This window comes from Nuphar pumila, chromosome 2 (assembly GCF_984573655.1).
Source record: "Nuphar pumila chromosome 2, dmNupPumi1.hap1.1, whole genome shotgun sequence".
Taxonomy (NCBI): domain Eukaryota; kingdom Viridiplantae; phylum Streptophyta; class Magnoliopsida; order Nymphaeales; family Nymphaeaceae; genus Nuphar; species Nuphar pumila.
In genome coordinates, this window is record NC_143250.1 from 21929023 (window position 1) to 22001111 (window position 72089).

Here is a 72089-nt window from a genome sequence, read left to right on the forward strand (position 1 = left end):
ATCCAACTTTGATTCTAACGTATATCTTTTGGAACCCACATTGTGCATTAGATACAGTTCAGACTTGGTGCAAGCGTGCCATTAACTGGTGGGCTCTGTAAGGGCTTGGGTATCGATGAGCCCAGCAGGGTTTTACCTCACAAGGAGGTGGGCCTATCTATTAAGTGAACTGGTTCCGGGCCATGGTTCCTCGTCATAAAAAAAGAATGCAGTTCGGGCTTGGGCCGGAGCTCCAAATCATTTTCATCCTTATCTACTTACTAGATAATCACCCTTATGCAAGCCCAACGAGCATTGGTCCTAAACTTGACATGTTTAAGGGTGCAAACAGATCGGATTTGGTTAGACTTTCAACCCGAACTTGACATGTTTAATTTCTCGGATACGGATCTTAAAATAAGATTTCATTCATGTGATCACATTGGATTTGGAGTTGTTTGGTCGAACCTTTTGTTGCCAATTGGATTTGGATCCATATTGATATTTTCCCGTTGGTTTTATGTTTGGATCTAAACCGAAAGGGCAATTTGGCTGGTTTGACCTCAGAGCTCAGAGGTCTTCCCTTTCCCCACTGGCCGGTATAAATACCTCCAACTTTTTGCCCTTTCGTCCGCGCTCTTCTTTTCCACCGTTTTTTTTTATCTTCAAAGCTCGGAAAACATTTCCTCCCTAGGGGGGTTTCCGGCGTTATATGAGCGGAAATACTAACTCCGGGTTCCCTCTGCGTTTTCCGGCGGCCTCCACTTCGTAGACGGGCGATCTCCCTTCGGAAACGAAGTGTTTCCGGGAGGAATTGGGGTTTTTCGAGGGCGAGATGAGGGGAGTTTTGCCGAACGGTGGGAATGATAGCGTCGAGACGGTAAATGCTGCCGCTCAGGCGATCGTCACCGCGGAACAGCGTGTTCAGCAAGCTCCGGTCCAGGTATGCTCCCGAATTCCTTGCGGTTTGTTTCTGAATTGCTAGATCTGGATTTTTCGTCTGGTGAATTTCCGGAAATTTTGGGGTTTGAGTCGCAGAATGCACTTTTTTTTATCTTAAATTCGTTCGCTTTCGATGAAACTTTTAGTGCCTCCGAATCTAGGTTTCAGTTTGTTGATGCAGTTGCTAATTCTCTGTGAATTGATGATCTTGTCCTTAATCATGAGAATTTACGTGCGTAATTTTGCACTGGTGGAAAGTTTTCACATATTAATTTGCTCGGCACAGGTTTATCGAGCTGTTGATACGATTGCTCTTGATGCTGAATACCTTTGTGTAGGTCGGTTTGTAACCTTTTAGTTGCACATGCTTTCGTTTTGTATTCAGATTGTCTTTTGGAGTCTCATAATCAACTAAACAGTTATGCTTCACGAGTTCTTATGTGGAACGCCTGCATAATCACTTTGTTCTTTTCGTTTTATTTTGTTCTTTTTAGGCCTTTTCTTCTTTTCCTTCCTTCTTTCTGAAATGGGGGAAGTGCGGGGCGGAAAGGATCAGGGGATACTAATGTTTGTCTGTGCTAGCTAGCTTAAAGTTTTAGCCAGGGAAACCAGTATTTTGTAGCCCTTCCTTCTTACCATAACAAGTTAGCGTCCATGAAGACCGACATGATTAAGGCAGTTGCCTGCCTGAGGCCAATATTATCTCTGACTATCTATCATTGGTCCTCATGTTAATGGCATCCACTTATCCTTCTGGGGTTATACCTGAACTTTGTATTAAGGGGTTCATGCATGGTCCGTGTAAATCAAGGAACATAGCTGGAGAATTTTTAGCACATCCTTCAGCGACTTGATAGCACCGTTACTTGCTGTTTTAGTGTTATTCTCCACATGTTTGTGAAAAGCGAACCATGTAGCATGCTTTGTTTTGTCGATGTCAGCATACTGTTCGGAATCTTTTTGTGGGAATCAGAATCTTGAAACTTGAGATGGCGCCCTTAGTTTGCACAAATAAGTTTCATTGAATCTCTCCCTGGAAAATTTTCAATTTATAGGTTGATGCTCTGCGTTTCAGACTAAAATATCATAATAATGATATCTCGGTAATTTGAAAAATGGTGGATGTGATTTGCTAAGAATGTTATTTTCTATTTTTAAGGCATAATCGGTGAATATAACTTGAGTCTTGTTATATTGTGTGTTTAATGTGATGCATCGATATGTAATTTTGCATTTGGTGAACTTGTTAACATCTTCCAAAGTTCTTTCTGAGTGTGCATGCACATGTATAGATGCATACAACTGCATGCATACACACAAACACTAAGACAATAATAGATTAACCCCTTAATAGATCAATTCCTTTGTTATATAAAGATATGAAAAACGTCAATTAGTATAATTATCATTTAGTCATTCAGTGTAGGTATCAAGCACGAAGTTGAAAGGAATTCTTTATCCTGTACATATTGTCTACATGGACATCTGAGTAATTGGTTACTGTGCTACTTTGTCCTCAAGGATGTGAAGGCCAAACGGTCTCTTTCACCGTCTCTCTTTGTGGTAAGATGACTAGTGTGCGATTAGATGCTTTCTCCTAGTCATTGCTGGAAGAAGACTGACAAAATGGATAAGATGTAAGACGTATTCTTGGATCAAGTAAATAAAACTGAAAGCAATGTGATGAAGGAAAGAGGCTCTATGCTTCTCTTGGAAGTTAGTTAGTTATGTATTGGTGTTAATGATCAAATATGAGATAACATGAGGAAATTTCAGATTGGTTGCATAAAAACATTGTTTTTGTATCTCTAGAAAGTAATCCGTATGAAATTTCATTATTAAGCTTTTTTTGTGATGAAAAATGATGAAGAACATTCATAACAGGCGGAAAGATGAGGCTACAAAATTCTTCTTGGACCTCTTCTAAAATATTCCTTGCCATTGCTCCTTGAAACGATGTGAGGTAGTCTGAAACTAGTTGGATCTGAGGAGAGAAGAAGTTGGATTTGGGTAGCATTCAACTTAGGCTGGATCAAGGTTGCTAGAATAGGAAGCTAAAGCTGGAAATGATATACGAAGCGGAAGCAAAAAACAAGGCATTTTAAAATTTATAGGAAGTCTGAAGTGATGAATCGATTTGAAAGCAAAACAAGAATAAAAAAATAAGTGATATGAGAGTCAAATTGGAAGCGAGATGAGAATCAAAAGGAAGTGAATAAAAACTAAAATGAAATTGACTTCTTAAATTTCATGATTTTTTAGTGTGTGAATTACATTTTTGTCCAAATCTGAAAATGATGGTTGCAATGTAAAGAAAGAACTTAGGAAGTGAATAAGAAGCATGAGAGAAACACATGGAAAATATGAAAAGAAGCACAAGAGAAACATATGGAAGCATGTAGAGAAGTATAGATTAAGTGTATGGGAAGCATAGGAAAAGCATGGGAGAATCAATATTTCTATCAAGTTTCGGATGCAAGGAGTATCGTGTTTCTGAAGCAAGTTTCTGTGAAATACACTTCCTTCCTATTTAAGAAGCTTCTGACAACTCAACTGGATCACACAACTGGTTTTGCACTTTTGACATATTAGACATGTAAAACTTTCTCTTGTTTGGTTAAGGACCCAGTCCCACACAGGTTACATCAAAGGTCCCCTTTCATTGATAGCATGCAGATAGCCGTAGTGTACAATGTGTACAACCAAAGAAGAGATGGAGTCTAGTTTCTGATTTTGAGTTGCTGAGAGGATGAACTTTGACCCACTTATTGATGACCACCCTTCAAAATTGTTATAGTGGTTGAAATCATTGGAAAGTTAGGGAAGCTGGCAGTGGTTTTTAGATAAATGACCCTTTGGAGAATTGAAAAGGTCTGTAAGACTGTTGAGCCTAACTCTTGTTTGCACTCTGTTGACAGTGGCACTCCTTTGGGGTATCATTCTCATAATTATGTTCCGTTTTGGCTTTCTGAGGCGAATACAATGGCTGTACTGACAACTATATTTTGACTGTGGTCTTTGGAGAAGTACTTCCTTGCTGGAAACATAAAGAATGACTCATTTTGCAGCAAAGCTGAATTGTGTATGCAGGTGCATATTTTTATGTACACATGCATGTGTTTTTGTGTGTGTGTGTGTGTGCATGCAATGCTTTCATGCCTGTGTATGTCCTTGCTTTCTCAGCCTCCAAATTCTGTGTCAGTTTGTTGTTTTCCCTTCTTTTTTCGTGATAATCGTAGATCATAATCTTGTTAACTTGCATCAAGTTTTTGCTTAATGCACAGTTCAAAAACTTGTACCAATAAAAATTAATTACATTCTTGCTTAGCAACTTAAAACATGAGCCTGCAGAGGGCTTTCTTGCATCAGCTTGTGCAACTTGCCTCATTCTTAATTTCTAACCCTTGCCTATACTTGGCTCGGACTTGACCCTGATTCAGTTCAGCTGCTAGATCCACAATGTTTCCTTGTCTTTTAAGTCATGGTGATGAGTTGGACGAATATAACATGCTAGGGAGTGTAGAGGATGTCAGATTACTATGCTACTATTTGCATGTCTGTCTCATCTAGTTGACACTGTGCAAGAGGCTAATGTTCAAACATCGGCTTTCATGTGTTGCAATTAAATGATCCTTGTAGAAACCATTCTCTTACTCTTCATGCGGCTCAAGTACCTTCTGTATAAAAATTTTAAGTTTCCATGTCAATTGGGTTTTGGGACTAAAGTAGTAAAATGTAGAAGATGCTCTGATGGGGAATCATAGATTCTAGACAGTCTTAACATGTGTATGTTGCATTGTGTTTGAGCAACAATGCAGGGATACAGCTTTTGCTCTCTATTGGGTAGGCCTTTGGTCAAATAGGAAAAAGTGAGAGGGATGAATTTGAGCCTGTTTTAGCACCAAGTTGCAGCCATCTGTTGAAGTCAATCTTCAATTCAACCTCCCAAGTTCAGACAAGGTTGCAAGTTCTAATTTCTCTAGTAGTGTGTGTCAAGTTTCTGGAGTCTGAAAAAATGTTATTATTAGAATTCCATGGTAATTTTAGGAGGTGCCCCACATTGAGTCTGCATGTCTAGAAGTTGAACAGAAGTTGTTCAGTCTATGTTGGAAATGGGAAAAAAGTTGGAAAATTCTGTCAGAAGTGTCAAAACAGAAAATTTCCATGTCATTCCAAACAAAAGAAATTTTTTTATATGAAAAGTTTTCTAAAGGCCAGCTTTTTCATATTTCCCCACCTCATGTCAGGAGAAAAAAATTCTACAAGCGTTGCCACTTCTCTCTTCTTATTAGTTCCTCCATTTTGCACCTTGCAGGTATACCTCTCTCTCTCTCTCTCTCTCTCTCTCCTCACAAACCTACTGGAAAAGGAGTTTCGCTGGCTGGATCTCAGATCTGGTTGACCAGCTCCACCAATCAAAGCTTGTCAACCAGGGCCAGCTCCAGCTCCAGCTCCAGTGGCCATCCAGTGAATCTGGTTGGAAGTGGTAGGCCATCTCCAAGAAGAATAAATTGTTCAATTTACATGTGCGAATAATTGTTATTGTTATTTATGTAAACAACTCAATGTTTTCATATGAATACTTTTGTCCATGTATTCCTGTTATAATTATTAGTTTTTAGGTTAACAAATTTACAAAAATTAAATTATATATAATGTTATAGTTGCTATTATTTATTTTTACCTTTAGTTTGTTTTATTCCCATGTAAAGGAAAGGCTTTTCATGGAAATGGGCACGGATTTCTAAAAAACCTGCCAGCTCAGCCTTTCCATGTGAAAGCTTTCATAAGGGGGAAGGTATTAAAGGATTTACACATAAAAAATGGTAGGTGGTGGGAAAAGCTGGGTGCCACTTGTGCCAGCTGTAATGAAGTGCCAAATGAAAAAGGGGCAAAGTCTTCAAGCGAAAGCACGGAAGCACGCACGTACACAAGAGGCCACAAAGTGGCAAAATAAACCACAAAAGTGGTCAAGCACAAAAAGAGGTAAAAAAATATTCTTCACTTCATAGAATGCTTCACAAGAAGCTTAGGAAATACATGGGGCTGTGCCCCTTATTTATACACAGCAAGGGACCCAAGGAGGGGCTCCCATAGAGTCGTTGGAGCCCCTCCAACGGTCATATTTATGACCGTTGGAGGGGTCCAACGACTCTATGTGGACCCCTCTCAAATGTAAAAAAGAAAAAAAGGAAAAAGAATAAAGGAAAAAGAAAGAAAAGAAAAAGCATATCAATGATATGCGTGTACAGGTGAAATGACAGAAATACCCCTGTGGGGTTTTACAAAATAAATATATATATTTATATATATAGATAGACACGTAGACATATATATATCATATATATGTATATGTGTCGTAATCTATATATATATATATATATATATATATATATAAATATACATCATATTTTAACACCCCCCCTCAAACACACGGTGAAATCACCGAGAGTTTGCTAAGTTGGAAGTAGAAGCGAGGCGAAGGCAAAGCTTTGGTGAAGAAGTCCGCCAACTGATATTCGGTAGGAACATATGGGAGTTGAATGGTGCCGCGTAGGAACTCATCTCGAACATAATGATAGTCCATCTCAATATGCTTCGTTCGTTCATGAAAAATGTGATTGCTAGCAATATAGATGGAGCTCTTGTTGTCACAACACAGCTTTGAAGGAGTTGAGAATGAGACACCCATATCTTTAAGTAAGCTTCTTAACCATATAATCTCAATTGTGGTAGTGGCCATCGCACGATATTCTGCTTCGGTAGACGAGAGAGAAACTTTACGCTGCTTCTTACACCTCCAGGAGATAAGCGACTCCCCAAGAAACACACAATAACCTGTGGTAGAAATACGATCATCGGGGTTACCCCCCCAATCAGAGTCAGTATACGCAAGTAAAGTAAGAGGTGAAGAAGAGGAGAAGAATACTCCCTTAGTTATGAAATTTTTTAAGTATCTGATAATCCTCATTACTGCTGCCATGTGAGTAGTGGTAGGAGCAGTCTGAAATTGGCTTGCACTATGAACTGCATGTGAAATGTCAGGCCTGGTGATAGATAAATATGTTAAGGATCCAATTAATTGACGATAAGGCGTGGGGTCTGCTAAAGGAGTGCCATCATTGGCTTTCATCTTGGCATTGATTACTTCTGGAGTCTCCACCCTTTTGTCATCTATCAACCCAGACTTAGCAATAATGTCAGAGGCAAGCTTCATTTGAGATAGGACATACCCCTTGGAGGAGTATGCAACTTCAATTCCTAAGAAATACCTTAGAAAACCCAGACCAGACATATCAAAATTTTTCTTAAGAATATTTTTAATAAGATCAATACCTTTCTTATCATTACCTGTGATAATCATGTCATCAACATATAATAACAAATTTGTTATGTATTCATTAGAAGATTTAACAAACAAAGCAGTATCTGTGTAACATGAGGAGAAACCATTATCAAGAACTACTTTGCTAAAAAGATCATACCAAGCTTTTGGTGCTTGTTTTAAACCATAAAGAGCTTTGTTTAATTTTAGAATATTACTTTTCCCAATTTCAAGACCCGGCGGAGGGTCCATAAGGACTTCTTCACACAGAGTTCCATTTAAAAACACATTTTTAACATCAAGTTGATAAATTGACCATTGTTTTATGGATGCTAAAGCAATTAGGGTTCGTACACTAGTCATTCTGGCTACAGGAGCAAAGGTTTCTTCATAATCAATCCCATATTCTTGAGCGTAGCCTTTTGCAACCAAACGTGCTTTGTATCTTTCAAGAGACCCATCACATTTGGTTTTGACCTTATATACCCATCTACACCCAATAGCTTTTTTTCCTAAAGGTTGAGGAATAATGCTCCAGGTTTGGGCCTTGTTAAGAGCCTCTAATTCGATTTTCATAGCTTCAATCCAATGTGGGTGATCTTTAGCTTCCTTGAATGAGGTAGGTTCATGATACGAATGTATTAACATGAGACAGGCCCTATAATTCGGCGAAAAAGATTCATAAGACAAATTTTTGTGGTGGCCTACTAGTACGAGAAGATCTCCTAGGTGGATTGTTATCAATAGATTCTTCTAAAGAGAAGTCTTGAGAGTATCTGTCAATGGCAGGTTGATGTTCATTTCCTATCCGCCGGGTATATACATTTATATCATTAAGGTTTTCATTTTGGGAAGTATTCTCATGTTGTGGCATATTATAATGTAAAATTCCATCACAACTAGTATCACAAGTGATTGCCTTAGGAGACTCAGTCCTAGGAGCTAAGTCGAATAGAAAAGAATAATCGATGTCTTCCTTAGATGTGTGGATATCGAAACCATTTTGATCTTCAATAAAGTTTACATTTCGCGACACATATAATTTATTGTTTTGAATATCATAGCATCTATAGCCTTTTTGATTCTCACCATAGCCAATGAACACACATTCAATAGCTTTAGGTGACAGCTTATCTTGTCCTAGACTAAGTACAAAACATTTGCATTCAAAGATTCTTAGTCTATTAAAATCAGGAGTAATTTTAAAAAGTTTTTCAAATGGCGAAACATTTTTTAAAGAAGAGGGCATACGATTCACAAGATATGTTGCGGTAAGAAGAGCTTCGGCCCAAAAGTTTTTAGGAACATTTTTAGACACAAGAAGAGTTCTTGTGGTTTCGATTAAATGTCTATGTTTCCTTTCCGCAAGACCATTTTGTTGTGAAGTTTTGGGACAAGATCGTTGGTGCAAAATTCCATTTGTTTTAAAATAATTTTGAAAATCTTTAGACATGTACTCACCTCCTGAGTCGGACCTAAAAATGACTATATTGTGTTGGAATTGATTTTGAACAAGAGCGTGAAACTCTTTAAAATTAATGAAGACATCGGATTTATTCTTGATAATGTAAACCCATGTGTATCTAGTAAAATCATCAATAAAAGAAACATAGTAAGAGAAGCCCCCTTTGGACATAACGGGTGCCGGTCCCCATACATCGGAATGCACAAGTTCAAAAGGCCTTTTTGACACAAAATTGCTATGAGAATATGGAAGAGAGTGAATTTTCCCAAGAATACAATCATTGCATGTAAATGTATTTGTATTACAATTTTTTTCCAAAAACGGAAAAAGGTACAACTTGGAAATACTAGGGTGTCCAAGTCTCTTATGCCAAGTCTCAATATCTTTGGATTGAACGTGATTACAAAATGATTTGGATGGCAAAGACAAAAAATCCATATAGTAAAGGTCCCCTCTTCTATGGCCTTGCCCAATCCGCTTCCCGGACCGGAGATCCTGCACATAGCAATGGGTTGGTGAAAACGAGACATTACATTCAAAATCGGTAATTTGAGAGACGGAAAAAAGATTCAAATTAAGTTTTGGAATAATTCGGATTTTGGGAACAAAAAATTCTTTGTTTTGGTCATAAGTTTTCTCAAGGTTTCCAATACCCTCAACATTTAAAGATGTTCCATCGGCGGTGGATACATATGATTTAAATTTATTGAGACTTGGTTTTGATAAAAGTGATGCATTTGGAGTCATATGGAAAGAGGCACCCGAGTCAAGAATCCAAGAGGTCATACCTGGAAAAGAGGAGATGGCGGCACCGAAAGTGGAAGGTGAGGAGGATGATGTAGAGTCGCTCATCTTTATAAATTGTTGAAGAGTTTCGGTAAGATGAGCAATGGACTCCTTTATGTCACCATCCTTCTTTGAATCTTCATTGATGATTGGAGGAGTTTCCCCCACGGAAGCCACCTTCTTCTTGAATCTAGGGCAATCGGGACGAATATGGCCCGGTTCATTACAATTATGACAAATAATTTTTCTTCCTCCTCCACCTTATTCTTCCAAAAATGTGGTGGTTTATATGTTCTTACATTGTTGCCGGGTCTAGACACGGCATGCACTTCATCAACATCTCTTTTCAAGGTCAAACGGGTTTCTTCTTGACATAAATCGGCCAAAATATCACTTAGAGGGGTGGAGGCCCTATGAAGTAGAGAACCTCTAAGTTGTTCAAATTCGGGACGAAGCCTATGAATAAATTGAAAAAACCTCTCTTTTTCCATTTGCTCTTGTCTCATAGCAATAGCACTTCCTTCCCATTGTGGTTCGAGAAGGACAAGTTCATCCTACAAAGAGGATAGGGCACTATAGTAGTCCCTAATGCTCATATCACCTTGCTTGGTAGCTCTTACCTTTTCTTGTAGAAAAAAATGCCTAGCAAGGTCTCTTTGGGTGTACATGCCTTTCATAAAAAACCATGCTTCATTAGCCTTTTTGAATTTTGCAAGGTTTGCACAAATCTTCAACTCGACATTATTCATGAACCATGCTAAAATTTTAGCATGTTCACTTTCCCAATCTTTCATTTTAGAAGAATAATCAAGAATAGCTTTTTCCTTTTCTTCTTCATTCAAAGCTTTTTCCTCATTTCCTTCAAATTTAGTTAACTTCAATTGTGGTTCCGGAATGGTTCCACATACATAACCCCAAAGCTTTTTACCTTTGAGATTATTCTCCATAGCGGCGGCCCACATGCGGTAATTGGTTTCATCCAATTTGAAAGATAGATCGATTTTTGCATCTTTGTTGGCCATTTAGAAAAACAAATTAATAAGACAAGAGAGAGGAGAGGTATTACTTGTCAAGGTAGAATCCGATGAAGCCTTCTTAACCAAGGCTCTGATACCATGTAATGAAGTGCCAAATGAAAAAGGGGCAAAGTCTTCAAGCGAAAGCACGGAAGCACGCACATACACAAGAGGCCACAAAGGGGCAAAATAAACCACAAAAGTGATCAAGCACAAAAAGAGGTAAAAAAATATTCTTCACTTCATAGAATGCTTCACAAGAAGCTTAGGAAATACATGGGGCTGTGCCCCTTATTTATACAAAGCAAGGGACCCAAGGAGGGGCTCCCATAGAGTCGTTGGAGCCCCTCCAACGGTCATATTTATGACCGTTGGAGGGGTCCAATGACTCTATGTGGACCCCTCTCAAATGTAAAAAAGGAAAAAGAATAAAGGAAAAAGAAAGAAAAGAAAAAGCATATCAATGATATGCGTGTACAGGTGAAATGACAGAAATACCCCTGTGGGGTTTTACAAAATAAATATATATATATATATATATATATATATTTATATATATAGATAGACACGTAGACATATATATATCATATATATGTATATGTGTCGTAATCTATATATATAGATATATATATATAAATATACATCATATTTTAACACCAGCATGGCACTTTCTCACCATGATGACTTGATGTTTGTTTCATTCACTATGGAAATTGATTACATCAGGATTGCCAGCTCAGCACTTTCCCATGAAAGTTGCATGAAAAAACAAGGCAATGTCAGGGCAACATTCTGTAAGGCATGTAAGTGTCTCCGGACATGTAATGCAGTTTGATTGATTTGCATTTTTTGAATTCACCGTATCAGGGACTGACCACTAAATTTGGCAAGCCATCCGGTTCTACCTTTGTATCTGTAATATTTCTTTCTGCTTCTGTTTCAAGTCTTTTATGTTCATGGATATCCAGAATGACTTCTTATCTCTCACTGGTCGTATTTATCTCAACTTTTTGCACAATATCATCTGAATATCATGTTTTTATCTTAACTTTCTGTTTCTGTTTCAAGTCTTTTAGGTTCATGGATATCCAGAATGACTTCTTATCTCTCACTGGTCATATTTATCTTAACTTTTGTACAATATCATCCTTGAATTTCATGTTTTTATCTTTCTGGGGTCTCTTCTATTGTAGACAAAGATGCAGGTCAGTAACACATTTTTTCTGATGGTTTGTTCTTCTTGTGATCTAATCCGACAGAAGAGAAGATGGAGCTCTTGTTTAAGTATGTACTGGTGTTTTGGATCACACAGGCAGGCCAACCGCATTGGTCATTCACTCCTCCTTCCAGAGCTACCGTCATCAGAAAATGGCATGTCTGCTGGCAATGGTCAACCTCATGCCCCGACTCCAGCATTGCCGTTTGTTGTCCCTCCATCTTCTCCTGCATCTTTCCTTCAGTCGGGACCTCCATCAGCTACGCAATCGCCTTCTGGTTTTCTGTCCCTCTGTTCTCTTTCTGCTAATGCTTACTCGCCTGGTGGCCCTTCAATTTTTGCTACTGGCCCTTATGCACATGAAACCCAGTTAGTCTCGCCTCCTGTTTTCTCTACCTTTACCACTGAGCCCTCCACGGCTCCCTTCACACCACCTCCGGAATCCGTTCATGTGACCACACCCTCCTCTCCAGAGGTGCCCTTTGCCAAACTAGTGTCATCTGCATTGGATGCCAAACGCAAAGCTGATGATAAGGGATTGACGTTCACTTTACCTTTCACACCTGTACATAATTCTGAGTTTCAGGCATACCAACTCTACCCAGGGAGCCCAATTGGGCCTCTCATATCTCCTAGTTCAGCAATTTCTGGTTCAGGGACATCGTCACCTTTTCCTCCTGATCCTGAGTTTTCATCCAGCACTTCCTTCCCTGTGTCTGCTTCCACTGTGTTGTCTCAGAACCGTGAACCTCTCAAGTTTTGCAGCATTGATTCATTTGCCAATGCCCCAAAGTCTGCAGAGCAGCAGTATCTGGGCATCACCTTGTCCGAGCCACTGGCTCGCACGTTATCAGATTCCAAGTTGAAGACTGATGGTCTATATCGCCCTGTGTTTGCAATGCGGATATCAGAAATGGTCTCTGTTGGAGATAGACCAGATGGGTCTATGGATGATGAACTGGTTGATCACAGAGTTTCATTTGTCTTGTCCACGGAGGAAGCTGCAAGGTGCAACTCTGTGGACCCTGGGGTTGTGGAAGGATGCATGCCCGAGTCACCAGTGCTGATGGCTGTAAGCAGGAGGCTTTCTGCTGAGGCCAACGCTTCAAAGTCTGACTTATGGCTAGAGGAGCCAGCAGGAGGAGCAAAGTATCGGTGTTCATCCTTAGCGGCAAGTTCAGATGTAGCTTCTGCTGGACCTGACAGAGCTGAAGCAAATTCTTCAGATGGCGTCCTAGAGCTGGTCGAATCAGTTGATTTGGCATCGACAAAGGAATTCAAGTTCGATAATGCTGATGGAGCCGGAGGGCCAGTCAGCATCACCAGCTCTGAGTGGTGGGCAAACGAGAAAGTAGGGGCAAAGGCAGGATCCAAGAACTGGGCATTCTTCCCCGCAATTCAGCCAGGTGTCGGCTAATAAGCGGAACACAATGTGGTCGGCTTTCTGCTATTGGACGGGATCGATATTGCAGACTAATGACCTGTTTTTTCACATTTAATTTTGTTATTCAAGAGACAAACAGAGGAAATGTGAGATGATGGGGACTTAAGATTCTGGAGCAAGTCATATCTCATGTTCAGTCTACCTTCTGAAAGGAAATTTTAAATTTTTTTGGTGGAGAATAACATTAAACTGGAAGAGGAAGCTTCCTTTTTGTACACGGGGAGTAGAGAAGGAAAGCAGAACAGTTTTTTTTTTTTGGATAGTCCAAGGGAATACCCCCCTCCAAACCCACATTACCGACCACACATTGGCTGGCCTCTGGTTGGTAAAACCCTTGAGGCCCCCCTTCCCACCGGTGTGTACACTCAGCTTCGACCTTGTGGCATTTCGAGAGGAAAAACAGAACACTTGATAAAAAGGAAGGTTTAAAATAAGTTTGTTGTAGGATTAGGTTTAGGGATAGAATGCCTCATCTTTAAAGGAGAGGAATGAAGGGAATGACAGTATCTCCCAGATATGTTTTGTTTGAAGGCGACTATTTATAATGATGTAATTCCATATTTTGTATCAGTATATGTATAAATAGGAAATACTGGGATATTAACTTTGTTTTTCTTGTCCATCTTTTGACTTTTGAGAGGAAATGGGTTGCTGGATTTTGTTGGTGTTTGTAGAAGCTTTTGGGTGTACAGAAGGAAGCCATCTCATGCTATCCATGCTGAGATGAATAGACATGGTGGTCCAGAAATGGGCGCGGTTAGGTGACATTGGTGCTGGTTAGTGTTGTAAATGGTTTGGATTCGGATTGGATGTGGTCTAATACCACATTTGACTAATCGGGTGTTGGTTAAGAGGATCCGATGGTGAAAGCTCATACCAGATCTGCTTTTTAACACGTAAATGGATACTAATATCTGCATCCAATTGTAATTTGATATGGTTTTGGCTTGCCAAACGCAACTAAACGGATTTGAGTTTGGTCGGATATAGGATAAAATCCGACTCATGGACATCCTTAGTGCTGGTATACGAGGGTCTAAAAATGTCAGCTTTGCTTTTACTTGAAACCTACGCGGAGAGCACGGCTTGAAGTTCTTGTGTTTCTATTTTCTAATAACTTTGCTACGGACCGTAATGGTTCCCCAAAAAAGTATTATGTAAGAAGTTATAAAAACAACATTTTAATATGTATTTTCTCAAAAGTGCATAATTGAAATGGCTAAAAGTTGCTTTCATTTTTATTGTCATAATTTTTTTTAGTAATTCAAAATATTTGAAAGCCTTAATAGAAACAATGTCCTTGTCAAACGCATTTGCCAACGTTGGTATGCTATTATAATGTTTTGGTTGTGCATATTTTAGACAAAAAAATGATTGTACTGTCTTTGAAAAATCACTACAAAAGAAAGAAGAGGAAAGGAAAAGGGTTAGGATTTTACAAGGAAAAGAGTTAAGATTCTAACTAAAAAAACATAACAATAACTTAATATATGAATCAACATGCATGGAATCATACGGACATTCGTAACAGGTATTTATGAATGTCAGCAGACATTTGCGGACCTCCTCGAGGATTATTTAGTTAAACAGATTCACAGGTTATATTCATGAAGGTCGTACTGTATTTGCAAATGTTTCATTAGAGTGTGAATGTCGAAACAAGTATTCACAAATGTCATTAGACATTTGTGAACCTCTGCAAGAAGTATTTAGTTAAAGGAGGTTTGCAAGTTATATTCGTAAATGTCGTACTGTATTTGTAAAGGTATTATTAGAACGAGATCATTCACAACAGATATTTGCGAATGTCACACACATTTGCAAAGCTCCTTAAAGAGTATTTACTTAAGTGAGGTTTGTAGGTTACATTCGTGAGTGTCGTATTGTATTTACAAATGTTTGCAAAATATATTTTTTATTAAAAGGTTGCAAACTTCACTTATATATCAGGCTAACTTCAACAGGTTTGCATGTGCAAAGAGCAAAAATATCATAAAAAAGTCAAATATCTACAATTTTGAATGTGCAGCAGATTTTAGCAAATTGGTAGGTATTTCAAGAAGCATACAATTTTTGTAAGGACAACACAATCATTTTCTATATTTTATGAGAGCTGGTAAGGGCTTAAACTTTACTCGCTATTAACTTAAACAACTAATAGGCATATTATTTACATTTAATCATATTCAAACATCCATTTAATTCAGATTTCAACTCCAAATCTGATTCTAATTAGATATATAATTAGACAAAATCTAACCAAAAAGATTCGGATCTGGTCAATTATCCAACCCAAATCCGAACAATTGATACCCCTATAGTGCCGTGGGGCACTCGTTAGGATTTAAAGTGGCTCGGATTTGGTTTGGATGTAATGTTTAGTGAATCCCACCTAACGGGATCCTGGCTAATTGGATTCAGATGGAAAAGCTTAGTAATGTATCCATGTTCAACTAGCACAAAGTAGCTGATCAGATACATATTTACATACAATCAGATTCTCTGCCTGTTTTAGATTCAGTTCGGATTCAGATTCTAATTCGAATGTAAAACTCTGTAGCGAATCCGGATCTGATTGACAATAGGGTTGTCTGCCCTCACTGAATCTGCTTAAACGGGTTCGGATTCGGTCAGATATTTAACTCGAATCCGTACCCCTCACATCCTACCGCTTGCAGAGCAATACGAAAAATTGAGGTGTCTTTCAGAGAAAACGCCTAAAAATTTAGGAGCGACGGCGTAAAATCACCCGGAGCATCTTTTGCCTGAGTGTCTGTTTTCAATAGCTGTACCGTGTTGAGTGGCATCCCTAACAATGTCATCTTCACCCCCCAACCTTTATAAATTTGAGTCAATGCCAACTCTCAGCACCCCAAGAGCAGCAAATTCTGGAATCTTCTGGAAGAAAACCTAGTGTGGTGTTTGTGATACCCAAGTTGTCTCTTTCTGCTGGCCTCAGTTTTAGAGATGTATTTTTTCTCGATTGGGTATTGTACCCCAGTTTCTACAAACCTCACATTTGCAGGTCTTTGGTTTGTGGGTGCAATCCCAAGCAAATTCTGGTAACACCCAACTTCCACATACCCTTGTTCATCTGGGTTTCTTGCTGCAGTTCTAGAGATTTTGGGGTTTCTCTAGGGCACTCAAATGTCCCTAGGGCCTCCTCTTGTAGGGACTCCCAATCCTCATCCTACAAGGGATTCACAAGGTGACCCTCAAACCGACATAATTACCCTCAATGTTGGGGGTGAAATCTTTCAAACATCCCCTCAAACCCTAAATCTTGCTGGCCCAGGATCCTTCCTCTCCTCCCTCACCTGCCCTAAAGGGGGCTCCATACCTACCCTTCATTGATAGAGATCCTGAACTCTTCTCCATTCTGCTGTCGTTCCTCAGGACAGGAGCCCTACCCTCCAAAGCTAAACGCTTTGATCCTGATGGCATTATCTCTGAAGCCCAATTCTACAACCTCCACCACCTTCTGAATTCGTCCATAACCAACACATCTGAATTTGACGCCTTCGAGCTCGAAAAAGCCCTAATTTTGCCCCTGAATGGTAGGGACTACCCTTCTGCGATTGCCCCCTACTCTGATGGGTCTGTCCTCGTCTCCCATGGCAGCAAAATCACATCTTTCGATTGATCGATGCGTAAGAAAACCACCATCCTCACTGAATTCTCTGCCATCGATTCCCTGCTCGCGCTTTCGCCCAACATTGCCGCGGCCGGTGCCACCGACTTCTCCGGCTTGCAGATCATCGACGTCAAGCTCGGGTCGGTTCGAGAGACACTGGGGTGGGAGAACCAGACTCGCTCAGGATCTACCGTGCAGGCAATCGGCTCTTCGCAGGAGCTTCTGTTTGTGAGCTTCGAATCGGAGCGCAGAAACTCGAATTCGATGGTGGTGTTCGACCGCTCGAGCTTCCAGCCACTGGCTGAGGTTGGTAAGCAGGAAACATATGGTGTGGATCTTCTTGGTGCTTCAATTCCTGCTACTAAACTGAACTGGGCAGCTGGTGCTAATCTTCTTCTTTCATCTGGCTTGCATGCTGGCCCATCTGGGTTTGTGGGTAGCATCAAATTGTGGGACATAAGAGGTAGTAAATTAGTCTGGGAGCTGCATGAGAAAGATGATTGCTTTGCTGATATAACTGTTTGTGACAATCTCTATGGGTTTTTTAAAGTTGGTGTGATGAGTGGAGATGTTTTCATGGCTGATATGAGGAAGCTGGGGGTTGAGAGACCATGGGTTCTACTGGGAGAGACTAGGAGGAGGGATGGCAAAAAGGAGGGGGCTTACTGTAAGATGGTTAGCCATGGAAATCATGTTTTTTGCATTAGGGGTAGTGATGTGGAAGTTGGAACTATGGTCTGAGGTTTTGATGGCTTCTAAGGGTGATGATAATGATCAAGGTATGTTAGAGGAGAGAGTTTTCAGGAGGAATACCTTAGGAGCAATGGAAAATAATGAGGGGAGTAGGATTACACATTTAAATTTTGGTGGAAACATGATGGTTTTGACTAGGAATGATGAATAGATGGTTGAAGTTTGGCAGAGCGCTGGTGCTAATCTTTTCTAGAAATATTTGTTAGGTTGAGAGATTGTTTTCCAATATTCTTGTGGTAGCTACTGTTGCAGATATACATTTTTCGGATAGTGCTGCAATGGATTCGGTTCATCCTTGTTCAGCAGTTTGTTAAATGTAAACTATGTGGTTGTTGTCTATCTTTACTATGTATAGCTTGCTTTGATGCTCAAAACAGCAAAAGTTTGGTTGTACATAGGGACATTCATATTGAAATTGATACATTTGATGTGTTGGTAATGAGCATCTTCTGAAATTTGCTTCTTGTGCTTCTTCTTTCATGGTTCTCTTTACTTAGTCTTGTGATTTTGCCTGAGAATCAGATTAGTTTCACTTTTGAACTCAAGGCCGCCCTGGCCTTGCAGTTTTAGTGATGATTTTCTTCTTCTAGCCTTGATGGATATATTGGCAAACTTTTTCAGGTAACAACTGTATCTGCACAAGTATTATGGTCGTGTATCAAAGTGTTTCCAATAGTATGATTGTGCGAAATTTTCAAGAGTTGAGCAATCATATTAAGTTGGTCTGGCCTCAAAATGGTTACATGTGAAATAGATGAATGGGAATGTAATATGCTCGGCCTAAGAAACTAGATTCCATGTCTCTGTGTAACTTTCTTTATGTGTGAGGCCAACTCTAGGGGCTCGTTTGGAAGCAAGAAAATGGTAGGAAAATGCTAGGAAAGAAAAATTGATAACTTTTCCAACAATTCCAAACGAAGGAATTTTTGAGAGAAAAGTTTTTCTAAAAAATGATTTTTTTATACGAAAATTTCCTCCACCTGAGGGGTGGTAGAGTAACCATTCACCCACAACACATCTCATCCCATAAACTGCCACAAAAAGAGTTTCCTTCATCTTCCTCTTACCCACCACCATTTCAGGTATCTCTCTCTTTCTTGGGTGTCGTCAACCACCTCTCTCTCTCTCTCTCTTAAAGGGGACTGATCGACCCTCTTCTCTCTCTCATTTTTCTCACATTTTTTATTCTATTTTTCTCATGCTACACAAACAAGTGAAAAATTTTCATTTAGAAAAGTTATAATATCAAAACTTCTCCTAGGCAAAATTTTCTTTTCTTGTAAAATTTTTTCTGGCTTCCAAATGTGCCCTAGGTGTCTGTTTAGTTGTTACTACCGCTTGAAGACAGGAAGCTTCTTTTCATGTTTACCATTCTTTGAAGACTTAAAATCAATGAAACATACTGAGTTTGACTCAGACTCAGTTGCTCCTGAGCCAACAGGTGAGATTAATGAAATAGTCGCCACTAAATGCAGTAGTGCTCTGAATCATTTGAACCCTCCGTAACTTGATCTACTTGTGCTTTATGCAAGACTTAGTGGGTGGATCATATGCCTTTGGCTTAGTGTCTTCACGTCGGGAGTGCCATCGGCCTCCTATGGCTCAGCTGAGTCTTTCATAGGGCATGTATGGTCTTACTTGACTGCAACAAACTTGACCAATACTTAGTCCAAGCCAACCAAGCAATCTCAAACATGCACTAATTCTGACATTAACAGGATTTCTCTCTTGGCTGCTGGTCCCAGATTCATTTGAACTCTTATAAAGTCATAACACTTTATACCTTGTTCTGAGTTGAAACAATGACAAGGTCCCATTCTTTCTTACTCATGCAAAGGCCTCTCAAGCACAAGACCATGATAGAAAATTCAATTGAGCAACGCCATGAATATCAAAGTTAGAGGTTTTCTACACGTTTCAAAAAACCTGTGCATTCCCAATGAAACGAAATGCAAAGCGCTATCAAGTCCACCTCCGTGGACCTGCCCATGTACATAGTTCTACAAGCTTATGGTTAATAACACGCTGAGGGGTAAGTTTCTTGTTCCATACATTCACAAGCTATCATTGGCCAAACCAAAAATATCAAGAAAAATGACCAACAGAAAACCATGTTGACGCAGTAATTTGAAATGATTAGCAGTAATAACACTCAAAACCTTTTCAAGTATAAGGCTTCTCTACTAACTAAATGGACTGTTGTTACAAATGGTGCACGTTTCCACTGTCTATGAAGAGAAACATCTGGCTTCCTTGCTATCATTGTCAGCATTTGGAGGATGATATCTGCAGGATTTTATTTCCCACTCGGAACATGTGAAGGCAGCAATCGGAGTAGCAGCTAGGCACCAGCAGATAATGAACTTCCATTTCCACTTTAAGCATATCAATGAAGGTCCTCACATTCTGAATGTTACCTATCAGTTCAACGTAAAGATATATTAGGTTTTCTTGGAGTTTCCATCTTTTAGGACCCTCGGTCCATAACACAGTCAACATATACATAGATCCTCTTTCAAAAAAATGAAAACACGAACCTCCACCCCACCAGGTCTTGCTATTCTTTTCCAAGTAGCAAGGAAATGATTAAGCATAGATCTTTTCACCCAATCATGCTTGTGATGGTGGAATAGGTTTTATTTTTCAACACTGTACAGTTGTAAAGTTTTATCAAGGGCTACTGCAACAACATTCTTTATGGTATGTGTTAACCTGCTTGCATGTGTACAGAGGGAGACAACCTCTCTCTCTCTCTCTCTCTCTCTCTCTCTCTCTCTCTCTCTCTCTCTCTCTCTCTCTCTCCTGCACACCCGCGCACACCAGATGGGGAAAAAACACTCATGAACCAATATTTTAAGGGAATTGAGTCCTTTATTATTCAATTTAAAATCTTTTGGGGGCATTTGAAAGGACCGGATCTTTGATCCAAGGATGGATATCTGCATGGAAGCAATTCCAACAAAGGGATCTCGAATCCCTACTGTTTCAACCGTTTGAGTTCCCTTCAGTGCCAAGGCTAAGAATTATCAGCATGACCTAAGGTGCTGGGCCAAAAATCCATGTATCTTTGAGATCCACAGACGAGTGATTCAACACCCTTTATTTCATTCACTATATAATCATGGCTTCCACATTTGTGGACGAATTTCCACCAAATATATTGTAGTTATATCAATAATATTTCAAACAGAAATGAGCATAGTTGCAAGAGATGGGTAGAGGTATGGGTACGCAAAGCCCTCAAAAGTTTCCGGTACATTTTAATTGAAAGGTGTCTCCAAAAAGTTTTAGTACAGAGTTTCTGATAGACATTGATTCGAGATTCTGGTACGTGGTTCTCGTGACAATGGTTCGTTCTAACAGATTGATATGAGTTTCTGAAAATTAAATCGCATCATTTAGCTTGTAAGGTTAATGGCATTATATATATTGAAATAAACGGAGTCTTAAGAACAAGAGCAAAAAAACTAACTTTAAAAATCAAAATATCACAATTTCACCATCTATAGCTATAACAATGGTCCAACATCTTAAGCTATATGCAAAAGCAAAATATTAAAAGCAAAAAATTTTAAGATAATAACCAAATAAAAAATGTAGACCAATCTCTAAATGTAGAGTTCAGATTTTAGATTTTAGATGGAAGAGGAGGAAACTTAAAGAGTAAAACAGTAGTTTACATTTACAATTTTAATATCTTACTTATTCCTATTTTTATCACATATTCTGAAATTTACCTTATTAAAAAAAGGCAGTATTATGTAGTAATTACTGTGACTCCCACCAAGACAATCGAAACCAGGTTTGGTACTGGTTTCACTCGTACAAGGGATCGGTTTCTATATTCATAGGGACCAGTTTCTTATGCTTTTAGAAATGAACAATCTGGTGTTTCAGAAATGAGTTTCAGCTATTCTGAAACGAGGGTAGCAAGATGCCCCTCTGGTCTCTTGAAAGTTTTGTCCAAGTGACTTGGTATGAATTTTGCGGAAGTGTTCCCAAGGAACCTAGGTGCAGAAGTGTCCCCTCTATGGGATGAATTGGTTATGCTCAAACCTAAATGGGAAGGTTCAGCAATCGAGATGAGACAAACAAATTGAAAAGGAGAATCTTTTCTCTTTTCTATTTGGACTTCGGCCCGAGTTCAAGCAAGTTAGGTCCTCTCTTCTTCATAGGACCACCGTGCCCCCAATTAGTGAGGCACTTGCCGAAATGTGCCAAGAAGAGACAAGACTTGGCATAAGCAAAACAAGTGAGGAGGTTCTTGTTGTTTCAAGACCCGACAACAATGTGAAGACATATAAACCTCCTCATTTTGAGAAAAAACATAATGGAGGGAGAAAGATCATTTGTCACCATTACAACAAATCGGGGCACATAAAACCGAAGTGCCTCAAGCGAAAGGTGGCCTCAGTGAATGAAGACTCTTCCAAAAGAGAGGAGACAAGCAAGAAAGGAGGCGACCCCAAGGACTTGTCAATCTTTCAATTGGCAAAAACACTTCAACAATACCTAAGGACCACTACATCGACATCCAGCGCCACTGTGTCATCCTCTTCTCCTCTCGGTACATCCTCTTGGATGAGACTCAAGACCCTCATTCCATATGACACCGAATGAGCCCCTTCTATCCATTAGTTGCACCAATTCATAATTTTTAAGTGTTTACACCAATGATGGTACCTCTTTAAATATTAAAAGGATTGAAAACTAAAAGGATTTTACAAAAGATTCAATTTTTTTTGTCCTAAATGTTAGAGTAATTTCAAAACTAAATTTAAACATTTTTTCGGTTTCTCAAATATCGGATTATGGGTATCCTTCTCATCTAAGGTTTGTTGGGTGCAGGATCTCTAATAAGGGAAACTGAACAAGGTCATATAAAAGGAGATATCTACTATATGAATTTTCTTTATCTACCAAAAGAATCTTTTGTAACTATACCAAAAAAACGGATCTTGTTCTTTGGCATAAAAGATTAGGAGACCCAAGTATATCAAAATTATCACCTTTTTTTTTTTAAAAATATTGTAAAGAGAAAAACTTTGCTTGTATCATTTTTCAAATCATAGCATCTATATCATTTTTTGTTATCGGCATATCCAACAAATACACACTCGATAGCTTTGGGAGAAAGTTTGTCATGTTTTTCAATAAGCACAAAACACTTGCATCCAAACACTCTTAATCTTTTCAAATCCGGACGAATATTAAGAAGTTTTTCTATAGGAGAATTGTTTTTCAAAGTTGATGAAAGCATTCTTTTTATCAAATATACTGCGCTGAGAGCATCTTCAACCCAAAATTTCTTAGAAAGATCCTTTGAAATAAGCAAAGTTTTAGTAGTTTCAATAATACGTCGATGTTTTCTTTCCACAATTCCATTTTGTTGAGGTGTTCTTGGGTAAGATTTTGATGTAAAATCTCACGACTCTTTAAGTAATTTTAAAAATCATTAGATAGAAATTCTCTCCCTAAATCGGAGTGAAAACTTTTGATATTGGTTTTGAATTTATTTTTAACTAGATTATGAAATTCTTTAAAGCATGCAAAAACATTGGATTTGAATCTAAGGAAACAAATCCAAATATATCTGCTATAATCATCTATAAAAGTAACATAATAAGAGAACCCCCCCTTTGACATAACTGGAGTCGGTCCCCATACATTTGAGCACCAATTCAAAAGGTTCTTTTAACACAAAAATTCTAGTTCCAAAAGGAATTATTTTCATTTTTGCAAGTATATTCTTGAAAATAAAAAAGGACTTGATGTTGAGGAATCTAAGAAAGATCTTGAGTATGCATTGTTTGATTTATTGCCATAAAATAATGATGGGAAAATTGTTGATTGTAATTCTAGTGAAACTGATAATGGTTATGATAATGATGTTTCTAATGATATTGATATTGAACCGATTCATGAATCAAATAATGATATTGAACTTCAATGTTACTCTCGACATAATGGTGAGAATCCTCCATGTGCTCTTAATAAATATAGTTAATCCCATGAGATAGAAGAACCTAGTCTTAGGAGATATGGCGCATCTCTAAACCCTCCAAAAGGTTTGTTTCCTATGATTCGTCTTCACCCAATTATAGAGCTTGTCTCAAATCTATTCACTCGAATCATGAACCCTCAACATATAGTGAAGCCAATGACATAAAAGAGTCGGTAGAAGCTATGAACTTAGAGTTAGAGGCTCTCCATAAAACTAAGACGTTGAAAATTCAATCTTTACCTAAAGAAAAAAAGACTATAGGATGTAGGTAGGTATATAAAGTTAAAACCAAAAGTGACGGATCATTAGAAAGTTATAAAGTTAGGCTAGTTGTTAAAGGTTATTACCAAGAATATGGTATAGATTATGAATAAACCTTTGCCCTCATTGCTCGTAATGACTAGTTTTAGGACTCTCATTGCAACAACCTCTATTAGGAACTGACCCATATACCAATTAGATGTTAAAAATATCTTCCTAAATGGAGATTTAAATGAAGAGGTATACATGGATCCTCCTCCCAGTCATAATGTCGAGAAGGGTATGGTTCTTCGAAAGGCCTTGCATGGGAAAAAATATGCACCTCAAGACCCATAAGCCTAAGAGAAGAGATGAGATAGGCTCAGAGGAGGCTCTTTAAATTTAGAGCAACTCATGTAGCCTTGTTATGCATAGTACACACGTCCAAGCGAGCGAAAAACGAAGAAGAGATAGACCTCCCTCCCGAACTTAAGGAAGTTTTGACAGAGTTTGAGGATGTGTTCATGGAACCGACCTTTCTACCTCCGGAACATTCCCAAGATCATCATATCACCCTAATTCCGAATGTGGGACTCGAGAGCGCTAGACCTTACTGGTATGCTCACTCACAAAAAGACGACATAGAAATATTGATCAGGAAAACGCTCGATAGTGAGGTAATTCGATCAAGTTCCAAACCCTACTCCTCATTGGTTTTGTTGGTGAGAAAGAAGGATCATACTTGGCGGTTTTGTGTTCACAAAGATCGATCTAAGAGCCAGATATCACCAAATCTGGATGACGGAAGAGGATATACCGAAAACGGTGTTTAGGACTTTGAGCTTCTAGTAATGTCTTTCAGATTGACAAAGAATCGTGATGGCTCAAAAAATTGTGATGGCTCTGATACCATTATGGGAAGAACACACCACGAGAAGAACATACCAAACACATTAACAGACTATGGGAAGAAATAAAAAACTATGCTATGAGATGAATGACAAGATCATCAAAGCATATGAACATAAACACAAAGATTTATTATAATATAGAAGGAAATTTACAATGCATAGAGAGGCTTTGACACACATATGAGGAAATGTTTGCTATACTCGTGGGTTCAAAATGCCTTAGTGAAAACTTTTTCTAAATCTTTTATTTGCGTTTTGCACATCCGACCCTCCACATGTGATCTATATGTTTGGTTTAGTAGAAACCAGTCCCTGAATCATGTTTCCCCAACATGCATGTTAGATTTTCTAGTGATTGAAAAATCAATGACCTAAAATGTGTCAAATTTTTAACCCTAAAAAAATCCTATTTTTATGTCAAAATAATACAAACCAAGCGTCAATTGTGGGTAGCCGATATTTTCCTTATATATGTCATAGTCACGTATATTGGTGATATTATGAAAATATCATTATAAATTCCTAAAACAATATTAAAGGAAAAATCTCACTATATTATGGAAATATCAGAAATTTATGTCGCAATAAAAACATGATACTATTAGTTACTTTTACTCTTTTATCTTAAATATGTTTTTCGTTTTTCCTTTATATCTTTTACATATTTCTTTTGTTATATGCGTATTTTATTATCTAGACATGTCATTTTCTTACTTATTACCGCTACTTTTATATTTTAAATAATTTTTAACCACTGAGATTCCCATGAGATTTATAAATTAAACCTATATTATTGCGAGAAATTGCCTTGTCGAGCGATAGCTGAGTTTGATATTTGTGATATACATATATATTATATATTTTTAATTATACAATTATAAGTATTTTAAGCTTTTAATTTTTTTTTTCTAAATTTGGAAAATTTTGAACCTGATCAAAGTTGACCAAGTCCAAAATTGTTGACCTTCACCCAGCCATGTCAGGTGACACACTTGCACTTGCAACCACGTTGCACTATGCATTATGTTGACAAGGCCCCTTCTGTACCTATATTACATAGGTTCAGATTAAGCAAAAAGTACCGGTAAATTTTTTGTAGGGTCCTAACAAGTGCATTACTCTCTCTCTCTCTCTCTCTCTCTCTCTATATATATATATATATATATATATATATATATATTGAACTTTTAAAAGATTAATGAAACAGAAAACAAATTTCAACTCAGTCGATTGGTTCCTGACTTTTTATAAGATTAAACTTGCTGAATACGTGCACACTGGAGATGAGCTAAAACAAACTGACTTCCATTTGAACCCCATGTCCTACCATCTGTCTAATGACAATCAAACAGACTCGTGCAAGAAACTATATGATATGAGAATCCCCTGAACAAGGTTAACTTTTCAAGGATCTGAACTATGCATCTGGTTCCAAATTTCAGCAAGTGCTAGAAAAAACGACTGACTGCAGTTCCATGCTAGGCTTTCTCATAGAAAATTCCTCACCAACCTGCCCTCAACTCCAGTTTCTTCAAACTACTCAAACAAGTATCAAATCAAGACTTAAATCAGCAAGTTAGAAACACATTCTAATTCTAATGATATTGTCATATTTCAGCAGAACAGATATAAAAATGCTCTTCTCAATAACATGCAAAAGAACACCCTGGTATTGAAAACTAACTTGGAGACCCTCCCTCCCTCCCTCTCTAAAAACTTCCCTTAAAGCATGTAGTACAATATGCTTCTCCTGAACTATGAGCAGAATGTATATCGTGAACAGCATTCCAGAGTTAGGCAATAGACTAAAGCACAACCTGTAGCATAACAATCATGGCATTCAGACAAGACGGGGTCTTACAAAAAGTTGATGAGACAAAGCAAGAACAAAACAAATAAATATGTGCTCAAAGCAAAATCTCATCTGCTACTTGAAAATAACATCATGGGGCAAATAATAGTACATTCACAAAGCAACCAAAATCTCTGACTTTAATTTCAATTCTTACCCAAGTCACAAGAGAAGCATTGTGTGTGACGGACATCAAAATTGCTTCCTTTTGCTCCTAAAGATCCTATCCCTTCTGAGGTAGGCATACAACACACCAGAGAAAATCACAATGCCCATGCCAAGAGACGCCCATGGAAATGGCGGATCCTTGAAACATTCGAGTGAAGCCTCCAGCTCTTGCGAGGCATGATACACCAACGTATGGATGGCATACAGATCATGATCCGAAGACTTTGTAAAAAACAAGGCAGTATTGAAATCAAGATGGGATATCGCGGAAATTGCCCTCTCCAGTTTGTACTTCAGCACGTTCCACCTCTGCACAAACTCGACATAGCTATTCTTCTTAAGAAGCATCTTCTCCCCTCCATGCCTTGCAATAGCATCCACCACATCGATTGTGCTTGTTATTGTGTAATTTAATGTTGTGAGGAGGATGTTCCTCCGGGCAGCATCCTTCTGAACGAAGGACAGAGATTGAATCTCTGAGAAGGGGCCGAATGGGGTCTGCCCAACGCTCCAAGTGTAGTCAATGAGGGCACTGTTATGCCGAGGACTCCATGTTACATGGGTAGGGGAGACTCCCCACATGCTCTGAAGAATCGAACCCACAATTTCCCTCTCGAGTTCCCGAGCTTGAACAATCACGTGGCGCCCATTGCAGCTGTAATCGCTCACGCTCTGCGAGCCCCGAGTCCTCACTGCAATCACCATGTCTTTGAATGCAACGGCTTGATGGTATCGATCGAGCATCAACAGTTTATCAAAGTCGAGATCGAACACATAGACTGGGATAATCCTGCCCAATGCTTCGTCGGTAAGAGGAACCCCTGCAGACCGCTTCAACTCTTTTCCCGATCTTGATATGATATCGTGCAAACTCCTCGAATCGAGGTACTCGTTCACGATCAGGGTGTAATTATCGAACAGGAAGCGTGAAGTGTATGAATTCATCACCTTTGAAACTGCAAAAGAGCAGACAGCACAGCTCGAGAGCTTCACCTCATACCTCTCGAAGCTCAGCTTCTGAGAGCCCAACAGCAACCCACCGGCCTGGGCCTCTGCATTGAACGTCCTCTCAATCGTCCTAAAATCCAGGCCCCGAGTATCCTTCGTCTCCGATTCAAAGACGTGAATGAAACGAACTATCAACGTTTCCTCAAAGAAGACAGGGATCCGGAGCGAGGGCACAAGCAATATTCGATAGGCACTCCAGATCAAGGAGGCCACGTCGGCGTAGAAAGCCTTCTCCGACTTCGGCCGGCCATGAAGGGCCGCCAAAGGGTGGAATTCACCTGGGGCAATAACTCCGTCGCCGGAGATTGACGGGCCATAATTCACTGGTCCAGCGGCGAGATCCACCCACATATACCTCTCCTTCGCCATCCATACCGTTCCCAGACACCGTGAGAACGCCGGGGAATCGTCACCCTCGCTCCCCGTGTAGGCGTAGGGCTTCGAACTAGGGTTCAGATTCAGGAGGTAGATCGTGTACCCTAGTTTCTGCTTCCGCTTCGCAAAGTCCTCGGCGACGATCCGATCGACGACGGAGAAGGGGACAGCGTGGAGAGCGGAGGGGTACCGCATGACGGAGGGCGACGAGTCGATGTAGCGGCGGATGGCATCATGGATCGTGACGTCGAGCGTCGGCGACGACGGAGGGGTGAACCCTACCTGCAGGCGGTGCTTCACGGCGAGGCGGTGGGAGACCGGCCCGAAGGTGGAGGCGACGACGGAGAATTCATCAGTGTCGTGGGCCGCGGAGAGGAATCCGGCGAGAGGGTCGCCGGAGGCTGATATAGAGAAGCCGACGAGGGTGAGATCGAGGTGGACGGCGACGGTGAGGTCGGAGAGGAAAGAGAGGTAGTCGGAGAGGTGGGAGAAGGAGGCCGCAGAGAGGGATCGCCGGAGGGAGGAAGGGAGGGAGACGAAGGAGTCGTTGACGGCGTTCGGGTCGCGGCGGAGCTGGTCGGAGAAGAAGGAGTCTAGGCCGAGGATCGGCTGAGAGGTGGAGGAGGAAGAGAACACGAGGAGGAGGAGGAGGAGGAACGGGAGGGCGGTGCGGCTCATTTTCCGGCGAGGGACGGCCGGATTCCAGCGACGTACGGGTAGGGTTAGGGTTTGGAGTTGCGCAGAGCACATTGAGAGGAGTAGAGGAGGGAGAATTCCGTTGGGTTTTCGCGGGTGGAGTAAGAAATTACAGAATTACCCTTTTGGGTCTGACTTTTGCTTTGGGTGGACTCGACCCGGGTCCGGATTGGATACGGAGCGATGGGGTCAGACCTTGGTTCCACCCGGTCGGCCCGATAAGAATGACGGGTCGGGTTACTGAGGTCTTGGTATTCATTGGATCTAGTTGTATTGCAGAGTCATGAATTACAAAACCGCCCCATTTTTGGACTTTGGTTTTAACGGCCACGAGTCAGGTGATTCTGAACCCAGATGTCACTTTGAGGTGCGGATACCGGGTTTGGACACAGGTCGGACATAAGAAAAACCATAACTTTATAGAGTTTGGTACGGGTCAGGTCTGGGTCAAACCCAACCCATTGACACCCCTAGATGTGATTATTCATTGGATTTGGTTGAAGTTTGGGTGTTTCTCTAGACCATTGTAACGCTACTAAGATGTTATGGTTTTACCCATAGTTAGGTTAGGAATGGACATCAGGCCCGGTTTGGGAAGGTCTCGTGATGGGTCAGGCTGAACACGGCCTTACAAGGTAATCGGGCCCCAAAAGGATCTGATCCATTTGCAAAGTGAGTAGGGCCCCATGGGCCCAACCTGTTAATTGATGGGGCCTAAAAAGGGGTGACCCAAACCGGATTATAGCTGGGTTGGGCTGATTCAAGCCTGGTTATGAATCAGGTCAGTCGGACTCGGATCCTTATTATGCCCTAATCTTGTCGGCCACAGACCCGAGATCCACTCTTTTTTTTTTAGTTTATTTTATTTTAATTTTAGTCAGAAAAACCTCTCCAGGTGCAAAGAGACCTAGCCGTACTGGCTCAACCTTCCCTATTCTACTACGTGTCATTTATAAAAATCTGGCCAATATATATATATATATATAGTGAGAAATTGCCTGAAAATTTAAAATGACAAATTCTTGCAAGATTTTCAAACCACGACAAATATTATAATATTTATATTTAAAAAAATAATTATTATGAAAACCCTCAAGATTTGTATTTTTAAATATATTTTATTTATATTTTTTTATAAAAAATAATTTTTATATTTTTTATTCCTAAGATTTTACCGTTTTAAACTTTTGTGGCTATGCTCTTAAGGCTTACCCCTCGACCACAGGAATCGCCACGTTTTTTAAATGTTACTAGAGCAAAAGAAGCAGAGGCTCAAGAAATAATGTATGGTGTCAAACCAAAGCGAGTACTCGTGGATCATTTTATATGAAGCAATTAAGAAACAGAAGTAGAAACCAGTAGAAAATGGCAAATAAAATATAATTAAAACTTGTATTCTTTAGGTTTTCTATGGATTGAATTCTTTGTACTAAAAAAAACTAAATAATTTTGTGAAAATTATTTATTATATAAAATAAACATTAAAAAAGGAAGCACAGATCTTTTAAGACATTTACAATACCAAGAAGTTCATTTTCATATCTGGATATATAATATGTAAGATATTTTCCTATTAGAAGCGAGTTTCTTAGGAAGCGACTTTCCGAGGTTTTAAGAAGCTTTATATAACTATGTTTTTCTAGCAAGTTTTAATACAAGTTTGCTCTGTATGGCTCAGGAAGTGGACCTTCCTAAGCAGGAGTCAGGATAGGGTGCAATCACATGGCATAAAACTTGTGCATTAAGCGTTTGATTGCTCCTTTGGGCCCACAACTGGCAGGCCCTGTCCCGGAGATTCCCCAGGTGCTTAATGCACAAATATTTGTGCATCATATTGTATCAGATCTTTTTTCCCTAAGAAATACTTATCATTTGGGGTTGAAAGAAGATATGGTTTTGCTACCCATCGATCAAGTGCAATCACACTGCACTTGACTGGCCCCACATTGTCAAGTTGTACCCTGGAGGGCAAAGAGGATGGTGCAACTAGGGGTGGCAATCGGGTCGGGTTGGCAGGTCAGGTCCGTGGGTTATTATTAATATATATTTAAATACAAATATATGATTATATTAATATTTTTATATACACAAACAAGCATATATATATATATATAGAGAGAGAGAGAGAATAGTTGCTTATACTTATTTGTGCCTATCGCTGTTTTTGTGGCTTTTGGATGGTTCTTTTGCATGTTTTTCTTGAATATGTAAGTACTAATGTGTTTTACATGTTTGATTTTATAGAAAATGGACTGTTGCATCATTTGATTATGATGCACAAGTAGGTTTTTATAAGGTTTTAAAATTGATGGTGTAAAATTTTATAAATATCATAAATATTTAAGGCTTAAAAAATCATATTGTTTTTATCAAAAACATGATCCAAGTGTTGTTTTTTAACAAATTGATCATGTCGAATGCAGTCGGATTTCTGAAGCTGAATATCATGCACTAGCATCCACTACAGCTGAAGATCACATTCATTTTGTGGGATCTTGGACTTTTTGTCTCACCCACCTATCATCTTTTGTGATAACATGTTTGCACTTTACACAATTGTTAACCTGGTTTTTCATAACTGATCTAAACATATTGAGATTGATTATCACTTCATTTGTGAAAAGGTCGCTCAAGGACAATTAGAGGCTCAGTGTGTTCCCTCTTATTGTCAAGTTGCTCATATTTTTTACCAAGCATCTAACAAAGTCTCTTGTCTCCATTCTTAGACCCAAGCTAGGGTTATGGATTTCACCCATACCGAGCTTGATGAGGGGTATTATCGGATCTATCGTGAATAGCAAGCCACGAGACGATAAGGACAAAACTCATGAAGATTGAGTTACTTGCATGAATAAAGATAATAATAGAAAGAGTTTTGGAGATCTCAGAAATGGTCCAAATGCTTGTAATAATAACCTAACACAACACGGTTAACCCGTTTAATAAACGGGTCGGGTCGGATAAACGGGTTGGCGGGTTGGCGGGTTAGCGGGCGGGTTGGCAGGTCGGGTTCGGGTAAACGGGTTGGCGGGTCGGGTTTGGATAAGCGGGTAAACAGGTTGGCGGGCGGGTCGGGGTCGGGTAAACGGGTTGGCGGGCGTTTTGGTGGGTCAGGTTTGGGTAAACAGGTTGACCCACCCGCCTAACCCGTTTATTAAACGGGTCAGCCGGGTTGGCATACTCCTAACACGAACCCGACCTGTTTAATAAATGGGTTAAGTGGGTCGACCCGTTTACGACACGAACCCGTTTAAGCCAAACCCGAACCCAGCTAAGAAGTGGGTTGGCGGGTCATGTCAAATTTTGCCATCCCTAGGTGCAACCTCAATCTCGAGGACACAAAAAAACTTATGGTATTTACACTTACTTACAAAAATCAAGGCTAACATGAAAAGCAATGAAAATAGTCAACAAATTAACAAAAAAATTAAGAAAAATATCAAGAATATTCATTCATCAGCTCTATACAAAACCATCATAATAACATATTTATATTGAAAAGGGGAACCCTAATCTAATATGGATCCAATACCTGACTATAAAACAAAACCCAATCTAATATCCAACATAAAATTTCTAAAAGAAAGAGATCTGATTGACCATGTTATACTCCTGCATCATTCTCTCTGGGTTGGAAAACACTGTTCTCGACTCTAGTCTCACTTCCAGTTCTTCTTCTAGTTTCTTTTAACCAGACCATTCAATTAATACAACTCCTTGGGTATGAATACCTGACATGCATAGATCAAGAGAATCTACTACTAGTGGGAACAAATATGCAAAAAATCCAAGTAGTAGTACTTTGTGGGTCATGTAGTTTCTTAATGAATTCAAATGGGTTTCAAATGGAATGAAAAACCTAATGTAAGTAACTTAAGAATCTTTGGATGTATTGCTTACTCCTTGCTTGATTCAAGTGATTGAGGTAAAATGGATAAAAAAGTGAGAAATGTATTTTTATGGGTTATAGTGATAAAACAAAAGGCTATCGATTGTACAATCCATTAACCAAGTCCTAATCATTCAACATTATGTTATCTTTGATGAGAACAACTCTTGAGAATGGACACAAATAGAAAATCAGGAAATTCCATTTATAGAAGCACATAACTCGCATTCTCATTCTACAGAAGCATCTTCCAGTCAACAAGTACCAACACAAGTGATTAGTTCAGGCAAAGGTGAAACTGAAACTGGTGGTGACACTCCACCAAGGAAGGTACGTTCCTTACAAGAAATCTATGAGTCATGTACCTTTGCTTTTATGGTCACAGAACCAACATGCTACGAGGAAGCATGTGACAAAAAAGAATGGGAGAAAGCAATGAAAGAAGAAATTGCTGCCATTGAGAAGAACAATATATGGAAGCTTATAAATTTGCCACAGAGAACGGAACCCATTAATGTAAAATGGGTTTACAAAGTGAAGTATAATGCAAATGGGAGTATGCAGAGATATAAGGCCAGATTAGTTGTTAAAGGGTATGTACAAAAATATGGCATTGATTATTTTGAAATTTTTTTGCCAGTTGCTCGTTTTAAAACTATTAGAATGATATTGGCATTAGCGGCTCATTTAAAGTGAAAAGTGTTGCAATTTGATGTCAAATCTGCTTTTTTGAATGGTACTTTAGAAGATGTGTATATTAATCAACCACAAGGATTTGTTATGAGTTGACAAGAGGAAAAGGTGTACAAGTTAGAGAAGGCTCTTTATGACCTCAAACAATTACTAAGAGCGTGGTATGAGGGACTTGACTCATATCTAAAAAAAATGGGTTTCAATGGTGTGAGAGTGAACCCACTCTATATTTGAAAGGAAAAAGTACCAATATGCTTGTGGTTTGTGTTTATGTGGATGATATTATTTACACTGGGTCAAATGATTCTCTCATTTGTGAATTTAAGAAGGGTATGATAAATGAGTTTGAGATGTCGGATCTAGGTCTGTTGCATTTTTTCCTTGGTCTTCAAGTAGTGCAAACTAATGATGGTATTTTTATCACTCAAGAGAAATATGCATTGAACTTGCTGAAAAAGTATAATATGTTGAATTGCAAGGTTTTTCTTACCCCCATGAATGCTGGAGAAAAATTGAGTTTATCAGATGGAACTGCTAAGGCTGATGGCACACTGTTTAGAGGATTGGTCTGAGGGCTGTTATACTTGACTCATACACGCCTAGATATTATGTTTGCTGGCAGCTTAGTTTTCAGGTTTATGCACAATCTATCAATGCACCACCTGGGAGCAGCAAAACGAATTCTGCGTTATATTCATGTAACTACTAAATATGGAATATGGTATAGATCTAGTGCATGTTTTAACTTACTTGGTTACACTGACAATGATTGGGCAGGTGCTTTAGATGATCGAAAGAGCACAAGTGGATACATTTTTTCACTTGGTTCAGGTGTTGTATCTTGGTGTTCAAAGAAGCAAGGAACTACAACTTTATCATCCTTAGAGGTTGAATATATTGCTGCAGCTGCTGAAACTTGTCAAGCAATTTGGATGCATTGAGTGATGGAGGATCCTGGTCAAGCACAGACACGAGCAACTCCAATTTACTGTGACAACAAAGCAACTATAGTGATGGCTAAAAATCCAATTTATCATGGTCAGACCAAACATATCGAGCTTTGTCATCACTTCCTTTGTGAGATTGTTGCTAAAGAGCAGATTGTGTTGGAGCATTGTTCGACTAATGAACAGATTGCAGACAGTTTTACTAAAGCTTTGTCATACCCAAAATTTGTGAAGTTTTATTCTCACCTTGGTGTTTCAGACTTTGCATCAAGGGGGAGTGTTGGAATGTGATGCAAAAAATGTGGAGGTCGTGGGTCGGTTAACTGAAAATGAGCGAGATGACAGGGCAACTGTTGGAGGGTTTTTTTTTTCTTTTTGCCAGAAACCCATGATTATCTGATATCGTGGTCATGTTCGTGCATTTTTTTTTGTTTCTTTGTTGCCTATATAAGCCAGTTGTGTAATTTGTTATAGTGTTCTTTTGTGAGGAAAACTCTTTGTTCATCTTTGTTTTAATCTTGTTCTGTTTTTGCATAAGCAAGTCTCTGTTTTGTGTGTTCTTTTGTGTCTTGTTTTTTGCAAAAGGAGGAACAGTGACTATGTGTTGTGTGTAAGCTTCTTAACAGCCAACAGTTTCACCCTTGGCAGCCCATCTACCCCCAACACCTTCCCACCACCACTGTCATCTCCCCCTCTTTCCCTACATCTTCGTTCTCCTCCTCCTATGCCCCCTACCACCATACCATCACCGATGAAGAGGAGGCCAACAAAGACCTCACTGACCACCCACAACTGGAGGGAGCCCTTGCCGACAACATCTGTCCCTCCTAGCTTCCAACCAGCCTCTCAACCCAACTCTCCACCCCCCCCCCCCCCAACTGCTAGAGAGGTTCCACACAACCTAGATGACAAGCAGCCCATCACTGATTCAAGTCCCCCGAACCAGATCGATGAAGATGGGTGGCTATCATTTGATCACTCTGAAGTTGTAGAAGCAAAAGCAGTGTAGTTGCCAACTGGGCTAAGCTGAAGAGACCCCTTGCTGGTAGCTGATTCATCCACACAGGCCAACATGTTTGATCACAACCCCAATGGACAGCTGATCTTTTAAGCCCGCATCTCCACCGGAGAAAGGGCCAGAATCGGCCGCAATCTAACCAACTACCCATCGTCGGACGAGCTAAACAACACCATTAAGGCTAGTGGGGGTAGCTCCTGATGTGTTGTGGTGGCAAGCAGTGTCTCCCGCTGCCATGCCCTAATCAAGTGAGGCATAGAGATACACAACAAGCCAAGCTATCTCAGGCTTGGCTCAGGCTCAATCTGTTTAAGCCTTGCTCGGGCTTGTCCATAAAAATAAATGAGCCAAGCTTGTACAGAAGTCTAGGCTCAATTTACATAAATGAGCCAAGCTTGATTAAGCCACTAAACTCGATAAATCTCGAAAAGCTCATAAAAATAGTATATATAAAATATATTTGCAAAAGTATAAACAATAATTAGGTGTTTCTCTAACAAGCAAGCTTTGGACTTTTCATCTATAATTTTTCACATTTTACAACAACCTAGCCTATGTTTTTAGAATATGTATTATTTTTTTGTCATAATACTAAAAAATGGTCAGCTTGGTATAATGGTGAGGCATTTGTATATATTTTGAAGAGGTTGGGGTTCGAAGCCCACCTCTTCAAAAGTGAAAGATACACTTGTTTTTAACGATATGGTAAAGCTCAGCTCAGCACAAACTTGGAACCGAGCGGAGTTGGAACAATGTTGTTCAAGCTCGACTCCAAGCTCGAGCCGAGCTTGAGCACATGCATTTTGAAATGAGCCAAGTACGAACAACCTAGGCTCAACTCATGTGCATGCCTAGTGGGGCATCCTTGTACCCAATGAAAACTCACCCAATGGGTCAAGTACCCAAATCAAGACAACTGGTTTGGTTGAGAACAGATTCATGCATGCTTCATCTCAGTAGATCTCTCCCCATTCAATTCAGGTCGATTCTCAAGGACAAAATAATTTTACTATGGGTTTGAACCCACGCCCGATCCAAAATAGTCTGAACTCCAACCTGTTTGAACAAAACCCTGACCCAAAACCCATCTTAACCTCATTTTGGATCTAAATCAATTATGTATCCCACCTAAACTGACCCAATACCATTCAAATATCCAACATGAACCGAAGACATATTCAACCCAAATGGATCTTATCCACACCCATCTTGATACCTCTTCAAATCATTTTCCAATGCAAGATCTGCCACATGTCCCAAGATTCACTTCTACCAAGCTTCAAACCAAGTTTATTTACCAAAGCTCAATGTTAGTGCAAGAATACATAGAAGAATTTCATAGATAGGTACTATAAACCTAAAGCTGTGACACTACAAGAAAATCGTTATTTAGTGACAGAAATTTGCGACAGAAATAATCCATCGCAACGTTGCGACGGATTAGCGAGAGAAAACTATCCGTCTCCAAAATTGAAATTAGTTGCGGAATTTGTGACAGAAAAAATATGTCATAAACGGTCACAAATTTGCGACAGATAAATTATGTCTCACACTCCATCGCAACTTCGCGATGGATAAGCGACACCAATTTTCTATCGCTACTCTGTCACAAATTTGCGATGACGTTTGCGATGGAATTTGTTCATAACCAAGCCATCGCTAAATTTCCTGTAAAACCCTAATGCAAGTCCCTTTCTTTGCCCTTTCTATTTCATTCTATCGCCCGTCGCCCATCACCCACCGCCCATTGTCGGTCGCCCGCCGCCCTCTCCTTCACCTCCTCCTTCTTCCCTCACTCCATTTCTCACCGTCGTGTGTCACCGCCGCCGACCCCCAAGCATCGCTGCCACCGTGTGCCGTCTGCCGCCGCCGTCGACCCCCGAGCACCGATGCCGCCGTGTGTCGACAACCTGACGACCCCCAAATAACCTGACTCATTGATAACGCCTCGTGGTGTGACAGGGTTTGGACACGACTGGGCTCTCACCCTCTCAAGCGCCCCCTTCCAGGGGACTTGGGTCCAGTCCGTCGGTGAAGACGCTTCTACAGACTACAATTCGGTAGGCAAAGCCTACAGATTCTCAAGTTGTGCTATTCCCGGTTCGCTCTCTGTTACTAGGGGAATCCTTGTAAGTTTCTTTTCCTCCACTTATTGATATGCTTAAACTCAGCGGGTGGCCTCACCTGACCTGGGGTCGCTAAGCTGAGATGAGAAATCGCCTCTAGAGTTCCAGCAAACTTTCGACGCTTCATGTGAGCTGCGATAATCCACCGCACACAGAATGCATGACTATGGTAATCCTCTGCTTGCCTCACTGTAGCGTGCCGTGAGCCAACATTTCAGCTGACGGCACACCCATAAAAAAGGCATTGCAAGCTAATCCTCCATTTGTATATTTGTGTTTTGCAGGTACGTAGCTGAGCTAATTGCGTGAAGCTTAGTGCTAAGCATCGCATGCGGCTAAAAATGCCATCCAAAAATAAATAAGAAAAATACAAAGGCAAAAGCATGCAAATCGGGTAAATACCCTTGGTGAGTAAGTGATGCAGGCGTATCACAGGTTATTTAATTTCTTGGATGCAACACTTTTTTGTTCACACACTCACTTAGTTGTGGATATCTAGGACTGCTTTACTGGAGTTTGGAGATCATGCTAAGCATGATTTGAATGCATGAAAATAGAAGTGCTCTCATTTTTAGAGTTTGAATTTCATGCTAGTCATGGTAGTAGTTAGCGGGATATTGGAGTGTGTTTGTTGCAGGTACATGTTTGACATTGTTGTGGTATGAATGAGTGATTGTATTGTCATGTTTGATGTGATTGTATCCATGCTTGCATGAAGTTATTTTCAATTTGAATATGTCTTCCATGTGAAATTGCATCATGAAAACATGCTTCAAATGAATGTATCATGTTGATGAATGTGATTTCCTCATTTTAAATATCCTTGTGATGAGTGTAAATATGATGTGATGGTTTTATACATAAAAATATTAAGTTATCAATGCATGCATCATAGTTCTTGTGATTGAATGACATCATATATATATATATATATATATATATATGTGTGTGTGTGTGTGTGTGTGTGTGTGTAATATATATATCAAATCATTACATCCACCATCAATACATGCTAAATTAGATATTTTCTTCATCATAGCATTCTTATGATTCTCTTTTAACTGGTTAGGATAATATCTGTAACATCATAGGACAAAATGGCTGCAAACCGTGAATGGATGTACCATAGGATAGTTGACAATGAGGTATCGCTTGAATATATGGATGGTGTTGACAGTTTTATTGAATTTGCAATGGCAAGTGTCAGTACAGTGGATCCCACTGGTCGGATCAGGTGCCCCTGCACAATGTGTAAGAACAATCGATTTGTAGAATTTCATGGCATCAGACATCACCTATACAGGAAGGGTTTTGTGAGTGATTATCAGAATTGGATGATTCATGGTGAAGAATTTTAGAATAATTTTGATGCACAGGTGGATGTGGTGCACGATAATCCATATGTAAATTTGATATTTGATGTCGTAGGACTAAAACTGGGTTCTGCTATGGGTCCTAGTGATGTACTAACTTGAGTAGAGGAAGAAGCAGCAAACGATGTAGCTAGTAGATTTTATGACTTACTTAGAGATGTTGATGAGCCACTTTGGAATGGTTGCGAGAGTCACACTATCTTGTCTGCAGTTCTTCAACTACTGAATTTAAAGTCTGAGTATAATTTGAGTCAATCATGTTTTGACCGTCTATGCTTTATTGTGAAGAGTATGTTGCCTAAAGATAAGAAATTACCATAAAAATTTTATCCTGCAAAGGTTATGGTCAACGCTATAGGTATGGGGTATCAAAAGATAGATGATTGTCCAAATCACTGTATGTTATATTTCAAAGATCAAGAAAATAGTAGATCATGTCCGTCATGTAGACATCCTCGGTTCAAGCCAAAGACAAGAGGCAATGATAGCACGAGGTCAAAAGAAGTGTCATACAAGTCGCTCTGTTACTTCCCTCTCACCCATAGATTGCAACGATTGTATATGTCTTCGAGGACAACTAAACACATGAGATGGCATGCAAATAAAGTTCGACGTGATGAAGACAAGATCACACATCCTGTTGATGTGGAAGCTTGGAAGCACTTTGATCATACTCATCAGACCTTCACAATAGAAGTGAGAAATATTAGGCTCGGTTTATGTACAGATGGATTCAATTCATTTGGGGGTAGATCAACCCCATACTCGTGTTGGCCGGTATTTGTCACCTCATACAACCTTCCTCCAAGCTTGTGTATGAAGCATCAAAATCTTTTCTTGTCTCTATCGATCTTTGGTCTGACCTCTCCAAGCTAAAATTTTTCTGTATATTTAAGGTCATTGATTGATGAGCTGAAAATACTATGGGATGACGGTGTTCTCAAGTATGATGTCCACAAAAACAAAACTTCAATATGAAGGTTATTGTTCTATGAACAATTAGTGACTTTCCTGCGTATGGTATGTTATCTGGTAGGAGAACACATGGGAGGTTGGCATTTTCGTACTGCATAGAGGATACAAAATTATTTAAATTGACAATGGAAGGAAGTCATGTTGGTTTGATTGTCATCGTCGATTTTTATCCAGCGACCATCCGTTCTGATGATAAAGGAATGTGTTTCGAGCAAGCATAATTGAAATAGAAGGTCCACCTACACGGTTGTCTGGCATAGAGATTTTAAGACGATTGTGATACTTTTCATATAGACTGACAGATGCCCATAGTCTGACGCCCTTCCTTGGATTTGAGAAGGAGCACAATTGGACAAAAAGATCTATATTTTGAGAACTACCATATTGGCCGACCTTATTTATACGACATAATTTGGATGTGATGCATGTGAAGAAAAATGTGTTTAATAATGTGTTCAATACAGTAATGAATGTCAAAGAAAAAATGAAGGATAATCTGAAGGTCTGTATGGATTTAAAACTAATATGTAAAAGACCAAAATTGGAACTCCAAGAGTAAAATGGCAAAGTACTGAAACCAAAGGCAAGATACGTGCTTGAACTAGATCAAGTAAAGTAGGTATGTCAGTGGTTGAGATTTCCAAATGGATACATATCTAACATTGCTCGGGTTGTGAAGATAGATGATGAACAATTATATGTGTTGAAGAGCCATGATTGTCATGTCATTATGCAATGGTTGATTCTCCTAGCATTCCATGATATGTTAGACAAACCTATATGGGGGGTATTATCCGAGTTGAGTAGATTTTTTAGAACATTGTGTGCATCGAAAGTTATAGTAACTAAGGTAAAGAATCTCGAGGATTCTACGTCACTACTATTTGTCAGCTATAGAAGATATTTCCGCCAACATTTTTTGATGTTATGGAACATGTGATCATACATTTGCCATATGAACTTAGGGTTGGTGGTCCTGTGTAATATCGGTGGATGTACCGATTTGAAAGATATATTTTTATTTATACTTTTCTCTCTAATGCTATTAGGAAATTATTGTATTAAGAGATGTATATTGTTGACAAATGCATGTTTGACCTAAAAAAAAGGTTCAGAATAAAGCAAGAGTGGAGGATTCAATTTGTGAGGTGTACACTTTGGAAGAGATTTCAAATTTCTCATTTATGTACTTTGAACCTCACATTCCAACATATTACACTTGCTCACTTTGTAATGATGATGGAGAACAAGTTATTGTGACTGACAAACTATCAATATTTAAACCACTTGAGAATGCCTTTGGCAGTTGCCGGTCAAGACTCTCGGAAGATCGAGAGCAAGACGCAACACAAATCTATATCCTTTTTAATTGCTCAGAGATCGACCTCTATATCGAGTAAGTATATATAATATGTTACACTAAGTTCTCTACGTACATGGTTCAGTAATATAATTATTTATTAAGTGCAAACAATTTGATCTAGAGTTGCGAAGAGAACTTCCACATCTCACTGATTTAGAAGTACAGAAAGAATGTGAAAATAAGTTTGGGGTATGGTTGAAGGAGTTGGTAAGGACGATGACATGCATTTTTTTTGTGTAAACAACAATATGTTACTTAATTGGTCATGATTACAATCATTGTTTATGCTTGTAGGTCCGTCATGGTGATGTTAATGATCAAGAAATATGTGATTTACAAAATGATCAGACCAAAATTGTGCAATGTTACAGCAGGTACATCATAAATGGTTATCGATTCCATACAAAAGAGTACAGTGTAAACAAGCCAATGATGAATAATGACGTGTGTGTCAAGGATATCAATTATAGTGAAAATAAATTTGACTACTACGGTGTTATTGAAGAAATAATAGAGTTGACTTACTTAGGCATAAATAACATGGTAACTTTATTCAAGTGTCATTGATTTGATCCCATAACAATAAGAGTCGACAAAGCCTCAGACATTGTGGAGGTGAATCATAAATCAAGGTTTGGAACATATGAACCATTCATATTAGCCTTGCAAGCTCAACAAGTTAACTATATTTCATATCCGAATACAAGGAAGTCAGATAGAAATGAATGGTGGACGGTTTGCAAGGTGAAGTCTAAACATATAAGCATGATTTCATCACTATGAAAGTTTTTTGACTGCCTTATAACACATATATGCATGATTGAATTACTATAAAAGTTTTTTGACAACCTTAGAACACATATAAACATGATTTCATCACTATAAAAGTTTTTTAAGTGCCTTATAACATATATATGCATGATTGAATCACTATGAAAGTTTTTTTGATAACCTTAGAGCACATATATGCATGCTTGAATCACTATGACATTCTTTTGACTGCCTTATAAGACATATATGCATGATTGAATCACTATGAAAGTTTTTTGACAACCTTAGAACACATATAAACATGATTTCATCACTATGAAAGTTTTTTGACTGCCTTATAATACATATATGCATGATTGAATTACTATGAAAGTTTTTTTGACAATCTTAGAGCACATATATGCATGCTTGAATCACTATGACATTCTTTTGACTGCCTTATAACACATATATGAATGATTGAATTACTATGAAAGTTTTTTGACAACCTTAGAACACATATAAGCATGATTTCATTACTATAAAATTTTTTGACTGCCTTATAACACATATATGCATGATTGTGATACATAACTCATTTATTTGACAGCCTTATAAACCATATATGCATGCTTGAATGACTATGACATTTTTTTGCCAACCTTAGAACACATATCTGCATGATTGAATCACTATAAATTTTATTTGTCAACCTTAGAACACATATATAAATTTTGTTAATGTCCTTCACTGTATTGTTAGTCTATGTGTCATTCTGCAATGTTACTTTGATTGTCTTAAATTAAGTGCATTGCATATAATTTATTTCATTATATTTTGTTTATCAATACTAACATTTTGGTTCTCTTATAGGATGTTGGAGATGATTAGCATAGAGGAGCTGATGGAGGCATGGATGGAGGGGCAGACCGAGACAATAAAGAGGACGATGATCCGAATCTTGGCAAGAATTAGCTTCATCTTTTGAATTTATTTCAAACGAAACTCTTTGTATATGTTCACTTGTAACAAATTAGAACTTGGCGAGGATTATACTGGGTTGTTAATTTTGTTTCACTTATAACTTGTGTTAAATTTGTTTCACCTACTTTGTATTTGTATTTTTTATGTGTACTTTATTTTTATACACAGGATATATAAATTGTATAATGAGAAATTTTTTCTCGATATTTATATTTTAATTAATTTTTTTATTTTTTTTTATTTTTGCTATGGATTAGCGATGGATATTATCCATCACTAATTAGTATTGGCCTCCAATTTAGCAACAGATTAGGGCAGATATTTATCCATCGCAAAATTGAATCGGTCGATGTTTTGCGACGGATCGTAATCTGTCACAAATCATCGCTATAATAGCGATGGATGTGTATCTATCACAAAACCAAATCTCTATAGATTAGAGACGGATCATGGCATTCGCTAATCCATCACAAATTAGCGACGAAAGTAGGGACATATATGTTTCGTCGCTAATTAGAGACTAGGAAATTGCGATGAAAGTTATCTGTCGCTCATCTATCGCTAAACTGTTTAGCGATGGATTTGTGATGGATTAGTGACGGTTTACGTTCGTCGCTAATCCACATATTTCTTGTAGTGTGAGAACCTTGACTACCAAACCGTTAAGTACATTGTTGAACTTTGCAATTGCCTTTTTCTTAAACTATATGATGCCTTCTTCACATTCTTAGAACAAGTTTTTCAACGTGTAATGGATTTTGAAGCATAGGTTAAACCCCCTCCAAAACCCCTCTCATAGCCTAGCAAAAGCCCAGATCCAATTAGAGAAGATTTGGATCCAAAATCATATAACGGATGCAAACCCTTCTTATTGGATCTACTTGAACCTACCTTAGACCCTAAAAATGTGATCCTAGACAAACCCACTCTAGGCTTAAACCCAAATGCAGTTGATCCAATCTCAAATGAACTCCGTAAAAACATACCTAAGCCCCAATCTATGTTGGATCCAAAACCCAATAACCGGATCCAAGATTGTCTTGTACCCATCTTCCTTAATCCAAACCTATTTTGGATCCCATACTTACGCAAACAGGATCATGAGTACATGGTGGATATATTGATGTTTGGATCATGGATGGCTACGGGTGAGGTTCCATCAAAGTGAATTCAGATTTTATCTCAATTGATTTCTCCATATCCATTTGATTCATATGAGTATAAAGATTCAAATGATTATGGATGGTTCATAAAGTGCATCACAGGCTTTCAAACACATATTGGAGCATGATCTATTTGATCTACACGGTTTCTGGAGCAAGGAGCTATTCAGTTCCGTATTGTGGGCTCACAACTCACAAAGTGGAGCAGAATTGAAAAAAAAAATGCAAGCGATAACTAAACTTGAGGGCAAGTATTCTCTAACTCTAGAGAGAATGATGCCGGAGTGGAGCCCAATGACTTGGGACCCATCGGATCATTTTGGATCCATATTTATTTTATTTAGATTATTAATTGTAGTTGGATATTCGTATCATTGTGTTTGATCCATATTTTGAGGATGTGTTTGCTTTCTTTGAAAAGTTATCATAATAGGATAGTTACTTGGACGGTAAGTAAGAAACTTATCTTATTTAGAGTTTTCAGATTTTATAAATTTCTCATTTATAAGTAGATGAGAAATCTAGAAGTTTGTCCCTTTAGATTGATATGAAAGAATTTCTTACTTTCTTAGATAAAAGTAAATAAGTTTTAGATAATCGTAAGTGTAGTTACTAGTTTGATAGATTTCTTTATAAATCCAACTTCGGATTTATGTCATCATGTGTACTACGTGCAAAGTGTAAGCCATGGTTTTAAAACCCAGTGACTCAGTCACTTGGGCGAGTCAACGACTCGGACAGGTCATGTTAACTTTATATTTTATATAAAACATATATAAATATATGTATATACTATCTATATTTTATAGTATTTTACCAATATATTATATATAATATAGATTATATGATATTTTTTATAATATATTTAATGTATAATTTTATTAATACATGCATAACCATATTTTTATATATAACATACATAATATTTATATTATATTTTATATAATATATGTAATTATATATAAAATAACTTGCCCCTGACTCTGCTGACTCACCCATGACTTGGCCGAGTTTTGTAAAAACCGAGTTCAACAAATTTTTTAACCCAATGATTAGGCGATTCGAGCAGAGTTAACCGAGTCACTGGGTCAACCCAACAAGTTTTTAAACTATAGTGTAAGCAACTCTCAAAAGCTTTGCATTATAGGTAAGGTTGACAATGACACAAACATTTTGGTTAATTTGAAAGTTTATTACCCTACATATGGACTAGCCTGTTTATTAAATTGAGCATGGTAATTGAGGATAAAACATACAAAAAAACTAAAAAAAAAAAAAAATCTTTGACCACCGCGGTGGCAGCGGGGTGGTTGAGAGGTTGTTGAGATGAAGTCATGGGGCCCCACTGAGGGTTCCTCATAAAAAAAACTAAAATTTTCTATTCTTTGAAAATAATGAGGCTAGTAAATGCACCTCAACTAAATATGCTAAAGCAACATCATCTTGCCCTCACACCTGTTCCATTTCTCCTATACTTTAATGGTTTTTTACCTCTCTTAAAAAACTAAAGCTATCTGCTTAACCCATAGCCACAAAAAACCGAAAATATATTTTAAATATCCCAATTTTGTCATTGAAAATTTAAAAAGATGATATAATTTTGAAAATCAAGATATTTTAAAATTTGCCAATTATTTTTAAAAATATTGTGATTTAACACGATAATAAAGGTATTGTGATTTTAATGTGATAATCACACCCATTTAAATGTTTTTGATACTTTTATATGTTTATATGCTCTCTATTTCTTTTAATATGGAGTGTTGTGCGATCGTAGAATGCCATTGCAGTTGAAGGGAAAGTTTTATAGGACGACTATTAGACCCGCTTTACTATATAGTACAGAATGTTGGGCTGCCAAGAGACATCGTATTCAAAAAATGAGTGTAGCTGAGATGCGGATGCTTAGATGAATGTGTGGAAATACAATAAAAGATAAGATTCAGAACGAGGAGATACGTAAGAAGGTAGGTGTTGCACCCATTGAAAATAAGATGCGAGAGAATCGTTTACGGTGGTTTGGACATATTCGACGAAGGCCTAATGATGCTCTAGTTAGAAGGTTGGAGAAATGTGAAAATATATTAGTTAAAAGAGGTCAGGGTAAGCTTAGGAAGACTTGGATGGAGATGATAGGAAAGGATATGAATGCTTTGAACCTCACCGAGGACATGGCATTGGATAGAAATGATTGGAGGAAAAGGATTCATGTGGAAGACCCAAAATGAATTTCTTTTTTGGTTCATATGGCTGACCCCAATTGTTTTGGGATGAAGGCGTAGTTGTAGTTGTTGTTGTAAGATTTTCCTTTGTTCAGAAAATCTCAACATAGAGATTCGTGACATTTGATTTTATTTTCTTGAGATTTTGTCGAAATGATTATTAATGCCCAAATAACAATAATAAGTGGACTTAGGATTAATCAAGTCAAGTGCTGGATGTACAAAACTGGTTGTATTTAAAGGCAACAGAAAGAAGTGGAGGAGATCTTAATTGCTGGCTGTACCAAACTGGTTGTATTTAAAAGCAACGAAAGGGTGGCAGCACATTAAGTGATTATTAGAGTTATAATAAAAAGGTAATTTTCTGTTACAACTCACCATTTTGTGATATAATCCAAAGGTTTCTTGACAAATAAGAACCTTGAGGACACGTTTGCCTGTACATCATCATCAAACAACAGATATTTAAAACCAAGTACAGCCCAAACAAAAATTGAACTTGGTACAGTTGTTACATAACATTCTATCTTTTTTGTTTATTTTGTCTGAACAAACCATCAAACATACCCTGAGTTGGCCTCCCTTACACACAACCGTAGAAAATGTTTTAAAGCATTCTAAAATCTTTTTGTTACCCTTATTCCGTAAAAGTACATAATTGCTCTTCTTACATGTTATGAACTGAAATCCACCCACCTTAAAGGGTGTGTTTGAATGTGTGGACAGCAGTGCACCGTCTGTGCATTGTGTGGGGCCCACACAAACGTGGGGGCACTGCATCCTGCACATCCATCTGGGATGCTTTTTTGGTGTCCAGCAGTTTTCCGCCCTCTCATCTGGAACAGGGGAGGACAGGACACATGCCTATGGAGAGTCTAGGACAAGGACACTGGTGGTGGACAGGACACCATGTCCTTATCCAAGGCTGTCAGTGAATCAAACACAATGTTACTAACTTACCAATGACCAAGATGGATAAAAGTTATGACCCAAGTCCAAAATAAATCTTACCCATATTTTTAGTTTTGAATAGCATATGTTCATATTTGGGATCAAATCCATGATAAACATATCTAACTAAAGTACCTAAAAATATTTAATTCAAGTTAACTAGTTGAGAATAGAGTAGAAGGGTATTCTAAATATTTTACTACATTTAACTTTAGATGAGTAAGAGTAAAGGTAGGTTAAATTAGGTCCTTATTTGACCATTGTCAGCATAACATAGGACTGTATTGTGAATTTCGGGAGAGGTGATACTTGACATGGAATTTGAGGTAAAAGCTGAAACTGTATCAGAAAATTACCCAAAATGTTGTAGTTCAGCCATGTGTACACTTATTATGAATGAGACATTTGAAGAATTACGCATACAACTGTACAAGTGGCAATACATGATTCGCTAACTCTATTCAATCAGACTTCTCAGCCACATGAGTGAGCTAAGTGTCTACTTAAGATTTTAGGCTTGGGCTTGAGTTTTCAATGCATAATCCAAATCTTCATTCAAATTTTGTGCAGCCAATTTGTACGTCAGCTCCAATCCGAATAAGGTCTGTAAGTATGACTCTCTCTCTCTCTCTCTCTCTCTCTCTCTCTCTCTCTCTCTCTATATATATATATATATATATATATATATATATATATATATATATAACTGCTACCACCTCTCTCTGTCTCTCTACACAACAAAAGAAGACCAATGTAAAATGTGACAGTGGATTATTTCAACTCCAAAGGCATAAACATAGATCTGAATCCAAAAATTACCTGAATGTGTAAACTCGAATCCCCATCCCAATACCTTTCCAAAAATTACCTGAATGTGTAAATGATAAAATCAATTTGAATCGAATTGAGTTGGATCATTTTTTTAATCAAACCATTTCACAAATTGATCTTGATTTTTTATAAAATATATATTTTAAATCATTTAAGTGAATCAATCAAGGGTAGACTCGGCTGATTCTATAAAAAGATTGGCCAACTTTTCAAATTTCCTGAATTGGCCCTTGATTCGTTTCATTAGGGAGTCGATTCGATTTTAAAATTCGAACTGATTCAGATCAATTCTGATTTGGTTTAAAGTTTATCATCATATGCGGTTGCCCAAGCTCGCCCTACATATTTAAGAAAAAGAGATTATAGATGAGCATCACTCACCAGCTGAGTCGTCATCAATCTTGAGAGGTAAGATAATCTAACGAACGATAGGACATTTCTTTTCTTTTTTCCAATTGACGTGTTGAGATGTAAATTTAGTAGAGAGCTGGCCAGCTATCGCTTTTTTTTTTTTTTTAATGCGAAAAACCATCCAGCTGTCTTAATGTTTTAACTAAATCTGGTCATACAAATGATTTATTTGTTGGACCTTTGTATGGTCTTGCATAATTTTTAATAAAATTTATGGATATTTAAATGAATACATTTATATTATGTTCATCAACAATTACATATTATTGCGTGCATTTGTGACTTGTACAACATTATGTTGTTGTACTAACTAGTTGTTTACATGAGTTCATCTTATAATTGAATATGAATTTTATCAATTTTGACTTGTGAAAACCCCAACCATTAAACTTTTTTGGATATATTGCTTTTGATGCTGGCATATTATCATGTTAGGGGTAATCCTGAGTGAGCTGAGGTGATGCAGTGGGTGTGTTTTTTGCTTTTTCTGCAGTAAGGTTTTTTGAAGAAGAGTCAATCAAGAAATGAAACTACTCATAGTATCAATATGGAGAAATCACTTGAAGACATGTCAGAAAAGTATGAATGATTACGGGAGACTCACATTTAGGGGTGGCAATCGGGTCGTGTTGGCGGGTCAGCATACCTCAACATGAACCCGACCCATTTATTAAACGGGTCGGCTGTGGCAAACACGAACCCGACCCATTTATTAAACGGGTAACCCAACACGACCCGGTTAACCCATTTAATAAATGGGTTGGGTCGGGTAAATGGCTTGGCGGGTTAGCGGGCTGGCAAGCGGGTTGGAGGGCGGGTTGGCGGGTTGGGTTCAGGTAAACGGGTTGACCCACCCGCCTAACCCGTTTATTAAACGGGTCAGTCAGGTTCGCGGGTTGACATACCCCTAACACGAACCCGACCCGTTTAATAAACGGGTTAGGCGGGTCGACCCGTTTATGACACGAACCCGTTTAAGCCAAACCTGAACCTGTCTAAGAGGTGGGTTGGTGGGTCGGGTTGGCGGGTCGGGTTAGGTTTTGCCACCCCTACTCATATTGTCTCTCCATATCGGTGGTGTTGGAAGGGCAGGTAACCCTCCAAAGAGATGATGGTTAGTAGCCACACTCATTGGTGGTCTTCAAGTTGGAATTGGCTAGGTCTTGAACAATTAAACACGTCAATCATTGGCTTGTAGGTTCATGTACCGAGTAAGCAAGGCTTTTCTGATACCTGTTATAGTATCCCGTGTGAGCATGCCATACAAGCCAAATTTCTACGTCTTTCAAAGTGACTTATGTTAATATATAATAATAATTAAGTATATTGAGTCAAAATCATAATTTACCAAACAAGTTTTTGTAAAATATATTTTGGGGGGCATGTTTTTAAAAATCATAATTATTAGATATTATTTTTGATATTTTTGAAATCTCTATAATTTTTGTATAAAAAAGTATTAATTTATTAACTAATTTACTTAATGAGAGTTTCATTTGGTTTTGGAAAGTGTGGTTGGAGATAAGGCCAATGGGAGAAAGGCCCATTGTCTCTCCATATCAGCCCTGAATTGTTTGGCCCCCGATTCAGCAGTATCTGTCGATTCCGATACTCAACTGAATTGTTTTGTATCGGCCCAAAAATAATAATAAATGATTGTATCAATCATAATCGTGACACATGTTAAAACTGTTAAAATAAAATTAAAATTTAATTTTTAGTATCCTTTTATATTTATTAAAAAATAGCTGATTCACGCTTGCAGCGTACAAAATTTCTGCTGATACAATGTGTATCATCTACTGATAACACATATATGAAAGCGATAGCTGCCTACCACCAATGAATATGTATTTCTGGGTTGTTTTTTCCATATCTGACCCTACAGATGTGTTCGACGTAATAGATTTGCTAAGAAATGATACTTGGCTTTTAAACCTTGAATATTTATAAAAATCTTATATTGTCAACTTTTAAAAATTATAAAAAACTACCTCAGAATCAGACAATTCAAAAGTCAATTCCTATAAAATCCAACATGTATATCACACATGTATCATCAGATTTAAAGAAAATATGAAAAAATGCTTCAAATGCCAGTAGGCAGCTACCACCATATATATATATATATATATATATATATATATATATATAGAGAGAGAGAGAGAGAGAGTAACTAATTTGTTTGACGTTACTTGAACGTGCATGATTAGCAGCACACATTTGTTAAAAAATGACCTTGTCTTGCAGTCACAACTGCCTCTAAAGGTCATTTCTCCACCCCTCTTTAGTGGCGGTCAAAGATCACTGCTAATTTACTTAAATTGATGTCATATGTGCATCCAACATTTTGGGCATCCACCATTACTTTATTTGGTGTATATATATATATATGTTAAATATGGCACAGTACTAAATGAATCATTTTATTAGATTTTTGATATTTTTTTGAAATTCTCTCTATATATATGTGTACATAGTGGGTGGTAGTTGCCTACCGCTTTTCTAACCTACCGAGATTTTAAAAGGTTTCTTTAATATTTTTGTTAAATTTGACCATATAGATGTGCTCTACATACTTGAAGGATTTACATAAATAATCAAGGCTCGTGGTGGGCTAAAAAATTGCTAGGCAGCTACTGTTGGGTGTAAGAAGTATAGGTGAGGGAATTCAAATGAAGAAAAACGTGGGCTGTTTTCCTTTTGGAAAAAGGTTGGACTTGATGATGTGGAATAGTCTCATATTGAAGAGGTTTGAGTTTGTTGTAGGCTTTATAACCTACATGTAAACTCTTACACTTGTTCCAAAGAACAAGGGGTTGGGACGACTACCACACACACGCGCGTGCCCGCCCGCCGTGCCGGGTTCGTCCAGTGAGGGTAAAGTTAGTTAACTAAGGTAGTGGTTCAAACCAAAAGGTACCATTACTGAAAGCATGATATGTCCTGTTGCAGATTATCCCATTTTGCATCTTGGTTTCCTCCCGTTTTCATTCTTTGAATTTATGGGAGAATGTTGGGTGTAAGAAGTAGAGGTGAGAGAATTCAAATGAAGAAAAACCTGGGCTATTTTTCTTTTGGAAAAAGGTTGGACTTGATGATATGGAATAGTCCCATATTGAAGAGGTTTGAGTTTGTTGTAGGCTTTATAACCTACATGTAAACTCTTACACTTGTTCCAAAGAAAAAGAGGTTAGGATGACTACCACACACGCGCACGCTGTGTCGTGTCGAGCTAGTTCGGGTAATTGGCCCTTTAGGGCCATGTCCAATCAAAACCAAAGTACCTTTTTGCCCAAAGTTTCTGTGTTTATTTGGATGCATTAATGGGTTATGAGAAATGATAACGGGTCATGACACCTCGTTATCCATGTCCGTTAACGAGTCTCGACTCTTCAGATTTCGTTAACGGGTCTCGGCTCCTCGGATTCCGTAACGGGTTTCTTTCACATTTTGTAACCGTTCGTGGGTTATAAAAGCGTGGTTAGGGTTGGGGTTATGGATATTCTAGAGGCACAACATTCTGAGGATTCAAGACTCTCGGTTCTCTCTCTCCCTACTGCTCTCTCTCTATCTCCTCAACTTTTTCCTGAAAGGGCTTTCTACAACAGCGGTTCAGAGAGGTTGTTTTTGTAGGATGATCTATCGGAGTGCATTGATCTTGATCGTCGAGGCTATTGTATCCTGGGGGAAGGACGCCGGACCCTTTTTGCACTGTATGTGGGGGCGAATCTTCTCTAAGGGGAGTACCTTCGTACACCTTAGCCTAGTACAGAATCTAAACATGTTCCTATTGTTTTTATTGTGTTTTATGCAACTGTTTTATGATTTGCTTTTGTCTGGATTTTGGTATGATGTGAAAACTGACATTTTTGCTCCCTGTTCTTGTTTCGATCAACTGGTTATCATGATTTTCATGTTAATTTATTTCTTGATTTGTATCATGCTGTTGGTTGTGAAACTACGTGATCTAAAAAATGATCCAATAGTCTTAGAGAAGATTCGAAGCATGTCGACTTCTTCTGCTTTTATACCAAAAGTGGACATGTCTGGTATGCCAGAAAAATTTGCCTGTCAGAATTTCAAGCATTGGCAGTAACACATGAAAATCTAGTTCACTACGATAGGGCTATTATCTGTTCTGGAACTCGATTGCCCTTCAGTTTCTGATACTAACCCTGATCCTGCTGCGGTCAGTGCGGCTGTAGAGTGGAAAGAGAGGACAATATATGCCGTGGTTACATTCTGTTGGCTATGTTCAACACGTTGTTCGATATATAATGCTCCTCATCTACCACTGCTAAAGCTCTATGGGACCAACTTGACAAAAAGTACAATACCAAAGACCATGGTCTTGAGAAGTACTCGGTTGCCAAGTTTCTGAAATATCATATGGTAGAGAGCAAGTCGGTCATTGAGCAGACACATGAGTTTTTGTTGTTGCTCCACAGTTTGGCTGAGGCTGATATGAAACTTCTTGAGAAGTTTCAAGTTATGACCATCGTGGAGAAATTTCCTAAATCTTGGGTAGACTTTGGTATGTCGCTCAAGCACCGTAGAGGGAAGATCTCCCTGGATGATCTTATGGTAACCATAGTCATTGAAGAAGAGTATAGAAGCCAAAAACAGGTCATGATACCATTTGAACAACCGAAGGTGAACATGATGATCAGATCTTTTAAGGGCAAGGGACAAAAACTGAAATCTACAATAAAAAACCAGTTTAAACCTAAGGCCAAAATTCAAAAAAAGGCAAAGAACAAACCGTGCTTGAACTGTGGGCAGGTTGGGCACTGGGCTAAGGAATGTCCTTCCAAGAAGGCCAAAGCTCATGGAACCACAAATAAAACTCCTCAAGTCAACATGGTGACTGAGGTCGTTGAGACCAGTACTGGGTATGTTTCTCTTAACCCACAAATCTATCACATTTATGAGCCAACTGAGTGACTGGTTGACACTGGAGCTAATGTGCACGTTTGTGCTGATAAGTCTGTCTTTGTCTCATACCAGGCTGCTGCAGGCAGATCCGTGACTATGGGCAATTCAACGACTGCAAAGGTGTTAAGGATTGGATGCATGGATCTGAAGTTTTCTTCAGGACCAGTTATATCTTTACACATAGTGCACCATGTGCCTGTAGTTAGAAGAAACATTTTAAGTGGTTCATGTCTAGTTAGAAAGGGTTATGAATTTAACTTTAAATATAATAAAGTTGTTATTTTATATTCTGGAACCTTTATTGGCAAGGGGTATTTAGATTATGGTTTGTTTAAACTTCGTATTGAACATGTTTGCAGTGATAAATTAGAAAATGATGTTTTTTTTTATTCATTGCCTAATGTTGCATATAACATAGAATCATCTGACTTGTGGCATAATAGATTAGGTCATGTGAATTTTAATTCTATAAAATGCATGATGAACTTGAAATTGATTCATGAGCATTCCATTGATAAAACTAAAAAATATGAAATTTGTGTGCAAGCAAAACAATGTAGGAAACCATTCCATACGATTGTTAGAGATTCTGAAATATTGGATCTGGTGCACACAGATATCTGTGAATTTAATGGAGTGTTAACCAAAAATCACAAAAAGTATTTTATCACTTTTATAGATGATGGCGCTAAATATTGTTATGTGTATCTGCTAAAATCAAAAGATGAAACTTTTGATAAGTTTCTTATTTTTAAGAATGAAGCAGAAACACAAACTAGTAGAAAACTTAAAAGATTGAGGTCTGATAGAGGGAGAGAATATGCCTCTAACAAACTCGATGAATATTACAAGTCTATTGGCATAGTTCATGAGTTTACTGCTCTATATTCTCCTCAATCTAATGAGATTGCAGAAAGAAAGAACAGAACCCTAACTGACATGATTAATGCTTTACTTGGAAGTTCTGGATTACCTACCTATATGTGGGGAGATGCTCTGAATATGGCTTGTCATATTCTAAATAGAGTTTCTCAGAAGCAAAAGGATAGTAGCCCTTTTGAACTCTGGAGAAATAGGAAATCTAGCTTGAAATACCTTAAAGTGTGGGGGTGCCTTGCAAAGATACTTGCCTCAGAGTACAACATGAAGAAGCTAGGTTTTAAAACTGTAGATGATGTCTTTTTGGGTTATGTAGAGAACAACTATGCCTATAATTTCTTAGTAATTAAGTCTGAGTTATCTGACATAGATATAAACTCTATTGTTGAGCTTCGATAAGCTACATTCTTTGAGGATGTATTTCCCATGAAAGTTGGTGTACATCAGGATCTTACTTCTTTAGATATACTTTTAGCTTCTGGTTTTATTCTCGAACATGTGAAAATGACCACAGATGTAGGGGTAGAACAATCTTGTTCCCATCCAAGACCCATTGAGTCTGAGGAAGAGATTGAACCTAGAAGGAGCAAGAGACCATGAATTACCAAGGATTTGGGAAGTGATTTTATCACTTACCTTATCGAGGATGATCCTCCCACTTTTCGAGATGCAATGGCTTCACTTAAAGCAAGGCATTGGAAAGACACCATCAAGAGTGAAATGGACTCCACTGTCTCTAATGACACTTGAGAACTGATTGACCTCTCTCGTGGTAGTTCCACTATTGGGTGCAAATGGATTTTTAAGAAGAAGTTGAAACCAGATGGATCCATTGACAAGTACAAGGCGAGACTGGTTGCCAAGGGGTTCAAACAAAAGGAGGGAATAAATTATTTTGATACCTATTCTCTGGTTACCCGGATGACCACAATTAGGGTGCTTATTGCACTGACTTTCATTTATGATCTCTCGGTCTATCAAATGGACGTGAAGACTGCTTTCTTGCATGGCGATCTTAAATAAGAGATCTATATGAATCAACCTGAGGGTTATGTGGATCCTGATAATGAAGATAAAGTTTGTAGACTTGTTAAGTCATTATATAGACTAAAACAAGCCCCTAAACCATGGCATGAGAAGTTTGATAATATTATTTTATCATTTGGCTCTGTTTATAAGAATAAGGGTGATATACAAGATTGCACAAACTATTGTGGTATAAAACTCATAAGTCATACTATGAAACTTTAGGAGAGAGTGATTGAGTCTAGGTTGAGGAAGGTTGTCATGATATCGGAGAATCAATTTGGTTTTATGTCCGGAAGATCAACTATGGAAGTTATACATCTTCTTAGATAACTTATTGAGAGAAATAGAGAGAGGAGCAAAGATTTGCATATGGTTTTTATTGATTTGGAGAAGGCATACGATAGAGTACCTAGGGACGTTCTCTAGTGGACAATGATGAAGAAAGGTGTTTCTCTCAAGTACAGTAGTATAATTAAGGATATGTATGAAGGAGCAGTAACCAATGTCCGCACTTGTGGAGGGGTGACAACCAATTTTCCTGTAACAGTTGGGTTACATCAAGGATCTGCTTTAAGCCCTTTCCTATTTGCTATAGTGATGGATGAGCTTACGAGATCAATTCAAAAAAATGTGTTGTGGTGTATGTTGTTTGCTGATGATATTGTTTTGATTGATGAGTCTAGAGCTGGGGTTAATGCTAAGTTAGAATTATGGAGACAAACATTGGAAACAAGAGGTTTTAAGTTGAGTAAGAGTAAGACAGAATATATGGAATGTCGGTTTAGTAAGCAACAAAGTAGTGATGGGAGTGTAGTGAAGCTTGGTGAGCAAGAAATACCGGTGGATGATTGTTTCAAATATTTGGGATCTATCATTCAGAAGTATGGAGAAATTGATGGAGATATAAATCATAGGATAGAGGTTAAGTGGATAAAATGGAAAAGTGCAACTGGAGTGTTGTGCGATCGTAGAATGTCATTGCGGTTGAAGGAAAAGTTTTATAGGACGACTATTAGGCCTGCTTTACTATATGGTACGGAATGTTGGGATGCCAAGAGACATCATATTCAAAAAATGAGTGTAGCTGAGATGTGTATGCTTAGATGGATGTGTGAAAATACAATAAAAGATAAGATTCAGAATGAGAAGATACGTAAGAAGGTAGGCGTTGCACCCATTGAAAATAAGATGAGAGAGAATCGTTTACGGTGGTTTGGACATATTCGACAAAGGTCTAATGATGCTCCAGTTAGAAGGATGGAGAAATGGGAAAATATATTAGTTAAAAGAGGTCGGGGTAGGCCTAGGAAGACTTGGATGAAGATGATAGGAAAGGATATGAATGCTTTGAACCTCACCAAGGACATGGCATTGGATAAAAATGATTGGAGGAGAAGGATTCATGTGGAGGACCCAGAATGATTTTCTTTGTTGGTTCATATCGCCGACCACAATTGTTTTGGGATGAAGGCGTAGTTGTTGTTGTTTTTGTTGGCTTTATTGTCAATGAATCTGATAAGTGTGTTTATTGCAAAGTTAAAAGTGATGGTTGTATTATTTTATGCCTGTATGTAGATGATATTCTATTGTTTGGTTTCAATATGAGAATTGTGAATGAGACGAAGTTGTTTCTTAGTAGTAAGTTTGATATGAAAGACATGGGTGTTGCAAATGTGATCTTAGGCTTAAAGTTGAATCGTTCAGCTGAAGGGATAGTCATTTCTCAATATCACTTTGTTGAGAAAGTACTTGAGAAATTTGGCTATAACCAAGGAAGATTTGTAGCAACTCCATATGACCCTTCTATTCCTCTTCATAAGAATATGACTGGTGTCCCTGTGTCTCAATTAAGGTATTCCCAGATTATTGAAAGTTTGATGTATCTTGCAAATTGCACGAGACCAGATATTTTGTTCTCCGTGACAAAATTAAGTAGATACACAAGTTATCCAAATCGCACTCATTGGAAGGCATTGGACAGGGTACTTAGGTACCTGAAAGAAACTATTTTCTTGAGTTTGCATTACAAGAGATTCTCTGCCGTTCTTGAGGGATATAGTGATGCAAGCTGGATAGTCATGAACTCTAAGAGTTATGACGTGACAGGGTATGTAATTACCTTGGGTGGCGGCGCAGTCGCCTGCAGTAAAGCAGACCATCTTATCATAATCTACTTTTGAGGCTGAGCTCTGTGCTTTAGATATTACAGGATTGAAAGCTGAGTGACTAAAGGGACTTCTTGAGAAACTTCTTTTAATGAGCAAACCAATTCCTGCTATATTTGTGCATTGTGACAATATGGCCATAATAGCAAAGATCAAAAGAACAAAATATAATCAAAAGCAGGGGAGACACATCCAAGTCAGAATAAAATTTGTAAGGGAACTGGTGTCTCAGTTAGTGGTTGTTGTGGACTATGTTGGATCCAAAGAGAACATAGTTGATCCATTAATGAAAGGACTAGATAAGTCATTAGTCCTGAAATCCAGAGAGATGATGAGACTAAAACCCATCAGTAGTTCCTCTACAGTAGCAACCCAACCTATCTGAGTGGAGATCCCACAAAGTAGGTTCAATGTGGTAATAACAAGCTGTAGAGTGAACTGGATAGCACCTTATTTATAAGATACTATGTATATGTGTCTGTTCCCCTGATTACTCTAGAAAGGTGTTGTAGTTGCAAGTTAAGGAAGAGTTAAAACTCTGAATGAGTTCAAAGCATCTAGGCGAGATGTTAGCAGTGCATCTATGGAAAAGCCCACCTATATGAGTGTGACTGTGACACCGCAGTTTAAGAAATTGGGTTATTCCTGAAGTCACTCATGAAACATGATTCGCGCGCATGGCCTTTAACGCGCTGCCCTTAAAGATTACAACAAGAACCTTTATCGTGTTGTTGCTAGTGGACACTCCTACACCAAAGGTTCAAGTTCAAGACTTCAGCTCACTTCATTCCTATGGGGGTAAAGTTAGTCAACTAAGGTAGTGGTTCAAACCGGAAGGTACCATTACTGAAAGCATGATATGTCCTGTTGCAGATTATCCCATTTTGCATCTTGGTTTTCTCCCATTTTCATTCTTTGAATTTGTGGGGGAATGTTGGGTGTAAGAAGTAGAGGTGAGGGAATTCAAATGAAGAAAAATGTGGGCTTTTTTTCTTTTGAAAAAAGGTTGGACTTGATGATGTGGAATAGTCTCATACTGAAGAGGTTTGAGTTTGTTGTAGGCTTTATAACCTACATGTAAACTCTTACACTTGTTCCAAAGAACAAGGGGTTGGGATGACTACCACACACACACACGCACGCGCACCCGCCCGTTGTGTCATGCCATGCCGAGCCGGGCCGGACCGGGCTCAGGCTCTGGTTCTGGTTTGAGTTCGGGTAATTGGCCCTTTAGGGCCATATCCAATCAAGACCAAAGTACCTTTTTGCCCAAAGTTTATGTGTCTATTTAGATGCATTAATGGGTTATGAGAAATGATAACGGGTCATGACTCCTCGTTATCTGTGTCCGTTAACGGGTCTCAACTCTTCGGATTCCGTTAATGGGTCTCGGCTCCTCGGATTCTGTAACGGGTTCCTTCCATATTTTGTAACCGTTCGTGGATTATAAAAGTGTGGTTAGGGCTAGGGTTACGAATATTCTAGAGGCACAACATTCTGAGGATTCAAGACTCTCCGTTCTCTCTCTCTCCCTACTGCTCTCTCTCTCCTCGGCTTTTCCCTGAAGGGGCTTTCTGCAACATATATATTGATGAAATAAGAACCAAAGTAGTTTTTATTAATTTGTTTCAATCTAAAATATGGTTTTTAGTAAATGAATAATTATAAACACATCCAGAGGTTTGCATTAAGCAAAAAAATAACAACTATGCTTTGTAGTTGCATAAAACAACTATGTTTTGGGATGTATAGGATATAAAACTGTTTGGGAGTTAAATATCTGCACAATGTCAGCAGCTGTGTGGGCGCTTGCTCACATTTTACTTTGGTGCACTTGTTTATGCAATACTGTTCTGTAGAGCCATTAATTTCCAAATGTTTCCATCGATTATTTGAAGATGTGACTGTACAAATGTGATCGCCACAGTTTTTTTTAAGTGGAAAATAGTGTTAGATCAAGAGATTGTAAAGGAATTAAAAATTAATTACTAGTCACTTAACAATGCACTAAGACTGAACATACTTCAGAACAATTAGATCCAAATCATATTTCTTTCTAAACAAACTATGACAAAGACATCTACAATGTCTTATGAACAAATAATACCTACAGCCATGATTTTTCTGTGAGAGTAAAATACAGTCGATTTCACCAAATATAAATTAAAATGTTAAACAGTATATAAGAAAATAATAATTTACATATAAGCACCTAATGTATGGCAAATTTATGTTTAGCCACCTCAAGTTTCAATATCTAAAAGATAAACTGCTAACCGTTTAAAAGTTGCTTATATGACAGCCTAAGTTGCGTTTTTACCAATGTTGTCAGTTATCAGTATCAGCCCTGAATCGATTGGGCCACCGCATTCAGCTGTATCGCCCCCCGATACCTTTACTCAGGTGAATCGTTTTATTTGGGCCCAAAAATAATAAAAAATTATAAAACATGTGTTAAAAATATTAAAATAATATTAAAAAATATTTTTTGATGTTTTTTTACATTTATTAAAAAATAACTGATTCAGGCTTGAAGCCTATGGATTTTCTGCCGATAGGGTGCGTATAGGCACCGATACTGATAACATTAATTTTTACTCGTTAACTTTTGAATGTGACAATTTTACCCTTCATTTGGTTTTAAATCATTGTATACCTCTACTCTTTTTGTTGTATTTAAGGTAAACAAGTCGTTTCAATAGAAAAAGCAACTGCAGTTAGGGCTAGGAAACAAGGCAGCCTGTAAAGAGAAAACTCTTAAAATAATCATGGTAAGCTGAATATGAACAATAGGCATTCGGCGCGCCTCCTGTGTAGAAGCTAGTTAGGCAGTAAGAAATATATTTTACATATTTTATATGTAATTTTTTTTAATCCTATTTTTTCAAACTCTAAAACAATGCATTTTTTCTATAAACAAGCCAATTCAAACTAGGCTCCCTTAACTCAAACTCATTATGAGCTGGAACGAGTGAGCCAAGCTTGAACACTTTAAGCTCTACATTGGTCATGGGAGTAATTTCTTAAAAAGTTAAGTTGTTGGACATATGGATCGGGTCCAACCCATTGGGTAACCTGGTATAACATTAAAAGCATGATGGAGTAGTGGGTTGTGTAGTGGAGCGCAGTTAATGCAATTTAGAGAAGAGGTTAGGTGAATGTGGATGTCCACATTCACTGTATCCCCTCTCCCTGCCCCACTATATAAAGAGGAGGTTGGGCAACGTATGATGAGAGACATTGTCATTCAGCCTCAGCCTTGCCTACATTCAACACCTTGGGTTCAGAGTCTTGCTCACCGTCAACTTTAGTCCTGAGCTCATCGTGGGCGTCGACTGACTGAGGAGAACGCCGAATACCCTGCACGCGCTCTATGGCGAATACAGGTACACTTTCTCTGTTTGTTTTACAGAAATCGCCAACATTGAGTTATGGGCCCACATTCCACACATTCTGCTATGCATGCGGGCGCGTAGGGCCTTCCGACATTTTGCTGCCACTGTCGCCCTGGGGTGACTTAACTCGCAGGTTAATGGCGATAGTCACCGTGAGGCAACTGTTAATTATTCCCGGCAAACTGTCGCCATGAGGCGACAGAGTTTTCGGCAGACTGTCGTCGTGGGGCGACAACCTTCACCGACGACAGAGCCATTCTAGTCGGTGATCGCCCGTCGCCACAGGGCAAAACCCTTTAGCCGTCGGGCGGGGGATTTTGGCCAGTGGCTTTTCGCTGGGGAGGTGAAAGCGATGACAGCGGCCTTGTCGGCGTCACTGGCTGCCCAGCGGCATCGCTGATTTACCGACTGTTCCGGCGGCAAATCCATAAAAAAAATAGTAACCATTACCTATCGTCGGAGGTGAGTTCGTCGGGTTGATCGTCGTGGGGCGATATGCCGACAGGGGCGGCTGTCGGCGACCTTGCCGGTGCAGCTGGGGTGTCATCGAGGGCATTAGTGCTCCTCTGATGCACCGGCTGCCGTTACCATCTGGATCTGTCGGTGTCGGGGCTGTCGCCGGAGGTATGTCGCTGGGGGAGGTGACCATCGCCGGCTAGTCACTGGCGTCAGCCGCCGTACATCGTCGTGGGGCGACGAAGGGGAGAAACCCTTCGGTTTCTCAGTAAAATGCAAACAGAAACCGAGGGTTTTTGTTTTCGTTTTAATGTTGTTAGGGGCAGATCGGGTCTGGGTCTGATCCAAGCCAGACCCGGATCCTTGTTCGAATCGGGTCCAACCTAGATCCAGTTAGGATTGGGTCCCTGTTCAGCCCGGGTCCCTTTTCGGACTGGGTCCAACCTGGGTCCACTTAGGATCGGGTCAGACCCGGGTCCTTGTTCAGACCCGGGTCCACTTAGGACCGGGTCAGACCCGGGTCCCTTTTTGGACCGGGTCCACTTTGGACCGGGTCAGACCCGGGTCTATTTAGGATCGGGTCAGACCCAGGTCTATTTAGGACCGGGTCCGACCCCGGTCTATTTTGGATCGGTTCAAACCCAGGTCCAGTTCGGACCAGGTCATACCCTGGTCTAGTTCGGACCGGGTTAGACCCAGACCCTATTTGGACCGGATTGGATCCATACTTATGCAAGATCCAGGCACTATTTGGCCTGAACCGGATCATGAACTGATTCGGCCTTTTTCGGGACCGGTTTGGAGCCATTTTTTATCGATTTCTTCCAGTTTTTCACCGGTTCCGAGATGCTAAGACCCCGTTTTCATAAATATAAGGAGATACATGGATTTTAGCATACGATTATAGGGTTTTATGAACTTTTGTTCATATTTGGTATCGATTTATAAGGTTCAAAACCGGTTCGGACCCTTAGATGACTGGTTTAGAGCCGTTTTAGACCGGTTCAGAGTGTTTTCAGATCGGTTCCTACTTGAGGACCCCGGGTTTTACCCATATGAGCATGCTTTTGTCATTTTTTATGCCTTATAAAGTGTTTATTTTAAATAATGCATGACTTATGCATGTTAATTCATGTGTTTTGTGTTGGTTAAGTTGTGCATGATGGTTTTAAGCATGAATTGTGACTAAATTCATGACAGTTAGTTTATGAATATTAGTTGAAGCATGAATTTGTATTATGTCATGAATATACATGCATTAAAATGTGTGCATGAGCGTGCTCCATAATATGAATAGGTTTTCAGTAAAAGATCTTGATTGACCGATTCATGTAATCACCAAAGTGATCTAAGTCGTGTTGATTAAGGATTCTTTGGACCGTATTAAGATTCACTATTATGATTGTGTGTTAATTTATGAAACATTGATTCTACCCAATGGTAGGTCGTTGTGTTCCAAATTTACACAGAGTGTGATAGTAGATGTGTATTCCAGCCCATAAAGTATGTTCGTATCCAAAGGTACAATGCTGAATTGTCTCTAGTTACATGATCTGCTAGTTTCACCAACTGAAGTCAAATCACTGAGAATTGAAGAGATGGAGCAATTATGAGTATTGTCATTTCCATCAAAGTGGAACGATAATGACTCAACTATGCTTATCTCAGAAAATGTGAAAATAAAGGGTCTCACTTTTACCTTTTCAACACGAGTCTCGTCTGAGCAATAATAGTAATGTCTTTCCGTTTTTGTTTCTTGTTTTATCAGGTTCCTTCCTTATCGATGATTCTATTAATATCTCTCTTTTGGACGGATCTAACTTTTTGGATTGAAAAGAAATCGTGTTATTCACTTTTGACTATATGGATTTAGATCTGACCCTTAGAATTGACAAACCTCCCGCTCTTACAGAGCATAGTATAACCGATCAGAAGGTTGTCTCTGAGAAGTGAGAGAGCTTGAACAAACTTAGCCTGTTACTTTTGCAATCTCAGGTGGCTAAGAATATTCAAGGTGTCATTTCTCACTGCAGGATTGAAAGAATTTTTGGGAGCCATTGAGGCTCAATTCGTCACTTCTAATAAGGCAAGGGCCAATATGCTCATGTCCAAATTGGTGTCTATGAAATATGCTGGTAACAGTCACATCCAACAACACATTTTGAAAATGAGAAATATTGTGACTCAGTTGAATGACATGAAGTTCGCCATCTTTGACTCCTTCTTGGTCCATCTGATCTTAACCTCATTACCTACTGAGTATGGACCCTTCAAAATCTCTTACAACACACATAATGATGAGTGGTCTTTTAATGACATCTTGGCCAAGTGTGTTGAAGAAGAGGAGAGATTGAAGGGTGAGAGGGTGCCAAGTGCACATATGGCCTCTCATAAGAATAAACTGAGGTCGAAGTCAAAGAAAAGCTTTTTAAAAAAGGAGAATCAAAAGAAAGCCACTGAGGAGAGTTCAAACTCTCAAGCGAAAGCTAAATCTCAATCAGAAGGCTCTTCTATAAAGTGTTTCTTCTGCAAGAAGAAGGGGCATAAGAAGGTGGATTGTTTGAAGTACAAGAAGTGACTAAAAAATAAAGGTAATAAGTCATTCGTTTCTAATGAGTGCAATTTAACTTATATTCCATTGCATAGTTGGTGGATTGATTCTGGTGCCACGATACACATTGTCAACTCTTTGCATGCATTTTTGAACAAGAGAAAACCAATAGAGCATGAGAGAAACATCTTTTCTGGAAATAGGATGTGTTTGCATGTCAAGAATGTTGGGACCTACAGAATTGTATTGGAGTCAGGATTCATATTGGATTTGGTCGATACATTTTATGTTTCATCCTATAGTTAGAACCTGGATATGTGTGATGGTTTGTATCGATTAAGAACCAAATTCCAAATTCGAGAATCTCACTCCATTGAGAACATAATGATTGACAATAAACGTGGCCTAAAGGATGATCAATCATATCTGCTTTGGCATCAGAGGTTAGGACATATCTCGAAAGAGAGAGTCCAAAGACTCGTGAAAGAGGGGATCTTTGAATCCCTTGATTTTATGAATATAGAGCCATGTGTTGACTGCATAAAGGCTAAGCAGTCTAACACGTATAAGAAAGATGCCAAATGTAGCAATAGAAAGTTAGAAATAGTGCATACGGATGTGTGCAACCCCTTTTCACCGTGTTATACGGGTGAAAAGTATTTTGTCATCTTTATAGACGATTACTCACAGTATATGTAACTCTACTTATTATCTGAAAAATTAGAAGTCTTTCAGGTTTTTAAGGACTTCAAGAAAGAAGTAGAGAAACAAACTGATGAAGTTATTAAAGTTGTCAGGTCTAATAGAGGTGGTGAATACTATGGTCGTTTCACTGAGATTGGACAAAAAAAAGGTCCATTAGCATGATTTCTAAAAGGGAAAGGCATTGTACCTCAGTATACCATGCTTGGTAGTGCTTATCAGAATAGTGTAGCTGAAAGGAGAAATCGTACGCTTAAAAAAATGGTTTGAGTGATGTTGAATCACTCAAACCTTCCTTTGACCTTGTGGGGTGAAGCTCTTAGGACAACAGTACATATTCTGAATAAGGTTCCTACAAAGGTTGTTCAAAAGACTCTTTATGAGTTATGGACAGGTAGAAAACCTTCTTTGTCATATATGCGCATATGGGGATGTCCGACAGAAGCTAAATTGCATAATCCACATATAAAAGCTTTTGATCCTATGACAACTAGTGGTTTCTTCATTGGTTATCCAGAAAGGTCAAACGGCTTTAGGTTTTATTGTCCATCTCATACACCATAGATAGTGAAAACAAATAAAGCAAGATTTCTTGAAAATGGTTCTGTTGGGATAGATGCATCTTAAAATATTAATTTTGAGGAAATGTAGGATTCAAGTTTCACACCTGCTAAGGATAAAGACCCAATTTTTTCTATCATTGTTCTTTTGGGTAATGTAAGAGAAAGTCTGGTCAATGAACATCAATACCAACTAGATCCGGTTATTGATGAGGATATACAACAATAACAGAATATAGAGACTCATTTTGAGCCACCTGTAGCACCTGTATGGAGGTCTACCAGAATCAAGAAATTTGTTATTCATCCGGACTATGTGGTGTATTTACAAGAGTCAAATGATTTCATAGACATTGATAAAGATTCATTTACATTTGCAGAAACCATTGAAAGTTTAAGATCAACACATTAGATCAATGCCATGAAAGAAGAGCTTGACTCTATGGCAAAAAACCAAGTGTGGGATCTTGTACCTCGACCTGATAGAATTAGACCTGGTGGTTGTAAATGGGTTTATAAGACCAAAACAGACTCTAAAGGTCATATGGAAAGGTACAAGGCTAGGTTTGTTGCAAAAGGTTTCACACAGATAGAGACATTGATTATAATGAGACTTTTTCTCCTGTCTCAACTAAGAAATCATTAAGGATAATCATGGCCCTCGTAGTTCATTTTGATTTAGAACTACATCAGATGGATATGAAAATTGCCTTCCTGAATGGAGATCTGGATGAGGAGGTATACATACAACAACCTCTTGGTTTCAGTATAGATGACTCAAATAACTTAGTTTGTAAATTGAATAAGTAAATTTATGGACTTAAACAAGCCTCTCGTTAGTGGTATAAGAAGTTCAATCAGTTAATTATAAACTTTGAATTCACTGAAAACATTGTTGATCAATGTATTTACATTAAAACTAGTGGGAGTAAGTTCATAATTTTGGTTTTATATATTGACGATATTTTTCTTGCAACTAATGATTTGAGTCTATTACATGAAACAAAAATTTTTCTTTCCTCTTATTTCGATATGAAGGACATGGGTGAGGCTACTTATGTCCTTAGAATCGAGATCTGTCGCAATAGAATTAAGAGTGTCCTTAGTCTCTCTCAAAAATCCTATATCATTAAGGTTCTTAAAAGATATGGGATGGAGAATTGTTCTCCTGGTTCGGCACCTATAGTGAAAGGGGATAAATTGAGCTTAAATGGTTGTCTTCAGGATGATATTACGAAAGCTCAGATGGATGTTGTTCCATATGCTTCAGCAGTTGGAAGTTTGCAGTACGCGCAGACCTGCACTCGACCTGATATATCATTTGTTGTGAGAATGCTTGGTAGATATCAGCCAAATCCAGACATTGCGCACTGGAAGACAACAAAGAAGGTCATGTGCTATTTACAAGGAACAAAAGACTATATGTTAACCTACAAGAAAGCTGACTACCTAGAGGTTGTTGGATACTCTGATGCGGACTTAGGTGAGTGTATTGACAATAGAAAATTCACTACTGGATACATTTTCCTACTAGCAGGTGGTGCTGTCTCGTGGAGAAGTGAAAAGCAGTCTAGCACTGTTGCTTATACCATGGAGGCAGAATTTATTGCTCTATACGAGACTTCATCACAGACCATTTAGATAAAAAACTTCATTATAGGTCTTGGTATTATGGACTCTATTGAGATACCACTAAAGATCTTTTGTTATAATAAAGCAGTTGTGTTCTTTTCAAATAACAACAAAAGCTCAACATCGTGTCGACACATGGAGTTAAAATATTTTATTGTTAAAGAAATGACTGAGAATCATCTGGTATGTATTGATACAATTGGGACAAAGTAAATGACTGCGGATCCCCTTACTAAAGGGCTAATAAAGGAATTATATTTTGAACATGTAAAGAGGATGTGTCTTTTTTATTCTTTCTGATGTATGACAATACATTAAGTGATCACATTTGTGTATATGAATTTGATTCTCTATGACTTTGTATAATAGTGATTTTGCATAAATGATTTCTCATATGGGTTAGAGAGAATAGCAGAATAACAATATTAAAGGACCAATAGAATAGGTGAGAGACCAACCTATTCATAAAAGTAATTTCGAATATGCTTAAGCACTGAAGGTTAATTATAGTGTAGTACATGAGAATATGACATTTCATAAAGGAGTGTTCATCTCCATGACTCATTTGATTCATCCTTGTAATAAAGGGTAGCATGTAAACCCACCTGAAGAATTAAATCGAGATAATGGTATAAACCTCAATTTAGTGCACTTTTAGTGTCAATGGGTCAAGTGAGAGAATGTTGGATATATGAATCGGGTTCAACCCATTGGGTGACCCGGTATAACATTAAAATCATGGTGAAGTAGTGGGCTGCGTAGTGGAGCGCAGTTAATGCAATTAAGAGAGGAAGTTACGTGAATGTGGATGTCCACATTCACTGTATCCCCTCTCCCTGCCCCACTATATAAAGAGGAGGTTGGGCAACGTATGATAAGAGACATTGTCATTCAGCCTCAACCTTGCCTACATTTAGCACCGTGGGTTTAGGGTCCTGCTTACCATCGACTTTAGGCTTGGGTTCGCCAACATAAGCATCTATGTTTAAAGCTGAGGTTGACTAAACATCAATGTGAATATGTTAGGAGCCTATGTGTAAAATACCCATAAAAATACCCAAAATTTAGCATCCATGTTAGATTGAACCTGCATTTTTTTAATCTGAATCCATTTTCCTCAAGACCAAACAGATTGATCATTGAAGGATTCCTCAACTGTCCGATTTTCCACTTTTCTCGTTTCCCTCCCATTTTCCCCCTCATTCTTTCATTTCCCTGGTTCCAAACGAAACTGTGTACCAAGTCAAAGGGTATCTCCGGCATTTCATTCTCCCGCACAATAGATAAAGAATGATGCCATGAGAGGGAAGCAGATAGGTCATGCTGAAAATGAGCGTTTTTGCTCATGCGGACATCGTGGCCGTCTGTTTACATTTTGGATGAATGCCACGTGGTTTTGTTGACTTTTGAACTTTTTAAAATGCAAATCGGATGGCCACGATGTCAGCACGAGCAAAAACGCTCACTTTCAGCATGACCTGATCTGCTTCCCCATGAGAGAGAGAGAGAGACGCAGCGTTTGAATTACAAGTGTATGGGGATGCGGGTGAGATTCAATTGTTAAACTTTGGCGTACTTGATTGACAGATCAGCCATCCCAATAATCTCAAACTTGTGTTTTAATAATAATGCGGAAAACAAAGCAAGAAAATTAAACTAAGTGAAGGAATTCTCAGTTGTAGCTCAAAGACCATTAAAAAATCATTCACAATTGTCTATCTTAGTGGTCACCGTGATCGGTTCCAAACCAGGTTAGTGCCCATCTCCTTTTTATTGCTTTTGATGGAGCTTTGGATATGAAAACATGGATTTGAGATTGTGGGTACCTTAAATTTTGGAGTTTTCGCTGGTGGTTGTGTTGGGAACTTGGCAAAGAGTGACCACCATGATCATTTCCCAACCAAGTTATTGCCTTATCTCCCCTTTATTTCTTGCTTCTTAGTCAGATTTGTAGGCTGAAAGCAAGGATTTGGAGTCGTGAGCATCTTGAATGGTTGAAATGATTTTTGTATAGTTCCATAATGCCACTTAATCAGTTTTGGAGTTGAAATCATGATTTTTGGATAGTTGGTATCTTGAATTCTGAACTTTTGGTTGTTGGGTGTGGTGAGGATTGGGCAAGATGGGCATGGCTGCCACCGTGAAACTGGTTTTGGGTGCCATTGCTTTTGCTGTTTTCTGGGTTTTAGCTGTTTTCCCTGCTGTTCCTTTCCTCCCCATTGGAAGGACTGCTGGTTCACTCTTGGGTGCAATTCTGATGGTGCTTTTTAGGGTCATTACTCCTGAGCAAGCTTATGCAGCAATTGACCTCCCAATTCTAGGCCTTCTTTTTGGAACCATGGTTGTTAGTGTTTATCTTGAGAAGGCAGACATGTTCAAGTATTTGGGCAAGTTTCTCTCTTGGAAAAGCAGAGGGGGTAAGGATTTGCTGTGCAGGATCTGCTTGGTCTCTGCTGTGTCTAGTGCCTTCTTCACAAATGATACGTGCTGTGTAGTTTTAACAGAATTCGTACTTAAGATAGCTAGGCAGAATAACCTACCCCCTCAACCCTTCCTTATTGCGCTGGCTTCAAGTGCCAATATCGGGTCATCAGCTACGCCAATTGGCAACCCTCAGAACCTGGTTATTGCGGTCCAGAGCGGGATCTCTTTCGGGAAATTCTTGGCAGGAATCATATCCGCAATGCTTGTTGGAGTAACTTTGAACTGCTGCATTCTGCTTGCGATGTATTGGAAGATATTATCAGTCGAGAAGGATGAGGAAGATGCTTCAACTGACATAGTGGCAGAGGAAGATGTCAATTCTCATAGGTTTTCACCAGCTACTATGTCGCATTTTACATCCGCCACTTCACAGGATTTGAATGTTGGCCTCGAGCCATCGGTTTTGAATGAGGATGCAGGGGCGGAGGAGGATCTTAAAAGGTGTCATTCAACTTCAGTTGAAAATGTAACAGCTCAGGTTTCGAGCAGTAGCTTTGAGCCTGAGAGGATTTCAAATTCATCCAAGCATCAGTTGGGTACTGCTGAAATGAATCATGAAAGAGATGAAGGGATTTCTTCAAGGAGGTCTTTCAGGGCTTCTATCCAGAGTCAGGTGAATGGATCGCATGACTCTCCATCACTTCATTCTTGTTCTGATGAGAAAGAAGGTTTTGTTGGGAAATGGAAAGCAATTGCCTGGAAAACATGTGTTTATCTTGTGACTCTTGGAATGCTGGTGTCTTTGCTCATGGGATTGAATATGTCATGGACAGCAATCACTGCTGCAATTGCTCTTGTGGTTCTTGATTTCAAAGATGCACGCCCGTGTCTTGAAAAGGTAAAAGCTACTGCAATAAACAACTATATATTTTTAATATCATGCCTAGTCTTGAACAACTGCACCATTTTCATGAATGAACAGAAATTTTTGAAGTTTAGGTTGAAATGGAATCATCCTATCCAATGCCATGTCCTCGGTGAGGTTCAAAGCAGGAAAGGATATGAATGCTTTGAACCTCACCGAGGACATGACATTGGATAGAAATGATTGGAGGAAAAGGATTCATGTGGAAGACCCTAAATGAATTTCTTTTTTGGTTCATATCGCTGACCCCAATTGTTTTGGGATGAAGGCGTAGTTGTTGTTGTTGTTGAAATGGAATCATCCTTGTGAGCTGTCTCTAGTTGAATCATGAATGTGTGCCTGAATCACCTTGATTTGTTCCATGTTACACCATGTGATTCACTCTTCCAATATGTAAATATACTTAACTAATTCAGTGATGTACTAAGCATCACGTGTGACTTGCAAGCATGCATTTTTTGCTCACTCTTATGACATTTAAAGAGAGTCACTAAATGGAGAACCAGTTCGCTGGAGGCCCCTGAACCAGTAAGCGAGAATGTGATTTGCTAGGACATCTCAAAGCGGCCCTTTTACTGAAGTCTTTATCAATTAACTTTAGGAGAGTTGGCTTAACGAATGCGATGCTTTGGGTCCCATTACCACAAAGGGCTTGTGAAAACATAGAATTATGATCAGGTATGGAAGGTATACCTGTGTGTTCTTGGCAATTCTGGCATGCCACTGCATTCTTATGTACTGTTCACAGTATATTCTCTGTTCAGCTCTAGAAAATGTACTATTCACGTTTTGATTTCTGTGATCAATGGTTTTATCAGCAAATTATTATCAAGAGTAGTTGTAGAATGATCAATTAGAAGTCCAAATCACATCATGATCTTTTAAATTTCTAGAAGCTTGTGTATCTAAATGCATTCTTCAATCTGCCATGTATGCATGGCAATAATATCAAATGATGTTTATCAACTTTTTAAAATCCATTTTTTGCATATCCTAGTGAGGCAATATTTTCTAGTCTTATGTTTCTTCTCTTGTTTTTCTATCTCAAACAGGTCTCTTATTCCCTTTTGATATTCTTTTGTGGTATGTTCATCACTGTCGATGGATTTAACAAAACTGGACTACCTAGCACTTTGTGGGAAATTGTGGAGCCATATGCGCAAATTGATAGTGTTAGCGGGATGGTGATGCTTTCTCTTGTGGTTGTTATTCTCTGCAATGTTGCTTCCAACGTACCTACTGGTGAGCTGCAATTTTTTACTTTGATTCTTTGTCTGGACTTGAATTGGTGTGTCTTGATAAGGCATAATGACAATACTACACAGCTCATATTAGCCCTGGGACCTTTATTAGTTCCTTGCCCTTACATATTATTGTCAAGAGATGAGTTTTTGCTCTTGAAAGATCTTTTTATAGTTCTTTTAAAAGAATCACTATATACTGGATCTCCACTTAAGCAAAACTGGACCAAGTAAAATTGCTTCAAACTGAAATAATTCAGATTGCTACGTGGTTCAGCTCAAATGACTCACCTTCAGCTATCTGCTTTTACCTGAGTACACCAAGGCAGCTGGATGATTACCCTAGTTAAGTTGGGAGTTTCTCACATCTGGTACTGGTTCTCCATTGAACCAGGTCCAAATTACCAAATCCTAATTGCTCAATTCTTTAAACTGATTAAAACCAATTGATCTGACTTGAGTTCAAATGGAATCAATGCATAAAGTGTGTCAGAATGGTCTAACTAATTACCTAGATATGCAGGCTTACAGGATTACAAGACATCTTTGCAGAACATGCAAATTAGTTCCTTTAGTTTGTAAATTCATGGATCCATGGAGTTCACATCTAGCACAAGATCAGTACATGTGTCACATCTATGTTCTTGATCTCCACAAGTGTCATTATGTCAGTTTTTGCCTC

General features: G+C 38.6%; 3 protein-coding genes and 1 pseudogene across 4 annotated transcripts in view; 3 read left to right on the plus strand and 1 right to left on the minus strand.

Annotated features, from left to right (window-relative positions):
* The first annotated feature begins 608 nt into the window (after positions 1-608).
* Positions 609-13784, plus strand: LOC149845006 (uncharacterized). Its single transcript, XM_089995432.1, has 2 exons — positions 609-922; positions 11773-13784. Exons 1-2 carry the CDS (start codon positions 815-817, stop codon positions 13144-13146), a joined length of 1482 nt encoding a protein of 493 aa, XP_089851558.1. The 5' UTR covers positions 609-814; the 3' UTR covers positions 13147-13784.
* A 2318-nt stretch (positions 13785-16102) lies between these two features.
* Positions 16103-17999, plus strand: LOC149845007 (BTB/POZ domain-containing protein At5g41330 pseudogene; annotated as a pseudogene).
* A 1423-nt stretch (positions 18000-19422) lies between these two features.
* Positions 19423-28862, minus strand: LOC149845008 (uncharacterized). 2 transcript variants are annotated; one of them, XM_089997424.1, is made up of 2 exons: positions 26725-28862; positions 19423-19966 (listed from the first exon to the last, which is right to left on the minus strand). In XM_089997424.1, the coding sequence occupies exon 1, from the start codon at positions 28794-28796 to the stop codon at positions 26760-26762; it is 2037 nt and encodes a 678-aa protein (XP_089853550.1). In that variant the 5' UTR covers positions 28797-28862; the 3' UTR covers positions 19423-19966; positions 26725-26759. The 2 variants fall into 2 exon arrangements, with proteins under 2 accessions (XP_089853550.1, XP_089853548.1); XM_089997422.1 differs by having other exon boundaries at positions 19423-19977.
* A 39625-nt stretch (positions 28863-68487) lies between these two features.
* LOC149845009 (Divalent ion symporter) overlaps positions 68488-72089 on the plus strand; it is a 7897-nt gene continuing 4295 nt past the window's right edge. Inside the window, exons 1-2 of the mRNA XM_089997425.1 lie at positions 68488-70139; positions 71219-71408. Of these exons, the coding sequence (XP_089853551.1) occupies positions 68940-70139; positions 71219-71408 (1390 nt within the window). The 5' untranslated portion in view covers positions 68488-68939. The remainder of the gene's footprint in view (positions 70140-71218; positions 71409-72089) is intronic.

What these genes read in the sequence shown, in the direction of transcription:
- LOC149845006 (XM_089995432.1), top strand. Translation starts at nt 815, where the DNA reads ATGAGGGGAGTTTTGCCGAACGGTGGGAATGATAGCGTCGAGACGGTA. An exon ending in TTCAGCAAGCTCCGGTCCAG is followed by an intron (nt 923 to 11,772) that starts GTATGCTCCCGA and finishes CTAATCCGACAG; the next exon opens with AAGAGAAGATGGAGCTCTTG.
- LOC149845008 (XM_089997424.1), bottom strand. Translation starts at nt 28,796, where the DNA reads ATGAGCCGCACCGCCCTCCCGTTCCTCCTCCTCCTCCTCCTCGTGTTC.